Source organism: Oryzias latipes, chromosome 19 (assembly GCF_002234675.1).
Source record: "Oryzias latipes chromosome 19, ASM223467v1".
NCBI classification, from domain to species: Eukaryota; Metazoa; Chordata; class Actinopteri; order Beloniformes; family Adrianichthyidae; genus Oryzias; species Oryzias latipes.
Window position 1 is genome coordinate 17,849,483 of NC_019877.2, and position 72,089 is coordinate 17,921,571.

Consider the following 72,089-nt stretch of genomic DNA (forward strand, 5'->3'; position numbering starts at 1 on the left):
CTAGGCAGTCCTAATCCTCCCAGGAATTTTGGTCTTTGCAAAAAAACTTTTTTAATTCTGGGTGTTTTTTTATTCCAAATAAATGATGAGACAAGAGAATCGATTTTTTTTTAAAAAACTTTTAATGAATTATAATAGGGATGCATTGGAAAAGGAATAAATATTTTGGCAATACGTTCATTCTAACTATATTTACACGACCAGCTAATGAGATGGGTACATTACCTAGACGCTTAAATTGTTTGTCTGTTTGTTGGTAAAGATTCAGAAAATTTTGTTTAAAAAGTCCAGATATATCTTTGTTATGTTATGTCACAGAGTTTAGTATTAAAAACCTCCATAGATTTAAATCTGTGTGGGTTCTGAGGTGTCTGACATGACATGGCACAATGATAGAATAGCTAATTCTGATCCTTGAGTTAAAATGTATGTGTTTATGGTAAAGGAGCAACCATAAACTTGGGAACTTTTGATTTGCTCCTCAACCTTATTAGGAAGTCAGACTCCAGACAGAGGATTTAAATAAAGGCCTCCCCATTCTACTTCAGGCTTTCCCCAGGACAACAGATTGGAGCACAAGATGGAAGATCTTACCATTATTCACGAAAGAAATTTAGACGGGACAACTTTTACCCCTTCATTTTTTTCTGCAGATCTTAAGGACCTCCAAGGTTTTGGTTCACCTGAACCTGGCTCAGGGAAGAGGTGTTTTTGCCTCTGTGGAGGACAATACCTGTGCTGTGAAGGCATCAATAGAAACCTAACCAGTTTCCAAGATGAAAAGATGATAGAAGATGTCACATCTTCAACTGAAGGCACTCCAACAGCAGACAAACCTGCGAAGATTGACAAAGGCGTGCAGACAGAAAGTGAGGAAAAATTCACTTTGAAGACAAAAAACCAGAGACCACTTTCAATAAACCATAACATGCAACCCAACCAGGTAATGTATTGTTTTTTTTTTACTTTTCAAGCAATTTTGATTCATTATTCTTTAATGAATAATTAATGCAATTACACATGAAATTTCCCTAACATCTTTTACAGATGGAAATCTATGGGGAACATGCGGTACCTTACAGTCATGTTGGAGTCATTTATATCGGCAGTTCTTCTGATGAGGACGACGATGACATGAAGGAAGATGGCGCTGATGTGGACCGGACCTCCCCCCCAGAATGACATGTTATTTTCGTTACTTTTCAAGCCACATATAAGCTCTTTATAAAAGTAATAGCAATCATTAATTGTAATCAATATATATGTAACCAACGTAGTTCGACACGTGTGCATCGCATAAGAAAATGTAGAAAAATATTATATCATCATCTTTGAGTTGTCTTTACATTTTAAGAAAAGTTTTAATCTCTATTTTTGATATATCTGGTAAGTGGCTCCTTATATCACTTAGCTAAATGTGACACGAGTGTACTTCATAGATATTCTTCAAGGTAAAATGTCTATATTTGTGAGTAATTACACTATCAAGAACTATTGCTTCTGAAATTTGTTTGATGTATCTGTGGTACTTGGAGTCGTACATTCGTTTTTAATTTGATTTAATCTGACACTGCATATTTTCAAGAAATGTATCCTTGATTATGATTATACTGTATTACAATAAAAAATCTGTGACCTAGATCGGTTTGAGTTCACCTGGGTTTTTTGTGTGTTCGGACTCATTGTCTGCATCCTGTTATTATTTAATAGCGTTCACAATTTTACATTCTTTTAAGAATCTGAACGAAAGAATGTTACCTAAAAGATCATTTTATATTAAAATCCATAAAATCATTCTTGCTGCATCAGATGCAAATTCTATTAAAGATGGTAATTCCTGTTGGTTTTTTTTTTCTCTTCAATAAAATTTAGAACACTGATTACGCAAATGACAGTGTTTAGTAAAAGCAACAAGCCCACATATGACCGGGAAAACTCACCGTTTTGTAACAAAGCCATGTAAACACGTGAAGCTTGTAAACATTAAATCTCAAGGTTACAAAAGTCCTGAAAATCTGTGTCCGAATTCCCTCCCTAATCGATAACTATAACGGCATACAGTGCTGCACAATTTAGTGTTTATAGTTTTTAAAAGCAATTAAATGCGTGCGTGGTAGACCGGATAGCTTCTGATTTCCGGTTCCTGCAGCTTGACAAGAAAAACAGAATGGTGCAATACTGCCACCACCTGGTGTGGAGGTATTGCACCAACTGCTCCTGTTAAAACTGATTTTCCAAAAAGCGAGCTGAGACACAACTTTTTATTTTTTGAAAGCAAAAACAAACAACAAAAAAAGAAAGCAATAAATAAATAAAAGGTATTTAATAATAATCTAAAGTCTTACAGTTGCAACAGGTTTTTTTTTTTTTTAAAAAAAAGAAAGACATAAAACATAATCAAAAGTCCCAGCTAAAAAGAAAAAGTCGCTGTAAAGTTTACTTACCTTGACTCATGCCTTGCTGGAGTGAAAAATGGTTGAAAGAAAAAAAAAAAAACAACAAGGAAAAAAACATATCAACTCCATTGTTTTATTGAGTTTCACAGGCAAGTCAAGTAACACAAGCAACAGTGAAAAGACAAAAGCATTTTTTTTTACAAAAGAAACAACAATATTTCACACACTCAAAGCGTCACAGGAACAGGCTGGACTGCGAATAGTAGTCGCAAACTCCACAGCGCGAGGGGTATGAAAATAAATTTTAAAAAAAATTGATACCCCCCCCCCCCCCCCCCTCCCTCTCCACCCCCTGGTGGTCTTGGGGTGTAAGGAAAATGAAGACAGGATGGAAAGAGAAAAAAAAAATAAAGTATTGTCTCGTGGGGTCACTTATGCCCGTTAAAACAGCGGAGGGAATGGGTTTCGTGCTAGCCACCGAGAAATGCATCGTGGGGTCACTTATGCCCTGTAACACAGCGGAGAGGATGGAAAGAGAAAAAAAAATAAAGTATTGTCTCGTGGGGTCACTTATGCCCGTTTAAACAGCGGAGGGAATGGGTTTCGTGCTGGCCACCGAGAAATGCATCGTGGGGTCACTTATGCCCTGTAACACAGCGGAGAGGATGGAAAGAGAAAAAATAAATAAAGTATTGTCTCGTGGGGTCACTTATGCCCGTTTAAACAGCGGAGGGAATGGGTTTCGTGCTGGCCACCGAGAAATGCATCGTGGGGTCACTTATGCCCTGTAACACAGCGGAAGGAGTTACATTTTTTGCAGGGGGGTCATGCAGACCCCAAAGCACATGCCAACCTAAGCGAGCGGAAGGGTTAAACTTGCAGTTCTTTCAACAGTTGCAGGTTCATCTGAAGAGTGGCTCCATCTTCTGGCCAAATGTGGGTACCACATAGTTCAGTTTTGGAAATGCATTGTGCTACTTTATGTCTATGAGTGATCAGTTGATTTAAACTTTCTGTTCATGGTAAAATGTGAATTATCTTTCCAAATTGGTTGGTGACCCAACCTTGGTGCTGAAACACTACAAACCTGCTTGTTTTTTCGCTATTAAAGCTGTTGATTAATTGGATCAGGTGATCAGAGGGACATATCTTTAGTAGAGGGTTTGGGTGGAATTGATCCCCTTAATTTATGAGTCGGGGGGGGGGGGGGGGGTCAAAGTGCTTCACATTTGTGGGGTTTTATCTGTACTTAACACAACTTATCTGCAGAGTATTATTACAGATCCTAAAGGAAGATTTAATATAATTAATGTATACACAGCTACAAAAAGAATAATGTCTAAAAACAAATTAAAAGAGCTTGAAATACAAGAATTACAAAATTCTACTTTTTTATAAATGGAAAATTAGTTTTTTCTGATTACTAAAACATCCGGAAAAGGGCATGGGCGAAAAAAAAAGGTTGTGTGAGTTGATTTTAGGTAAATGGGGCTTATAGGTCCCAGTTCTTAGGGAAGTTTCTTCAAAAGAACTGTCAGTCAAACTACTTTTTACTGAATTCTTTGATTAATAATTGAACCACTATACAGCCTTAATAGTTTTCAGTCTGGGGGAACCATTTGATTTTATTATTGAAAAGAGAGTATTTGAAAAAAAACACAATACAAATTAATCTAAAAAAAAGGTTTTGTTTCATTTTCCCTGTGTAAATTCTATGAAAAAGCTTGAATTTTAGTGACCACACATGGCCATGGTGTGGTCCATGGTGCTGAGGTAGAGCGATCAACCTCTGATTAGAATACCGCAGATTTAATTCCCATGTGTCGAAGTGTCCTTGAGCAAGACAATGAACTCCACATTGCTCCTGGTGGTTATAGGTTGACACCAGTGTTAAGCATCAGTGTGTGAATGTGTGTGTGCATGGGTGAATGGGACTGTGACTGTAAAGCACTTTGGTCCTTCTAAGAAGGTTATAAGGCGCTGTATAAGTACACACCGTTTATCATTTAAATATCATTTAAATTAAAGAAAGTAGGTGTGTTCTTGTACTTGGGACCTTTAGGGACCATTCCTGGCATAAACACTGGTGAGGACCATCAGGTCTTTTTAGGACACGAGGTCAAAAATACACAGAATATCAAGAGGGCTAGCGGGCAGGTTGCAAGGGGTGTGCAGTGTGGACTGACTATGGGTTGTCCCATCCCTGCCACTGGGGGTGGGGGCTCAGGACTTCCGGGCGATGGCATGCCTCTCCTCTGGGCGCTGGTGTAGGTCTCGAGCGGTCAGGGCATTGGGTATGGGCCCAGAGTGCCTTGGGGTGGGACGGGTCCCTGCCCTGGCTCCGGCTCACAACACAGTAGGCCTTCAGCTGTGATCTGCTTTCTCAGCTGTTTGACAGGACAAATGGTAAATGGCGTGTACTTATATTGTGCTTTTCTACCTTCTTCAAAGGCCCAAAGCGCTTTACAGTCACAGTCCCATTCACCCATGCACACACACACATCACACACTGGTGGCGGCTCCGCTGCCAAACTGGCGCCAACCTCCCACCAGAGGCAAGGTGGGGTTCAGTGTCTTGCCCAAGGTCACTTCGCAAGGCGGGAATCGAACCTGCAATCTTAAGATCATGGGTCGACTGCCCTAACGCTGCACCTAGCCGCCCCGCCAGGTTAAAAAAAACAATAACGCAGAATATAGTTTCTGTTTAAATGTAGTTAGGTGCTAAGTTATGAAAAGAGGTATAGATTAAGGTTAAAGAAAGCTATCACTTAGTTTAGTTTAGGTGAGGGTTGCGCTTAACAAAATAATTTAGGTAAAACACTTTTCAATTTTGCCTCACAGGGAGAAGGTCCCGCTCCAAATCCTGGCTTTGTCAGTTCTGTGCAGAGCTTGCATGTTCTCCTCGTGCATTTGTGGGTTAACTCTTAGATCTCAAGCTTCATTCTACAGTTCAATAACATGGTGATTTGAACTTGTCCCTTAGGAGTGAGGGTGTCTGCGTGATTGTTTGTCTTTGTGTGAATGAACATGCCAGTGTGATCCCCACCCAGGCAGTAGTTGAGTTTACCCCAGTGACCCTGTGACCATGAACAGGAAGTTTAGAAGTATAGAGCAATCAATCGACCACTTTATTTTCAGAGTACATTTCATCAACATGAGTAAAACAGAAGGTTGTTGTTCTCCTTTCGACCCCCCACAGTGAATCAGCTTCCACTGATCCATACATCTGGTTTGGTCAGATGCGCTTCCTGATACAAAATTGTATTTTATCTGGGGACCGGCAGAGAGACACCAAGACTCGGGCCCCCTTATGGCTAAATATTTAGGCAGTAGCGTGAAGGGTCTTGCCTAAGAACCCACACTGGATGAAGCTCATCATGCCCCCCGGGAAACGAGCCCTGATTTCCCATGCTCCAGTCCTACACACACCCAAATGAGCCATCCAGCCACTCATGAGTGGGGGTAACTATGGTGCACTGGGGTTCTGTCCTCTTTTCTCATCTACTTCTACCCTTCCTCTCCTCTATTTTTGATCATCATTTATCATTTAGTTTTCCATGCCTCTGTTTGGTGCAGTGCGATTCATGTATTGTCACTCTTTCCCTCTCCCCTCCTGGGGAGTGGGAGTGCTTCCAGACTCCAGTTGTCTCATCCGTGCTCCTGTTCCTGACCGTTTACCTCGCCTTTGCTCCTGCTCCTACACCTGGCTGTGGATCCTGCCTCTGGCTCGTCTCTGGCTCGTCTCTGCTCTGTACCTGACCGAGTAGTTCGTCTCTGCTCCTGCTCCTACACCTACACCTGGCTGTGGTTCCTGTCTCAGGCTCGACTCGCGCCCCTGACTGTCCCAACCACGGCTGGATCTGCTGGACTTTATATATGTAGTTGTAGATTTAGATAAGTTAATTCTTCTCTAAGAGTTCTGGTAAATCGCCTGTCCGTCCTGGGGAAGGATCCCTCCTTCATGTGGGCACCCCTGAGGTTTCTTCATTTTTTTCCGGAATCCGTTTTTTTTTTTTTTTAACTTGTCCTGTCCAACAGCTAGGCAAACAGATGAAAGCTGAGGGCCTCTTGTGTTGGACATATTTTATTTTAACAAGGAATCCGTTTTTTTAGGAGTTTTTCCTTAAGGGGGGTCTAAGGGCAGGGATGCCAGTATAGCTTAGTCAGTTTGTTAGTTCATTTTAGTATTTTCCTATTGAACTCTTTGTATTCATGATCCTTTTGAGTTCATGTTTACTTCGAAGCCCATCGAGATAACTGTTGTTGTGATTTTGGGCTATACAAATAAAATTGAATTGAATTGAATTGAATGAGTGGAACACAAGGTGCTTGACATAAAATACATCTATAAACAAAGTTTACCTGTCACGTGAATTGTGTAAATGTTAAAAAAGGACTGGGCAAACCTTTCGACTCGTGGGCCAAACGGTTTCTAAAATTCGATGGAATGGCCAGACGAGGAGCAGATGAGTGGTGTGTTTTGGTAATCCACCTTATAGGAGAAAAAAACAACATGGAATCTTGATGAAAACATTTTGAATTCTTTTCTTTTTGTCATGGTTTTCAGTTTGTTGTGTCTTGTTTTTCGTTTTAGTTCTTGTTCTGTCTTGTTTGGTTCTGTTTCCTGTTTTATTTTGAAAGGTTTCCTGTCTTGTCATGTTTCTTGAGTTTTACTTCCTTTGGTCCCCTTCTGCCCTGATCGTGTTCACCTGTGTCTTGTCTGCCCTGTCTGTATATAAGTCTTGTCTCTGCCTTCCTCCTGTGCTGGTCCATTACCTTTTGTCATGGTGTTCATGTCTTCATGTTTTTGCCACGCTCATGTTTCATGCCACGCCAAGTAAGTTTTTGTTTTTTTTGTTTTGTAATCCTGCTCTGCAGCGCTTTTTGTTTTGCATTAAACCCCCTTGTCCCTGAACCGTCTGCCTCCGCCTCTGCTACTGGGTCCAACCGGCTCTCAAGCCACCCCACACCGTGACACTTTTAATATAACCAATAAATAATCAATCCTCTCCCGTCATAGTCCCTTTACAACTTTGGAGGGCTGCAGCTCCTTGGACATCTCACAGTGTGTGCTGAACTTCATGAATAAAACTGAGCAGCTACACTGTGTCCTAAATGTCTGTTTTTCATCCAGTGATAATGAAAAAAAGTCATATTCATGTGTTCTGCTGCAGCTGGACATATATCTGCATTTCTTTTTCACCAGTACAGTGTTCCCTTGTTTATCGCGGGAGTTTTCTTCTAAAAATAACCGCGAAAGACCACGAAACCGCGAAAGGTGAACTGCGACGTAGACAGGGAGCACCGTTTCTATTCTATTTGACAGGGATTTACAGAGAGGGTTGTTAGCCCACAACGATATTGGCCTGGTATGTACACAGACATTCAATCAAACTGTATGACCGGTGGCGCTGACCTCTCATCTGATGAAGACGATGGAGAGGCTGGTGCTCACACATCTTCGTCCCATGGTCAGCCAGTCAATGGACCCGCTGCAGTTCGCCTACCAGCCCGGTACCGGAGTTGAGGATGCTGTCATCTTCCTCCTGGACAGAGCTCTGTCACACCTGGACCAGACTGGGAGCTATGTGAGAGTCATGTTTTTCAACTTCTCCAGCGCTTTCAACACCATTCAACCGCTGCTGCTGAGGGACAAGTTGGTGCACTTGGGCGTGGACCAGCATCTGTCTGCATGGATACTGGACTACCTCTCAAACCGACTGCAGTATGTGAGGTCTCGCCACTGTGAGTCAGATATGATTGTCTGTAACACAGGAGCACCGCAGGGAACAGTTCTGGCTCCGTTCCTGTTCACTGTCTACACCGCAGACTTCATGTCCAGCTCAGCATCTTGTCACCTGCAGAAGTTCTCGGATGACTCTGCCGTTGTCGGACTAATCACGGATGACAATGACAGAGAGTATAGAGAACTGATTCAGAACTTTGTGGACTGGTGCCAGCGGAACTACCTCCAGATTAATGCAGGGAAAACCAAGGAGCTGGTGGTAGACTTTCGCAGGCACACCCACTCTACATTAGCACCGGTGAACATCCAAGGAAGGGACATTGAGAGAGTGGATTCATACAAGTACTTGGGTGTTCACCTCAACAATAAACTGGACTGGTCACACAATAAAGAAGCACTGTACAAAAAAGGACAGAGCAGACTTTATCTGTTGAGGAGACTGAGGTCTTTTGGAGTGCAGGGATCACTCCTAAAGACCTTTTACGACTCTGTGGTGGCATCAGCCATCTTTTATGGAGCAGTCTGCTGGTGCAGCAGCATCTCGGCAGCAGAAAGGAAGCGACTGGAGAAGCTGGTGAAGAAGGCCAGCTCCGTTCTGGGGCTGCCTTTGGACTCAATACAGGAGGTGGGAGAGAGGAGGATTGTAGCTAAGCTATCATCCTTGATGGAGAACGACGCCCACCCCATGTATGAGTCTGTGTCCTCACTGTGCAGCTCCTTCAGCGTCAGACTGAGACATCCTAAGTGTCTGAAGGAGCGACACCGCAGGTCGTTTCTACCTTCTGCCATCAGACTTTACAACCTTAGCTGCTCCCAGTGAACCACGTCAAACAACATCATCGGCTCTGTCTCATCTTACCCTGTGCAATAACCGATCATATGGTCATCCTGTGCAATATTTTGGAATGTATGTGTGTAAAGTGTGTATATAGGTGTTTATACTTACTCCATAGTCTTTTTCTTTTATATATTGCTCTCTGTTCCTGTACTGCTGCCGCAATAAGGAAATTTCCCCATCGTGGGACTAATAAAGGAATATCTTATCTTATCTTATCTTATGACATGTCCAATTTGCCTAGAGAAAAGCAGCCAGGGACATCCGAACATTTTGGTCGTCTGTGACTATATGCTACTCGATACCCGAAAGCATTTCCCCTACGTACAATCACCTCATCAGCATTCATTCATGCTTTAACTGAACTGTTTTCTAGAGTCGGAACTCCTGATGAGATACTGACTGACCAGGGTACCAACTTCTGTTCGTGCTTAATGCAACAGTTCCACAAACAGCTGGGCATCAACTGCCTCAAAACTAGCCAGTGCCATCCAGAGACTGATTGACTGGTGGAGAGGTTCAACTAGACTCTAAAGCGGATGCCTCGAAAATTTGTGTCTGAGACTGGTAAGGACTGGATTCCCTGGCTACCTTTTCTGCTCTTTGCCTACAGAGAGGTACCTCAGGCATCTACTGGGTTCTCACCATTTGAGCTGCTGTACGGGTGGGATGTCCAAGGACCTCTTGATCTCCTCTGTAAAGCATGCGAAGGATCGGCCCATGACCAAAAAGAAACTGGTGTGGTGTAATTTACACTAGAGATGAAAGAGCCTCTGGCAAAATACCAAGCGGAGGCAGAAATAAACCTAAAGGCGTCTCAAAGACCACAGAAGACTTTGTATGACAGGCACGTCACCTGGGACTTTAGGCCAGGTAAGAAGGTTCTGTAACTCTTCCCTTCTTCTACCAGCAAGTTACTGTCCAAGTTGCAAGGACCATGTACCATCAGCTGGAAGATGGTTCTGGTAACTTCATTAAATTCATTACCCGGACTAGAAGAAACAGTCCTAGACCTACCATATCAACCTACTGAAAGAGTGGAAAGAGTGACAGAGCCCACCAGAACCAGTTGGTCTGGTAGTGACAGGAGGTGAGACGGAAGAGGTTGGTATACCTTCACTAAGGCGACTACACCTGAGCTCTCTGAGCTCACAAAAACCCAAAGAACACAAATACAGCAAGTGTTGCAGGACGTACCATCATTATTCAGAGGCAAGCCAAGCCGACCAACATTAGCAAACATGTAATTCGCTTGAAAGACAATCGACTAAACCGGCAACACCCATACCGTGTTCAGCAACAGTTTGTGGGAAGACTAGGTGAGGAAATCACTAACATGCAGGAGTTGGAAGTGATTCAACCGTCAGACTCCAGGTTGTGCAGTCCCATGATCCACCTTCCAAAAAAAGATGGTTCGCTTAGGCCTTGCATTGACTTCAGGAAGCTGAATTCAGCCTCTGAATTTGATGCCTATCCTATGCCAAGGGTGGATGAATTGCTGGAAAAGATTGGAGCGGCCAAATACATCACCACCCTGGACCTCTGTAAGGGATACGGACAGGTGCCACTGGATTCGGCATCTCGACCCTACACAGCTTTTCGCACGCCTGCAGGTCTTTTCCAGTTTACGGTCATACCATTTGCCCCACATGGAGCACCAGCAACCTTTCAAAGGTTAATGGATAAAATCCTTCAGGGATGTGAGAGCTTTAGCGCAGCTTATCTGGATGATGTGTAATCTTCAGCGACACTTGGGAAGACCACCTATAGCGTCTCAGTAGTCCTTCACGGTATTCAGCAGGCTGGGCTAACTTTATATAGCCAAAAGTGTGAGTGGGCAATAAAAGAGGCCAAATACATCTGCTTCCATCTGGGACAGGGAGAGGAGTGACCACAAGTGGACAACAGTGAAGGCCATTCTCAGCTGCCACCTCCAAGGACCAAAAAGGAGGTTCGGCCCCTCTTGGGTTTGGCAGGGTGGAATCATCGAATCATTTGCATAACATAGCAATCTTGTTTGTAGGATGCAGAAAACCTGGTCAATGTAGCTACACCTGTGGAAAACAAATTATGAACCAAAAGTGAATTTTCTATAGAGCATTGATAAGACAGTATTATACACAACTGCACCCTTAAATAAAGTGCTTCCTATCAAGCCACTGAAAATGTGCCGGTCTCCTGAAGCTGATTGTGGACACAATGTCTCTGAAGGTGGTGGACACAACGGCCAGTGTTAAATATGCCCTATCTCCTTCCAGGAGCACCACCTCCTTCAGAACTTCAGAGAGGACACATGTTGGCAACTGTGAAAAACGGTTAGGCAAAATAAAACATATTAAAAACATCAATTGGATTAGGCATAAGTTGGCAGAAATGTGAAAATTGTTAGTTCCTCTGGTGTGCAGGTGTTGTGTGTTCAGTAGTCTTCACTGGTTGGAATTTAAGAAAAGGATTACCTCCAATATGAAGCACCTGTTGGCTTTTACTGACTCAACCTTTGGGGAGAGAAGTATGTTTGCTTGTATAAAAATATGTAGTTTCTTACTGAAGCAGGCATAAACAAAATCAAGCAGCTTAGTGCCATCACCAGCCTCACCTCATGTTTCCTCTTTCTGACCTTTGGAATGCTGTATATTGGCTGCAGTGACCCTTGGAGAAAGGCTTTAGCCTCATCTGTCCAGTATGCAAACCTTTGCCCGTGCCTGTTGAGTGTTATTAGTCACAGATCAAAAAAGTAAAAGTGATGTTGAAGCAATTTTCTTTGTTTTGGAAGTTACATTTACAACTGTCTTACCCGTCTATCTTGAACCGTTCCATCAGACTAACACCACCATTCGCAAATATGAGGCATGTCCCTCTCTATAAAAAACATTACACACAAATAGTACTCGCACAAAGTGTAAAACACATTCTGGCTTAGACTCAGTCTTATGAAATCATAAATAATGTCATTTATGTTCCTTTTTATTCTCACTCCATGTCTGAAGAAAAAAATACTGACCTCAGTGAACAAAAATCGAAGGCCTGTGCTCATGCTGAGTGCATACTGTGAAAAGCAAAGAAGATCAGTCCAGTTACAATAGTTTCAAATAATACACCACCCCACCCTCACATATATAGAGACTACATAACAATTTACCAGCAATATGAAGATGACGCAGCTGTTTCCGGTGGTTTGTTGAGGAAAACCCTATAAAATTGGTCAAAGATTAATGACAACATATAGTAATGTAAAACAACAAATACAGACGTTTACAACAAAATACAATGCTAATACACCGTGACATTTACCTTTATGTCTTTACCAAACTCTGTTGTCCATTGGCCTGGGGTAATGGAGTAATGTGTTGAGTGAGGTCACTGTCAAAATCATTAGTAATACACATGATTCACACAAATAATTAAAAAACACCTTTTATAGCCTTAGAACGAGGATAAACTATAAAAAACAGCCTTAGAATGAGGCTAAACTTAAAAAAACAGCCTTAGAATGAAGCTAAACTTTAAAAAACAGTCTAAGAAAAAGGCTAAACTTTAAAAAACAGCCTTAGAACGAAGCTAAACTTTAAAAAGCAGCCTTAGAATTTCTGCTTTAGGCGAGCCAAATATTGCAATTCATAGTATTCTCAGGCATGGTTGAGAAGCAGTTTAGATATTAAAATGTTGTCATTTGCCAGATCAGGCCAATATGATCTGTACCTGCATGATTTAAATGCTGTGAATGTTTTTCGTATAAACCCCAAACTGAACAAGCCACAGAACGGGGCTGATTTCTAATGTCACAAAACCTAAAGATGGTATGGAAACCACTGTTGCCAACGCAATCTGGTTTGAGTGAATCCAGCAATAACAGCTCTTTCTTTGCTGGCTTCAGAACCTGTGAACCATTTTCAAACAAACTACAATTACAGTCTACATCGAGATTAATGTACTAAATATAACACAAAGCAAATAGTGATCTGCCCTGTGTCCTCACTGGACAGCAAATTCCGCGCGAAGCTGCATATAAATTTGTAAATATGTGGGAATTACATCAGTCTTCAATTTGTTTGGACACCACTGGAAACACAAATTCATATTATGGTTTCTCAGATCGCAGCAGCATTTCCGCCTTCAGCGATCATCGGGAGCTTCGCGCTCCGCTATGCGAAGGCAGTTGGCAGTTCGCAGAAAAAAGCTTGTCCGCGGTGCGTCAGAAGGCGGACAAGCTGCTATGTAGTCCTGAGAAGCTGTGTAAAGTCATCAGAAGTTCACAACCAACTCAAAGCCGTCTTCTTTGCCGCTAACACAGCCTGCTGCTGGTGTGTTTGTGTGTGTGTCTGTCAGCGGCCGGCACAAGGAGAAAGCAGTGACGTCATCGCCCCGCCTCCCCTCTGCTAATGCTTTTCCTAAATGAATATTGCGACAAGGTGCGCAGGTTGGATGTGAAAATGCAAATGCAATCCCCTCTTTGCATTTTCGTTTTAATTATGACACAGAATAAGCGGTTTTAAGTATAAAATGAAAAAGCATTTTGAAATACTGCTTTTTCATTTTAAGTTTGAGTCATTTGTTGCAGCTTCATTTTGAAAATTAAAAAGCATTTCTATTAATCCATTTTAAATGTCAAATTAGACATTTCTAAATGAATTTTGCTACACATTTACCATGGACCTTTTTGAAAATGAAATGTCAAATACCATTTTCTTTATCATTTTATTTAAGTGACAGAAAAGCTGGGTTTAGGAAGGAAATGAAAAAGCATTTTGAAGTATTGCTTTTTCTTTTTAATTTTGAGTCAAAAAATGCAGCTTCATTTTGAAAGTGAAAAAGCATTTCTAATAATCCATTTTAAATGTGAAATTAGACATTTCTAAATGAATTATGCTACACATTTACCAGAGAACGTCTTGAAAATGAAATGTCAAATACCATTTTCATTTTCATTTTAATTAAGTGACAGAATATTTCACGGTGCCCCCGGCTGACTCCTCCCCCTCATCAGCTACACCTGATGCCTCCAGCTGCACCTCCTCATCCTCGTCGGGCCGCAGGTTCTTAAGGAGACCATGGACCTGCAATCAACGCTAGTTCGTTGTACTTCCTCGGTGGATCTCCTGGCCTCGTAAAATTCTAGTTTCATGTTTGCCTTGTTCCATGCTAACCCAGTCTGTCTTACCTCGTCTCAGGATCCCATCTTCGCTTGGACCTTTCTGGTGGTTGCTCACGCCTCGTTGTCCACGTTCCTGTCGCTCCTCTGGTTTCAACGGTTGACGCCGCCAAGTCCCTCCACCCATCTCCGCTGCCTACCACAGGAAACCTGAGACTCAGCTTCATCCTCGCAGCCTCATTAAAACCTGTTCCTCGTACCTCACTGCTTGCCTTGTGTCCTTCCGGGTTCCAGCAATTGAGTCAGTCTCTGCCTGCTAACCATGACAGAATAAGCTGTGTTGAGGAAGGAAATGAAAAAGCATTTTGGTGGATTGCTTTTTCATTTTATTTTTGAGTCAAAAAATGCAGCTTCATTTTGAAAATGAAAAAGCATTTCTGGTTTTGACTTTGCTTTTTATTTATGCTACAGAATCGCTTCCATAGTATTTGGCAAGCACAGTCTTTATGTTCCAATTGGCTCATCCTGTCCATTGGCCTCGGAATGGTAGGCTGAGTTAATGAAATATTTCACACCCAAAGCCTCAAAAACACCACTGTTGTCCTGTACACAGATTAGATTATGCCTTGAAAAATAAAGTACAATTCATTAAAATTATTCAGTGTCACTAATGCAATGTTTTTCAATAGGTAGCTATACCTCATTTACAAATTCCTGCCCTTGATCAGTAATGATCCTCTCTACAAGTCCATAGTCAAGGAAAATATTTATAATTTTTCTTGACACCTCCACTGTAGTTTTGGTAAGGAGGAATTTTGCCACAACCCACTTTGTAAAAAGATCTGTGGCTGTTAGAATGAACCTGCATCATGAGATTCAATTAGTTTCCACAACTTTCATTTACTCTTGCTTTTTTTTAAATAATCTTAAAATATCAAAAACCTACGCTTTAAACAGGACTAAGTGCAGGTTACCCTGATGGTTTTAATACAGCTGCTCATCTAAAAAAACAGGAAAAGAGAACATTATTTTAGTATCTTTGTAATGACTAATTGTTACTCACATTGTCACTTACTTTTAGTGTAATTCGTTGATGTCCTTCGAATGGTAGCCTTTCTGCTATCGGGATTTTTTTTAATTGAGGGTAAGGCTATAATAAGTCCCTTGCGAGATATAGTGGGAAATTTCAATGTAGAAGTTATCCATGTTTCTCACGAAGAACTGTACTGATATATTAGCTCTCACAAATAACAGTGTTAGCGTGTAAACAAGTTTCTCACAAATAACGGTATTAGTGTGTAAATTGGCAGACAAATCACTACCTTACATGTAATCAGACCAACGTACAGCCAATCACACAATGTGATGTCATCATTAGTTGTCGGCCCCCGAACAGTTATTCCAGGCCGAACACTTCTGGTACTTACAACAGTTTACTGCTAATGTCCAGCCCCTCACACCACCAACTTAAAATTATCGGTGCAACATAAATGGCGAGCAATATTGGAGCTGTCCAGCTGTACAGTTAAGAGCCAGATGCCAGCTTGGATGAGGAAAACAAAGGCGTATGAAGTCATCTACAGTTGGATGCATAAGAATGGAACGAAGCAGGGAGCAGTGACTCACTGATTGGAGTTTCTATTTAACAAATATTCTCTTTTTCCCGAATACAAGCGGCTGAAATGAGCTTCCTCCGTACGGTGGCGGGGCGCTCCCTTAGAGATAGGGTAAGAAGCTCGGCCACCCGCGGAGAGCTCGGAGTAAAACCGCTTCTCCTCCACATCGAAAGGAGCCAGTTGAGGTGGCTCGGGCATCTAGTCCGGATGCCTCCTGGACGCCTCCCTGGAGAGGTGTTCCGGGAATGTCCCACTGGGCGGAGGCCCCGGCGGAAGACCCAGGACACGCTGGAGAGACTACGTCTCTCGGCTGGCCTAGGAACGCCTCGGGGTTCCCCCAGAGGAGCTGGAGGAAGTGGCTGGGGCGAGGGAAGTCTGGGCATCTCTGCTTAGACTGCTGCCCCCGCGACCCGGTCCTGGATAAGCGGAGGAAGATGGATGGATGGAAGGATGGCTCTTTTTCAAACATAATTTTTTGTCTGTTGCTGGTTTACAACTATGTGAATAAAGAAATACCCAGAAAGAACATTTAATATAAGGTGAATAATCTTTAAATGTCTTTCATCATTATAAAATTGCCACAAGAACGTGTTTAAAATACGATTTTCATTGGAGTGGCTCTTTAAAGAGGCAATGAATAAGTAAAGAAAAATACAAAAATTGAGGGAAAATGTGCTTTATTTTGAAAATTTCCCGGAAGTGCTCTCAGATGAGGCTCTGTAGTCACAGTGGGGAAAACCTGTGGGGCTCCGCCTCTTCAGACACCTTGAAACCGAGACGACAACACGGACTCTGTTTACCTGAGAATTGGTTTACCTGCCAAAGAAAAATGCTGTTTACCAGCCGGAGGAAACCCACGAGCGCGGCGCTGGCTGTCCTTCGGCATTAGTTTACGAAAAGGGGGCGACATGAAAAAATACCTGAGCCCCACGAAACAGCAGCATCATCCGCCTCCGCCAACACCGGCGCCTGATGTCTCGGCTCCAGGCAGCGAGGTGACCGTCCAACAACTTAACCAGCTTCTGTCCGACGGTAGCGGCTTCTACAAACTCCCGACGAATCACTTCAATGAGGTCTTCCCCAGAATTTACATCGGCAACGCGTGAGTCATCCACCTTTCAGTCAGTCAGGGGCGGATTTGTCTGAGCGCGCGCGGCGGGGACAACAGTGTCGCATGCCGGGAAGCGGGCGCGCGGGGCGGGTTTGATCCGCCGCCACTCCGCTGTCTTCAGGGAGAGTGGAGCGCGAGCCTGTTGTTGTCAACAAGCCCTTCCCCATCATTCCAACGACAGGTGGATGTTGTATAACACCATGACTCCCCAATAATTTAAAATAAAGTATAGATTTGTCTATTCCTTTTTTTTATACTCTTCAAAATTTACTATGTTTTTTAAACGTAATTGAGGCTCCGGCAATGAGCGCCGAAGCCCGGAGATTGAGTCCGCCCCGAGGCTCCGGCAATCAGCGGTGTCCACGTATGTCAGACCCCCGTCTTTTATTGTGATGAGGCTGCAGGGACACTATGCAAAAATAAAACTGCCATGGAATTGAGATGCATACAAAACATTTGTGTCAGCAATATTCATGCAGAACTTGCGTGTTAAAATATTAAGCGTTTCATTATAAATGGCGACATTTGTCTCCCTCTCTTTGGTCAAGTTGTATTTAATATAATTTGCCATAAAGCTGTATATTTGAACAGCATACTAAATAAATTGAAATGCAAATTTTGATTCTTAAAAAAAGTTATTTAATTAGTAATTATAATGTTTTGTTCATTATACACCACCAATTTTGTCATGTCCCTCATGACCTAAATGAAAGTTTACTTTGCAAATAATACCAACCAACTTTATTATAAAAGTCAATAATTTTTTTTATTACTCTAAAGCTGTTTTTATACTATTTTGTTAGCAATGATTTTTTTGTTTAAAAATTAATATTAAGTTATTGATTAAAATAATTTTGCTTTTGTCCCTGAGTAACGCCTCAACCCCATAACACACAATGATTCTCCAACTTATAAATAAAATGGTGATCCATGATTGCAAGTACACCAGGGGCCTGTTTCAGAAAGGAGGTTAAGTGTAAACTCTGAGTGCGTTAACCCTGAAATCAGGGAAACCCTGGGTTTTCCGTTTCAGAATGGGAGGTTTGTTAAACCAGAGAAAGCATAGTAAGTCAAACCCGTTTCTGAAAGAGAGGTAACTTATACTCGGAGTCAGTGTCCATGGTTACTTATGCTGTGAACCTAACCTGGTCGGGAGCAGGTTTTATTCTCCAAACTCAAGGTTTCTGCCGGTCCCCTCCCCTTTTTAAAGACGAAGTGGTATTTTTCGCTTTAACCTTCATTGCCCACATTTCCGTCACACAGAGACGGTCTAAGTGACAAGAATGGCTTGTTCTTTTTTGGAGGACCCAATAGACGAGGAGGCTGCATTAATTCGTAGAGAATTATGTTTACCTCGTACGAGGATTTTGAGAAGACTCAATATTTTGTCATTGCTCCATACGTTTTTGTTTGAGCGTTACCGTTTTTCGTTGCAGTCAATTACATATATACAATGAAAACAACATTAGATATTGCTATGTAGATGTTTCATATGTCAAATATTGTCAACAAAGCCTACATCCATGACATGCTCATATTTGACCTGATTGAATTATGTTTTTATACTTAATTTTTAGCTGCTGCCATGTTCTTTTAATTCCTGCAGGATTGCATCTACATGAAAATGAAATCAGGGACATTGAATTAAATTAATGTAACAATTACTTTTTGGAAACACAATTTGCTAGTACTGCTTACTTTCTTAATCCCATATAAACCTATACCACTTGATCAATACAAGGGTAGTGTTACAGTGTGTGGGTGCTGAGCGGGGTGCGATTGTAGGTGCAGATGGGGGGGGGGGGGGTGAGCACGGAGCGGAGGTGTGTGCGTGGAAATATATTGTGTGTTCGGAGGACGGAGCACTTAGTTAAATAAAGAGAAGGTGTCATTCCCAGAATAACTGTTTTGGAGTCATTCTTAATCCGCTCTGGAGGTTGAGGGTTTCGAACGGGAAGTGAAGCCCGAAGGAGAATTCCCTTCGGCCCTGAAGGAAATCTCCCCTGCGCTTCTGACCACGGTCGGTCGGAAAGACGAGAGAAAAGAAAGGAGAAGTCTTCGCGCAGCGAAAGGTTCAACAGTAGACAAAAGTTCACTTTTAAAACACAATTGCATGTATTAATATTAAACTGACCAAGAGGGGAAGGTTAACAAAAAAGTCATCTAAACATTATCAACATTAAATGCATTTTTCCCCCAGATTGGTTCTGTACACTATGCAGCATTTCATGCATTTACACCAGGAATAACACTTCAAAAGTACACCTAAATATCGCCATTTTTTTATTTCACACCTTACGCTATTTAAAAAGTTATTACAGCCAATATTTTTTTAACTGATTTAAATGCAAACTTGCGCATTAACTTGAGCAGCTATGTTTTCCCACGCTAACTGTCTCTGTTTTGCAGATGCAGCGGTGTTGCTTTTTCTTCAGGAATATGTGCTCATATTCACTGTAACTCTGCAGCAGCACGTCAAGTTCAGCTGGCGAAAAATACGCAGACCTCTTTTTTTCACGGTTGCCATGGTGACTCGTGATATCTGCGCTGCATTGATAATGGCTTCTTATAGTCGCGGTGCGCACGCTAAACTCCGAATCAGTCCACTCAGAGTTGATTGACCTAACTCCGATCAGCTTCTCTGAAACTGAAAACTCAGAGTTGTTAATCTCTCGATTGACCAACTCAGAGTTCAAGTTCAACCTCAGAGTTGGTTGAACCTCCTTTCTGAAACAGGCCCCAGGAAGTAGTAAAATCTTTGGGACCCTTGAGTCCCAGAGGGAAGGAGGTCCGTACCCACCTTTTTTGTATTTCTTGTCATTTATTATGATATTGTCAAACGCAGCAACTCAACACCATAACACGAAAAAAAATATAGAAAACTACTAGCTCATATGCTGTTGTAGTTGTTATCGATTATCATTATAGACTTCTTTGCACTACATTTTACATCTGATCTTGCTGTCACCATCTTCAACCCTGTTATGCTTGTTTCAACCATGTAACACAACCATTGTCAGATAATATTTATAAAAAAAAAGTTTGTTGACTTCTGTCTAAAATTATAAGAATTATCTTAAAGTCTGGATTTTGGATTGCATATCTTCCAATAAATTACGGTACTTTTTTCATGAGAATGACCAATGTGAATTTCATGTTAGTTACATTTTAGGATTTTAGAGAGAAAAAAATTAATTTAGAGAAATTTTCCGTTTGAAATTATTTAATTAGAACATGGGACATGTGAATATTTCTCACCAATGCATTTCTAAAAGAATAGTGTGTAATTCCTATGAACTCACTTCTTAAGCTTGTGTACATCCTTCCCAGCAGGGATGGGATGGCACTTCACACGTATGTGAGTCAAGGCAGGTGAGCGAACACTTTTGGTAATATAGTGTCCTCCAACATGACAAAAATGCCACAAAATGCAAAAAACATGATTTTTATCAGTGGGTCTTTAAACTAAAGCTACGCAGTTAGTTATAATAATATTAATAAAAAATAATAATATAATCTTGATTTATTATTAAATTTGCTTTTTGTTACATCATAGTGTCCTAATGTATTTAGATCTTAAATACAGTGGTTTATACATTTCTGGAGCCTCTAACTTATTTTCATGTCAGCTTTAAAAGGAAAAGTTCACCAGTGCTGACATTAACAAGTAAACAACCCTAATCCCACAAATCAATGACACGTGTCATTTTAATCATATCTAAATTTTACTACAGTATGAAATGTTAAAATTTAACAACATATCTAGAAAAAACTTATATCCTAAAATTTATTTTATTAAAGCTACAACCTACAAAATACACACTCACTCCATGCAGACTTGTGAGAGAAAATACTGTTAATATATGAATAGCATAACATTTTCTGTGCTTGAGCGCACACTTTTTAAATATCCTGGTTTAATACATACAGAAACGCCTTATGTTTATCTTTCGGACACAACAACAGTCCCTGCTGGCAGCAGAGGGATAGCATAGGGAAAACCGCTCAGAATTTAGCTATTGTCTCGCAGCAAATCAGCCTACCAACTGTTAGTGCTCTTTCTAACAGGTGGGAAGCATGTTGTAAAGTGATACTGCAGATATCTAGGGCAGGGAGGGGGTTGGAGGGTATCGATTGTTTTGTTTGGTAGTTCTGCTTTGTCTCCCGCTGAGACCCGTATCGCCTCTCTGCAGTGCTGATGCATCTTGTTAGCAGGATTCCACTGCAAATCTGATTGTGCAGTTTGTCCACAAAATGAGACATGGCAAACAATGACATCATACAGATGTTGGTTTGATGCTTCGGACAGAAGTTCACACCAGTTCTTGGCTCATGGGCAAAAATACATGTCCTGGAAAATATTCATTAACAGAAAATCCCCATAGGACGGTATCCCATTAGCTATTTTCACTCCAATATACACAGTTTCAATGCACATGTGTGATTTTTTTAGGCCATGGCACAGATTGAAGCTATTTATGTAATAGTCATACATTAAAGTTGAATTTAGAAATTTAAAGACCTCAAACTTGAAAGTGGAATAAAGACAAGCTCCATAATTAAGTGATAGTAAAATACTGAGAGTTTCACCAAAGTGTCCGAATTTTAGTTTACCAATTGGAAAGTCATAAAATGTGACTTGGAGTTCTACTCCAATCATATTTTGTTCTATTTTCAATAGGTTCCAAGTGGTCTCTTAATTATGAATATGCTGCTGTTAGCCAAGATCAAAACAAAAAGTGTGTTGTTTTCAAGGACATAGTTTCTGCAGAGTGTCAGAAGTTCATTAGAAATTCACCTCTTAGTAGTGGGGGGGACTGGACTGTTGGTGCAGAACAACTCCTCCCCCGTTAATGAGAGCGTGTTTACGCTCTCTCTCGCTAACTTACAGCCCCTCACACCCTAACCTTATATTAACAGTACAACCGAAATGGCAACCATTGTTGGAGCTATCCTGCTGTACAGTTTTGAGGCAGATTCCAGCTCAGATAAGGAAAACGAAGACGTACATACATGGATCTGGTCCACTACAAGTGGGTCCATCAGAATGGGGCGGAGCAGGGAGCTAGTGGTCCACCCATTGTGTTTCCTACGTTACAACTACAGTCTTTTTCAAACGTCACTTATTTGTTGTCTCCCAATTCACTGATATTTGAATAAAGAATACTCAGAAATGCAATTTTAATCTTAATTTTCTTTTTATTTGTCCTTTATGAGAAAAATACCACAGGAACATGTTAAAAAACATAAAAAAACATGAATTTTATTAGACTAGGTCTTTAAATGTTGCATTAACTGCACTTCAATGTGTTATTTTGTTTAAAATTGAAAGGTTCTTTTGAAATCGGGTAGATTTTTTTGTGGTTAATTACATTTATAATATGCAGGGGCCTTAAAGGTAACCGGTAGCTGGTGAAAAGTCACCGCCTATGAGTGAAGCAGTTGCTGCCTACTTTTTGATGACAATTAGGGCTGGGTGATATAGAATTTTTCTATCACGGAAGTTTTTTTTATATCAGGCGATAACGATATACAGTACAGACCAAAAGTTTGGACACACCTTCTCATTCAAAGAGTTTTCTTTATTTTCATCTTTATTTTCATTTTCTATGAAAATTATAGATTCACACTGAAGGTATCAAAACTATGAACAAACACACGTGGAATTATATACATAACAAGAAAGTGTGAAACAACTGAAAATATGTAATATTGTAGGTTCTTCACAGTAGCCACATTTTGCTTTGATTACTGCTTTGCACACTCTTGGCATTCTCTTGATGAGCTTCAAGAGGTATTAACCTGAAATGGTTTTCCAACAGTCTTGAAGGAGTTCCCAGAGATGCTTAGCACTTGTTGGCCCTTTTGCCTTCACTCTGCGGTCCAGCTCACCCCAAACCATCTCGAATGGGTTCAGGTCCGGTGACTGTGGAGGCCAGGTCATCTGGCACAGCCCCTCATCACTCTCCTTCTTGGTCAAATAGCCCTTACACAGCCTAGAGGTGTGTTTGGGGTCATTGTCCTGTTGAAAAATAAATGATGGTCCAACTAAACGCAAACCAGATGTGCTGTAAGATGCTGTGGTAGCCATGTTGGTTCAGTATGCCTTCAATTTTGAATAAATCCACAACAGTGTCACCAGCAAAGCACCCCCACACCATCACACCTCCTCTCTCATGCTTCACGGTGGGAACCAGGCATGTAGAGTCCATCCGTTCACCTTTTGTGCGTCGCACAAAGACACGGTGGTTGGAACCAAAAATCTCAAATTTGGACTCATCAGACCAAAGCACAGATTTCCACTGGTCTAATGTCCATTCCTTGTGTTCTTTAGCCCAAACAAGTCTCTTCTGCTTGTTGCCTTTCTTTAGCAGTGGTTTCCTAGCAGATATTCTACCATGAAGGCCTGATTCACACAGTCTCCTTTTAACAGTTGTTGTAGAGATGTGTCTGCTGCTAGAACTCTGTGTGCCATTGACCTGCTCTCTAATCTGAGCTGCTGTTATCCTGCGATTTCTGAGGCTGGTGACTCAGATGAACTTATCCTCCACAGCAGAGGTGACTCTTGGTCTTCCTTTCCTGGGGCGGTCCGCATGTGAGCCAGTTTCTTTGTAGCGCTTGATGGTTTTTGTGACTGCACTTAGGCACACTTTCAAAGTTTTCCCAATTTTTCAGACTGACTTCTTAAAGTAATGATGGCCACTCGTTTTTCTGTACTTAACTGCTATTTTCTTGCCATAATGCAAATTCTAACAGTCTATTCAGTAGGACTATCAGCTGTGTATCCAACTGGCTTCTGCACAACACAACTGATGGTCCCAACCCCATTTATAAGGCAAGAAATCACACTTAATAAACCTGACAGGGGACACCTGTGCAGTGAAAAACATTTCAGGTGACTACCTCTTGAAGCTCCTCAAGAGAATGCCAGGAGTGTGCAAAGCAGTAATCAAAGGAAAAGGTGGCTACTTTGAAGAACCTACAATTTGACATTTTCAGTTGTTTCACACTTTTCTGTTATGTATATAATTCCACATGTGTTAATTCACAGTTTTGATGCCTTTAGTGCGACTCTACAATTTCCATAGTCATGAAAATAAAGAAAACTCATTGAATGAGAAGGTGTGCCCAAACTTTTGGTTTGTACTGTCTATCACAATATAAACCGAATAACTATATTTGTGAGATTTGAACACTGTTCATAAGAGAAATATGTAATCATTAGCAGGTTATTTAGATTGAAATATTTATTTCCTATCATACTTCAAACTTAACATATGCAGTGAAGGAAGATGATTAAAGCAAAAGCGTTCAAGTTTCAGAAGAGAACATAAATAAAACAGAAAACTAAACTGCTTGATCAGTTCCATTTAAAAAAAACATTAATTCTACAAATAAATTCTAAATTTTTACAAAACAAACATAAAATTGACAAACATTTTTGGCAGTATCATGTGAATTAGCTAGGAACTAAAAGCAAATTCTCTGAATTTCCTTCTGGTAGTTTAGACTGTTGCTGCTGTGCAGGTCTAACCTTTTTTGTTTTTGGTGGAGAATCATCGTTGATTTCAGTTTGATAAAAAAGGTTTGTGGTATATCCAGTTTTAGAAGGAACATGCCCTCTGCACAATTTGCAGTGCATGTCACTCTGTTTTAAATACCTCTAATACCTCCACGCAGGGGCCGAATGGTAATTTTTGAGTCACTGGCCAAGTTAGGCGGTACGTTGAAAAAATCTGCCGTCCAAACATATTTTTTACTGGCCAGTGAGGGGGGGGGATCATTTGACTTATTACTGTATGATGTGTATTCAGTTTGGTAAAATATTTTTCAATCTCTGCTAACAAAAAGCAGGGTTGTTACATAATCAAGATGCTTTACTAAAGTAAAGCAGGCAGGCTGTTGTTTAAGACTGTTCCTGCCGAGTGCATGTAGTATTTTCTTTATGAGATCTCAAGCTAGCGGTAGTTCACAAAACATCTGCTGCATTGTTCTACAAATATTTTTACAGCTTGTATTTAGTGGCACTATGTGTTTGAGGGAATTTCCACAGGAGATGTTAAAATAAAATAGTTTTCATTGAAGATATTCAATCATTTTTTATTTTTGTTAAAGAAAGTAAAAGCAGGGAGAACAAATACATAAAAATCAAGATTGGAATATGGAATAAAAAAATCTGAGATTTTATTTTTTGCCATATTAAGGCCCGTACACACCGGGACGAATATTCGCCAGGCGTTATTCGCCAGCGTTTTTCGCCACGTTTTTTCGTGTTCACACCCAGGCGAGTTTCGCTGACGATGAGCCGAGTGAACATGCAATTTCATTCCCTGACATTAGATGGCGCTTAATGTAAAACAGAAATACTCCTGTACACAAGGTGGCGCTGCGCAACTTTACGCTTCTTAAAGTCGCTTTTCACTCAGAAGAAGAGAGCAAGTATTTACGCGCTTGTCAGAATCATACAAAGAAAACATGAATATTTCAAGCACCAGTAGCTCCAACTGGTGCTTGGTTCGGGGATATTTTAGAATGTCCGTCATTATTTCTTCGCAGCTGTGTAGATGCAACTCGGCGTCTATCTTCTTCGCTGGTATGTGTGCTCAGCAAGGCAGTTTTGGGTTTGAGTGCCCCCAAGTTGTGTTTTACTGTAACTTCAGAGGCTCCAGACACGTGTGCAAAAGCGCCGTTCTCATTGGTCGAATAGATTTCGACGCGACGCGTCAAAAAAAAAAGCGAACCCGAGGCGTTTTTTTTTTGATGCTTTGACGCGTGGCGTTTTTTCGCGTCGGTGTGCACACTCTCATTGGTGCCCTTTGTTTAGTCACGAGGCGTTAAACGTCGGCGAAAATCGCGCGCGAAATTCGTCCCGGTGTGCACGGGCCTTTACTCAGCTTTAGTACGTTAATACTTTCAACTCCATGAGCTTCAAGTTCTCAAGCTTTTGAGGCCCCCATAGTCTGTGTTTTCATCAAACATGGTTGATCTTCATGGCTTCTTCTTTAATGAGATAGGTTTATGTTTGAAGAGATAAGGTCACCCCACCCCCCCTCCACACACAGACACACACAGACACACACACCTTACCTGACCCCCTCAGGTGCCTCCATAAACTTCATGGCATGTCAAACACTGGTTTTTGGAAGGTTATCAGCTGAAGCGGAGAAGATTACTCCTGAGAGGAGAAAACAGGCTAACACCTTTGTTTTTGTGGAACCTAAAGAAGAAAACAGTTTAGAACAGCACTTTAGTAGTGTGGCTGGTTTGTCCTCATAAATGCATTATGGGAGTACTTTGCAGACTTGCACTCCTCTCAGACCAGTTGTAGTCAGCACTCTGAGCACCACGGGAACGAACTGAAGGTGTGGTTTGTTTGTACTCATGAGCTCTTTAATAATGGATGAGTTGGGACTGCAGATCCCAGGGTGAGGAGGAGGCTGGGACGCGGGCAGGAAGCCGCCTCTGCATTGAGGTGTGTGGAAGCAGCGTACGCCCTTGTGAAACACTGTGGCTCTCCCACGCTGAGCTGGCATGGTTTAAGAACGCCTGCTCGGTCTGAAGTTTTGAGTTTATCCTTCAGAGGACATGCAGACAGATGGGCCATTCTGTCCTATTGATCTAAGATGAGTTCTTGAAGGGGGGCAGGGTTGACAACATAGGGAACAGCTCGGGGTCACTCAGCCCCCCCCCCACACACACACATATTGACTGTAAGCAGCAGTACAACCACTCCCAGCTGTCAGTGTGAGCACCTCCGATTTATGAAGATCTATGACTTTTAATCAAAGAGCAGATTTGCACTTTGAACAGTTGCTCTCCTGCTGACCATAACTGCCTTTTTTAATCATCTGTCAATTTTGCTGTTTTCTGAAGATGTTTTTCAAACTCATAAATGTGGGTTGTTGTTTTTTTCCTTCTTGGTCGATTGTTAGCTGTCTTAATCTAATCTAAACGATTGCAGCTCTTAAAAGCAACATTTAGAAAAACAGGAAGCAGAAATAAAGAAATAAATAACTTTATTGCATTATGAAGGCAGAAGGGATGATGAAGCTGCTAACAGGCCAGAGAATAAACATAAGGCTTTCTTTTCTTTTTATCTCTACCCACTAAATTAAATATTGAATTTATTTACTAGTTTAATTAAAAACAAACTGTATCTTTGTATTATAAATAAACTGTAAATTAGAGTTATTTACTCCTATTTTAATAATTTTTCTTACTTAATGAAGGCAGATGTGACAGCTCTCCACCACTTTTTCATCAATTTGTTTTATGTGTTGCTCCTCACCAGTTAAAAAAAAACAATCAAAAATCAAGCACTCTTTAATGAATTCTATAATGACTGTGCTTCAATTTTGCTGAAGACAGAATGACAAAAATGCATCAATCACATCTAATTTAGGGGATTTTATTTTGAAAAGTAGTTGGATTTCCTGGATTATGTATACATTTTCTGCTTATTTTGTGCAAATATAGGACTGAGGTGAGATTTTGTGCTTGCGTTTGGACATAAATATCAAAGGTTTTTTTCGGTAGGCCAGGGTTTAAAAAAACACTCCCTTTTTGCAAATATCCCACTTGTTACTTGAGTTTGCCACATTAACTCAAATATATTCTTTCATTTTCTTAAATCTGAAAAAAAAAAAAAAACTTCTGCAGAAGTCACTCAAAACTACAAACACCTGGGCTTTTTATTTTTATTATTTTACTTAGGTTCTCATCTGGTTAAAAAAAATCCAAAGAAATTTGGTTACAGCTTTAATATAACAAAAAAGATGCAACATGTTTTTTATTTCTTTGAAAGCTTCATTGTACAGGTACAGCCACATATCCACAGAGGTAGTAAGTCATTTGTCTTTCTGTCTCTCATGCAGGTTTGTAGCACAGAACACGATGCGTCTGCAGAAACTTGGGGTGACACACGTGCTTAATGTGGCAGAAGGCACCTCCTTCATGCACGTCAACACCAGTGCCGAGTTTTACGCCGGAACGGGCATCGCGTACCATGGCATTCAGGCCAATGACACGAAAAATTTCAGCCTCAGTGCCTTCTTTGAGGAAGGGGCTGAATTCATCGACAAAGGACTTGCACACAACGGAGGCAAAGGTATGCTTTTTTTTTTAATCCTAAAGTGTTCCTGTCCCGTCATCCCACATGTCTGATTAGATCCTTTCTATCTGGAACTGGAAACTGCAATAAATAGAATTCACTTGCCTGTTAGCAAACATGAAGCAGCTTTAGTTGTGCAGACTCAAGCTAAATAGAGAAAAAGTATTTTTATGGGACTCAGTGACTGAATGTGAAATAGTTTTAGATCAACAACATCTCAGCAATTATTGATCTAATAGATTTTCACACAACCATCTGTTTTTATAGAAACACAAAACAGGAAAGATCCAGAAAGAAGCATTTTGTTGACAAAAAGATCTTGATGGTGCTGAAGGAAGAGAGGCAGATTTGTGTGAACGGGTAAAAGGAAACCCTTGTTTTTGTGTGCATATTGAAGATCGCTGTAGTACATCGGTGATGCTGCGCACCGTGTGAATTTGCTCGATGTGGGATCAATGAAGCTTGATCTAACATCATCATCAGCTTTAGTCACATGCACCCGTACAGGAGTTGACAGGTGTTTGGGGTTTTTGGGTGGCCCTGAGAGGGCCATAGGGAGGTGCAGCCGCATCTTAAAGGGAGAGCAGGTGTAGTTGTAGGTGGAGTTTCCTTGGGGCTCTTGTGGCCATGAAAGGCCATGACAGTAGAATATACCATTGTTGTGTTTGTGGTATTGTGAAGTATTTTAAGGTTAATGTAAGTTACATGCATTTACGATGTACAGTTGATGCTGTCGTATGGCACCCTTATGATGCACTCCCGTCCTTAGTAAGGTGCAAGAACTGGCTCCTTACTGACCACGTCCAAATGCACACAAGGGGTGTGCAGATGATATTAAACTGCCTGTAGTATGCCCACACAAACTACACTCTGATCATCTAATTTCCTCATTTATAACAGTCCGAGTGAGCATAAGGAGCCCACACTTAATACATGAAAGCACTAACAGGCTCCTTGCCTCATTCTGCGGCATTTGGGGGATTGGAAAAAAGGAAAAATTTGTACGACACACCTGCGTCTCACCTGCTTTACCTGTGCATTTTCTTTAATTGTTCACTATTTTCTTTCGACTGCAGCATGCTATAACAAATCATTTTTGCTCACACAGAGCAGCCTACAACCGTTATATTTTATGCTGGCCCACCTGTATGTCCCAAAAGGGTTTGCCAATTTTTCACCTACAGACAGCCTGTATCCTCCTTTACTACCTTCACATGGGGGGTATTTATACACTTTGAGGGGGATATTACTTGTGAGCTTTGCTACAGACCTTACGTTACCTAAATCATACCTCAAAATAATGTAGTATTATTCTCCCTCTGTGTTGTCATGATGATGGGGAATTGTTTCTTAAGTCCATGCTCTTTCCCTGTTTTGACCCTAACAAGAAAGGGTTAAAGGAGAAAAATATTTATTAACATAGAACGCTGTCTAGGAAGAAAATTCTACCACTTTGGAGATTCAAATTCTACTTTTACCTCAGACAACTACAGCTGACGCTTAATCCCCTCCGCTGGTCATTGGGGCTGCATCAGTGGCCATCTCTTATCTAATCTCCATGCCTGTCTTTCCCTGTTTTTTGTTTCGTCCATTGCTTCTCTCTTCAAAGTAACAATTTTGTTGAAATAAAATGTATATATAATTGTATATATAATTAGTTAATTAGTGGTGTTTCCAACGGTATGAACTGACTAGGAAAGACCCATTTAGCGAAAATTGTCGATCGTCATTACCTGGTAAGTTCACAGTTAAGATAACCCACCCATCAAAATATAAATGTTCTCCTTTAACTTCATAGATTTTTTGACATTTACCCACATTGAAGGATGAACACTAACATTTGGGATGTACTTATTTTTCCAAGCCCTTTCTTTCAAGCTAACCTGAGCCCTTTGTTTGCCAGAGCGCTAACAGTTAAACCGTTAATGAGACACTTTGTTGCTGCTTTCTTCCCTGTTAGTTTCACTATTGGCTCATTGTGACTCCCTGCGACTGTAGGAGTTACTTGGATGTGTTTCTTGAATGTCCCTTTTGCTTTGGTCTAGTTCACTTTGACCATTGGTGAGGTCTCTGCCTTCGGGTGAGACTCACACATGCTTCGGTTACTGCCTGTCCCCGAGCAGCAACTGGCTCTCATTTCCCGGCTTTTTTGGGCGTTCCAAGCAGCCAGTGGCTCTGTGGCCTTCTCTGCCTCTACTTTACTTCTTCCACAAGTGCAGCATGAGCACTGACATATTTTTGTCATTGTGTGGAACCTACTAACCTCTGATGACGCTTACTTTCTATACTTGTTACTTTTCCTATACGCTTTAAAATGGTCTCATCCGCGACAGTTTGATCTGTGAGCAGAGGCTTGAGTTCACTTCTGATGTCATTGTCCTTGTATCGTACTCCCAGATAAAGTGTATGCTGGAAAACATCTTGGACTGCTAAGTACTAGATTTTGTAGACTTCAAAAAGATTTTTTGTTTTAAGCCAATCACACAATGCAGGAAGTGTTGATCGGTTTCCTTTTCCTTCTGTTTAGCACAAATGAGCTCTTGGAACAGCTCTGTGCTCTTCTCCTCACCAAGATGTCATCTGTGTTGACTAACATGCCCTTGAAATGTTCAGGTTTGATCAAATTTAAAGTTTTCTTTCTGACCCTCTTCTGTCTGTTTCCAGACACTGTGGTAACTAATGTCAGATGTGTAATCTCCAATTTGACCTGTCTGGGCAGGTACAGTAGATCTCAAAAGGACGCAACAGAATGTGCAAGAGACCTGGTTGGGTGTGTACTTCTTGAGTTTGTGATACAGGATGATAAACAACTTAATCCTGTAGTGTCTATCTAATTTTCTCGTAGTCTGAAATCATCTTGAGAACATTATCTTGTGACAAACTAACTCTAGTACTGCTACTATCTACAGGTGATTGCACAGAATCCAACCAAGAGCTCTCTTGTGAGAGAGATGGAGTAAGAACTTGTTGTGCTGCTTCAACCCTCTTCACCACCACACTCATCTGACTGCCAGATGAGTGGAGGAGGTCATCTACAATCGCTTTCAAAGCCAACAACTCCCCCATCCCACTGTCATCGGCTTCTAACAAAGTCTTACTATACAAAGAGGAGCTGATGTGCTCAGAGCATCCTTCTTCATCTCCGCTTGACAGCTCTGAAGAATCCTTGTCTGACCCAACATTGACATTTGAAGCGATTTGGAAGAGTTACTCAGGTGACAGTGCAAACAGACCTTTTCTGTATTGATTAGCAGGTTGTTGGTGTCACCACTCTGCCAGACAATCCACTTCCTCCCTGTAAGCGGCCTCATCCCTGTCTTTGATGAGGCCAATCACTGTGGTGTCATCGGCAAACTTAATGATGGTGCTGGAACTGTTGATAGGTTTGCAGTCGTGGAACAATTGGATGATGGATCAAATTAATTAGTAGGACATAAAATACTTTAGTTTATAAGTATAATAAAGACATAAGAAGCAGCTTTTGTTACTGCGTTTCTGACAACATCCACTTTAAGAAAACCTTCTTTCCCGAGACGCTTTACTCCTGTGGATCTCCTGATAAAAAGGCGAGATAATCATCAGGCTAAATCTAACTTACTCCTGAGTCCTGCTCCAGATTACATGATCACAAACCGTCTGGTCAGCACATGTGGCAGTCTCTGAAAATGACTGAAGTGACTCAGACACTGGTGGAATGCAGGTGCTCCTTGTCCTCTGTACAATGCTCATTTTTTCGAGTCATGGATTTAATGGCAGTTTTGTCACAGGAAGCACAGCAAACAAAATCACAGTGAAGTCCCTTTTCATCTATGTTTCTGCAGCTGTATGTTTGCCCTTTGACAGCACTGGAAGCTTAGAAAAGGTCAAGCCAAGGACTTTAATGAGGAGCACAATTTATGCATTGCTCAAAAAGCATGTAAATGTCTCCCCTACAAAACAATCTTCAGAAGTCCAGATTTTAAGAAGAGATTTTTACAGTTTGCTGAAACTGTAGCTGAGATAAATCATTTTAGCTCAGAAAAGATGAAATAGAGTGAGGAAAGATTAAGTAAAATAAATCCTAATCTAAAGTCTAACTCCATGTTCTCTGTTTTCATGAAGAAATTTTGGATTAAAAACTTAAAATAATTACCAAGGTGAGGCCTTTTTTTCCTTTGTTTTTAGAATCATCACTGACAGTTATATGGTCTCAAGCAAAGCGTCACCTTAGAATCAAAGCAGCCTCCAAAAAAAGATGTTCCATCCCTTCCTCTGCTCTTTGGGGCCTCTCTAAATCAATACAGTGTTCAAAGGAAAAAGCTGTTATGAGCAACTTCTGCAGTATGTTCTTTGACCTTTTGGGCTATTTTCGTTCACAAATTCTGCTAGACCAAAGAAATGTAACACGACTTCAACTAAAATAATGATTTTAATTTAAAGAAAAAAGCAGTACTGATGTATGCAGTGACATCAGTATATTGTGTTATTACAAAGTTCTTGTTCCAAGCAGTACAATAAATGATTGCTGCTTTGCTGTTTGCAATTCTACAAAAAATATTAGCAAATTTCTGATGGAATAAAATTAAATTAAATGAAAGTTTGCATAAAGTTCTATGCAGTCCTACACGTGGGCTTGACAAAGACATAAATAACACTGACGATGGCAATTGTTTACCGAAATTCCTTCAACAATTGAACATTAAAAAAAAAATCGTAAAAACGAAGATGTTTGAATTTGAATTGGAAAAATTTCTGGGTCAACATGCAAACTCCACACACATAGAAAAAGAGCCATTTGGGATTTTAATCAGGATTTGTAAGGTGAGACTTTTATCCAATATACCACTGTGCATCCCCCAAAGTAACATTTTTCAACAAAATTGAAAATGGGTTTGATCTTGAGAAAGGCCTTAGTCACAGCTGCCTTTCAAGGTGGATGTGAGCTGTCTGTGGACCAAAAATGGCTAAACCTGTGCGCAACACGCAGATGGCCCACAGGAAATATTAAGGTCGTAGACTGCTTGGTGAACCAGTAGAGCAAAAATTTTAAAGGACATTGTTCTATACATGCATGCTGCAGGCGACAGTTTGCAGCGATCACTTATACAACACGTAACACGGGTAATACTTTAAATTAACTTGTATTTGCTTGGGACGCATTGGTTGCAAGGTCATTGGAGTGGAATCGCCCCATCACTTGGAAATGTGACACCTGCTGATGACATCATCCGCGACTGGAGTTTTACGCTCGTAGTGCAATTTAACCAAAATTTATTTTTAACGATTAGATACGCAATGACGAAGCAAACTCTGTCCAGAAAAATGGCTTTTTAACTTTGCCAATGATAAAAACTTAATTGAAGAAATGAAGAACTACCTAATTTTACACAAAGACAAAGAGAGAGCAGACACCTAGATAGAAAATAAAGAAACTTACTGGAAAGATATATCTTATATTTTGTATGTTGTAGTACTACATAATGCAATTCCCTCCTGGTTTTTTTTTATAAAATGATTTTTAGATTTTAGATCTGATTTTTGGACAGACATGTCACCTCCTCCTCTGACTCATTGTGTTCCTGCGTGTTCACAGACGCAGCAAGTGGATGACCAAGATGTCCTTCGTGTTAAAAATAAACGCTGGAGACAATCGTGTCAAAGTATGAACACCACTCAAAAGATCATTACAGTTATTGCGCACTGCAAAACCGGCCAAAATTAGTGGATATGATCGTTGCACTGGCTAATCGCTGGGAAGTATAAACCAGGCTTAAGGTTAAGCAAGTTGAAGCAGGTGAGACACGGGCGTGAGGTACGGGTTTTTCATGTATTCATCCCTCACAAACACTGTGAATTGTGCAAGGAGTCAGTACTGTTCAAGTGTGCGCTCCTTTTGCGGCAGTGTAGTTTGTGTGGTGTCCTCGGGCACTGACATATTACCTGCACAACCCCGTCATGTGACATTTGGGTGCGGTCAGTAAAGAGCTAGTGTGCACACCATAGAAATGACTGAGGCAAAAGGGTAGTGTACCACAGCACACACCTGTGCTCCCCTTAAGATGCGGCTGTACCTCTCTACAACCATCCATGGGTCTGGACAACCCAAAAACCTGGAACACTTGTGTGAATAAACTCCCTGTACAACTCCTTGTACAGGTGCATGGGACTATGGCTAAAGTGATGAACAACCAGGAAATGATTTAATGTTGAGCGAGTTTAAAGCCAGCTCAAAGAAGACTGGCAACTGTTAACACTGGGGGGTGGGGTTTGGCTTTGGAGCTGTTTCCATACTGCGGCAGACTTCATAGACCTTCTCAATCCCACCAACATGTCTTCCAATGAGGATGCAGGACCTTTGGAAATGGAGCTGTGAGTAGTGATGGAGAAGTTAAAATCTCAACTATAAGCGGAAAGGTTAGTTTCCTTTGACATAAAGTGGGACGGCCGTGGTGCAGTGGTAGGGTGGTCGAACTCTGATTGGAGGATTATGGGTTTAGTTCTCGCCTTCCCCGCCCATGTGTTTCCTTGGGCAAGGCACTAAACTCCACCTTGCCTCTGGTGGAAGGTTGGTGCCTGTGTTCGGCAGCGGAGGTGCCACTAATGTGTGAATGGGTCTGTAAAGGCTTTGGGCCTTCGAAGAAGGTAGAAAAATGGTTAACACAGGGATTCTCAAAGTGTTGCCCGGGGGCCAATGGCGGCCCGCGGGAAGATTTTTTGTGGCCCTCATTACAAGAGAGCCAGAGCAGGTTCCTTTGAGGAAAAACGTTGCGTTGGCAGGGAGAAAAGGTGCTTTCAAGCTAAGTGGACAAATGCTTGCTTTGTCGTACTTCATGGACTGGATAAAGTCCTGTGCCTGATTGGCAAGCAGGTAAATGCAATGCTCAAAGAATTCTCTATAAAGCGTCACTATGTTACAAATTATAAAATCTATGACAAATTTACCGGTGAGGAGCGCAACAATAAGCTCCAACAACTACAACGAGGCTATGCTGTACAGCAGATGTTTACAAAAATGGCTAAAACCAGTGAAGCTGTGACAGAAGCTAGCTACGTTGTGGCTTTGGAAATGGCCCGGCGTAGCAAACCCTTAAGTGACGGGAAGTTTGGAAATATAATGTATGCTGAAGGTACCTGACATTGTTTGTCCAGAGCAAAAGAAAGTCTGTCAAATGATACAATAACTAGACAAGTTGAAGATCTGGGCAGCAACCTCCGACCGCAACTGGGAAAACATCTAGAGCAGCGGTCCCCAACCTTCATTGCGCCACGCACCTGTTTGATGTCTGGCAAAATTCTCACAGACCGGTATGTTATATTTGGCGGACACTCGCTGCAGCAACACTGCAATAAAGGCAGAGACACGTGATAAGACGTACTCTGCACTTTTATTTTGACATGCTAGACATTGTACATTGCACAGGTGTCATCATCCTCTACCCTTCCCACACTCATGGTGCTAAAAAGGAGTAAACACAACAGGAAGAAATAACTAAGGGTGAAACGACATAACTGCCAGATGAAAGGACACGTAGGCAAAAAGAAACACCCGTGCTCAACCCTATTTTGACTAAAGCAGGCCAAGGGGATTGATTTAATTCCCTGTGATGCCAGCTCTGACAGTAACCCCTGCACCCTGCGGAACTTCGACAGCAGACCAAACGTGCACGTGACCGACACTATAGTGCAACAAAATAATATGACTTGCATGAAAACTGTGGTATTTTCTAAACATAACAATAAACACGAATTATGACATGAGAAACATCCTCTCTGCCCGCAACACTCCCTGGTCGCTATAATTATAACATTTAAACATGCCTTCAAAATAGGTGCAGGTAAAATCCAACTTACCACAATGCTGAATGGTTCGAGGGAATCTCTCGTTGGGATAAATCCGTATTTTAAGTAGGACTCCTGATACTGTCTATTAAATGTAGCTTTCTTTTTTTGGAAGTCGAAGGCTCCTCTTCTGTCTCCTGGCTGGGCCTTTTCCACTTGGCAAAGAAACTTTACAAAGACGTTTGTTTTTAGTTCATTGTGCTAGTTCCTGGGTTTTATTTTAGCGGTATCCTATCACAGAGACGAGCGAATTGGTCTGCATCAAGAGTAACATAGACGAATGTAACACAGAATTGGGCAATTTTTCAAAATAAAACAACTTTCAGATTCCAAAATAAATAAAACGGAAGTCATGTAAGTTCTTTTATTTTTTCTGTGCGGCCCGGTACCAAATGACCCACGGATCTAGAGGGCCTGGTTAACTGTACAAATGACACTTAGTCATTGAAGTTATTAAAAACAACTTTTTCTGTTTATCCATTTTTTTCACCAAAATTGGCCCCCATTCTAATATCGAGTTCCTAGTTTGGCACTCCGCTACAAAAACTTTGAGAACCCCTGGCTTAACAAGTACTGTATATGCCCTTTACCAAAGTGTCACTCTCATGCTACACTATATTGCCAAAAGTATTCGCTCACCGAATCTAAATGATCAGACTCAAACATTTGTAAAGGAATGGGCCGCTCTTAGGAGTTCAGTGATTTCCAGCATGGGACTGTCATAGGATGCCATCTGTGCAACAAATCCAGTTTTGAAATTTCCTGGCTCCTAAATATTCCACAGTCAACTGTCAGCTCCATCAGAACAACAGTTTGGGAACAACAGCAACTCAGGCATGAAGTGGTAAACTGACAGACAGGGGTCAGCAGATGCTGAAGAACATTAGTGCAAAGAGGTCGCCAACTTTCTGAGCAGTCAAGTGCTACAGAGCTCCAAACCACATGTGACCTTCAATATTAGCCCGAGTACAGAACGCAGAGAGCTTCATGGAATGGGTTTCCATGGTCAAGCAGCTGCATCCACGCCACGTCAGATGCAGTGGTGTAAAGCATGTCGCCACTGGACTCAAGAGCAGTGGAGATCCATTCTCTGGAGTGATGAATCACAATTTTTCATCTGGCAATCTGATGGACGAGTCTGGTTTTGGAGGTTGGAAGGAGAATGGTACATCTCAGACTGCATTGTGCTGAGTGGGAAATTTGGTGGAGGAGGAAGTTTTGGTCTGGGCTTGTTTTTCAGGACTTGGGCTTGGCCCCTTAGTTCCGGTAAAAGGAACTTTAACTTCCTTGAATATAAAATGAAAACTTAAGCGCGATCAAAGTACTATTAAGATATTTGTGGCTGATTCAGAGCACACACGAGTTTGTACAGATAAAGGCAGAATAAGGACATCAAGGTGTAGGATCCTTCAGAGGCTTGCAGTAAAGCTGCTATTTGGTCACCCCTAAACAACACTCACAACCAGAAATGGCTGTAGTGGGCTCAGACATACATGAAGAACTGTTTTCTGCCATGCAACCCTGGATGGTCCAGATGGATGAGGTAGTGGGTGGTTGGTGGATGGTCACCATGTCCCAACAAGGCTGTGATGTCAGCAAGGAGGTGGTGGAGTCATGTTTGGGCAATCATGGGAGAGAGCTGGTTAGCCCCTTCAGGGTCCCTGAAGGTGTGAAAACGACCTCTGAAAAGTATGTGGAGTGTCTGGCTGACCACTTTCTTCCGTGGTACAAAAAGAAAAACCATGCATTAATTAGAAAAATCATAGAAAAATATCATTTGCACAATAATTTCGCACTGTAGACATCAGAGTGATTAGGAGTCAGAGACACTAACAAAAAGATTCACTGGAATCCAGATTGGAAGTCATATCATTGGTAGAGGTTCATTCTCATTCAATATATATAGAAAAGTGTGTGTGTGTGTGTGTGTGGGGGGGGGGGGGGGGGGGGGGGTCAGGGATTAAACAGGAAGAGACACACAGAGAGGTTTCCAGTTTCTAAGAAATTGCAGCATCTGCAGATCTGACCCGAGCCAGACAGCTGCCGCTGGAGGTCCCTCAGGAGTTTTCAGCTGCTGGACAGAGATGCATCACAGCATAAAAATACAACTACGGCACAGATAAAATGAAGTATAATCCACGCACACTGGAGTGGCTCTAAATCTCCGCAGAGCGCATCTTAACGGTGAATTGAAGGCAGTAGACTTTGCAGAGGCTGCAGCTGAAGGTCAGATCTTGCATTTGCATCTTCTGGCAGAGAACCTGCTATGCTCTGCAGCTTCGCTTATATCATATATCTTCCAGCTTTTATTTTCTTTATTAAATGTTCTTCTTTTGTAGTTTCAGAGAGGGAAAATATTCTTCAGTAAAGGGGGAGTGGCCGATATTCTGCTGACACTCAACTAACAGTTTGATTCTAAGTGTTGGTCAGAAAAAAGGGAAGTTGGATATTTTGCCACCTTTTTTCTGAGTGATATTTGCTCTTTGTTCTGCAGGGAAGGTGTATGTTCACTGCAGAGAAGGCTACAGCCGCTCCCCCACCATGGTGGTGGCCTACCTAATGCTGCGTCATGGACTGGATGCCCGGCAGGCTCTCGTCACGGTTAGGCATAAAAGAGAGATCGCTCCGAATGATGGCTTCCTTCACCAGCTCTGCCAGCTCAATGAGAGGCTGGCAAAGGAGGGCAAGCTGACTGGAGAGCTGGGCAAGACAAAGAGCAAATGAGAGCGTATACGCGCGGGGGGGGGGCCTCCGGCCCTGGCTTCAGCTGCTCTGACCAAACCAGCTCTCATTCAGCACATCCAAGGGAGTCCAGACACATCCACTGGTTTATCTGCAAAGAAAAATCCTACTTTTATGCCCCCACAAACTTACGTTTTAGTCTGCATCTGCCACTTTTCTTCAGAAATCTGCCCAGAACACAAACCAAACTGGTCATCCTCCTCCTTTTTTCTAGAACTCTTTCATGGTTGCAGATTTTGCTGCACGTCTTTACAGTGAGCTCTGGATCTTCAGAGCTTCTCAAGCATTCCTTCAGTTTCCACAAACAAAAAGGTGAAACCTGTGCCCCGGATTTCTCAAAGTCCTCACAAATTCCTATAAAAATGAAAGATTATAGCACAATCATTCCAAAGTTGTCCACTGCCTGTATGTCAGTGATGGCTCTGCCTGTTGAAGTGCTCTGTCAATTCCAGGAGAAGGCCTAGCATTTCATTCAAACTGAACAAATGTTTCAAACACTAAATTTCCTACTTCGTTTACATAATTTTACGACTGTTTAGTTGTTCTGCTCCAGGCACTGACCATATTCAGAGTGAGGAATCTCAGAGTGAACCGGAGATCAGTCCGACTCAGAAAGGACCGAAACCACCCAAAAATGGGTCAGAGAGTGGATCCGGGTCCTGGACCAGGGTCTGTTTGGGTGTAATCAGACTGAAAATGGATTATCTGGGGAAACGAACTCTGGTTCACCTTAAGCGAACCAAATGTGTCCATTCTAAAAACTGTAACCAGACAGAAAAGAAGCAAAGGGTGTGGCGCGGATAAATGTAAAGCGATGATTGTCATGTTATCAACCAGAAAAAAGGGTCCAACTATTTACTCGTTAGAACGTCTATTTTAACACAGCGGAAAAACCTTCTTTTATGCTTTTCCGTGTTTCGTTATGTGGCACGTGCCCAGCGCTGCTGTGACGTCATCCTAAAAGCTATCTTGTAGTTCCCTGTATGAATTCTCTCAAAACAATGCCATAACACCACAATGATGAGACACTACAACTCATTGAAATGTGGTCAGATGAATGCAGGCTCATAAAAACAACGTTTAACGTGATACGCATTGCTTCTCACAGTTTTCCCGACAATCTATATGTCATAAACACTTGTGTACAGCAGTTTACCTTCATAGTCATCTTTTTTCCAGTAACCACATGGCAGCATGCCTCCACCATACAAAAACAAAAAAAGTGAGTATAAGGGTTGTACCTAACGTTGATACAGGTGTTAAATTGGTGAGCGAAATATGAAGTATGAATAAGTAAACAATCCTGACAAGGACTGCAAAATGCAGGACTTCCATAATTTCTGCCTCTAGTTGCTTTGGCCTGCCCTCATAATTCCTGGCCAATGACTGAAGTGATCTTTAGTCACATGGTTTTGTTTACAAGCTTTGGTCTGAAACATAGAAGTCTGCTTGACGGCAGTCTAGATACAGACAAAACACAAGGTTCAGGACTCGATCCAGACCAAATGAAGTGGACTGGGTCCGGACCAAATGATTTTCCCAGTCTTAATACACCCTTAGATTCCACACTCCAAAGTAGCTGATGCTACTTCTGGTTTAATCCCAGGTTGTGGTCAAATTAAAGGATTGTAGGACTGTTTTGGTCTAAACCAAGAAGAAATAAAAAGAAAAAAGATTCTTCGTGTTTTGGTTATGAGCGGTTGCAGAGTTAAAGTTAAATCTAAAAAAACTCCCCAAAACAGCTGAAATAAATGAAATACTAACAGTTTATTTTGCCAACTATAATTTATGACAGAAAAGAACAACTCTTGTATTGGCTTTTCAAGTTAAAGGCCTTCAGCATAACCTGTCAACAGTGGGATAATGGGTGGGGTCTCAACCATCATGCTGGAGAGTTGTCCACTGCCAGAACCCTGAGACAGCCCTTTGGCTGGGATCTAACACCACTCTTACATCAACACGGACTCACAACATGTCAGCAAAAGCATGTGTCAAACAAAGTCACGATATATGTCAATAACATGTCAAATACTCTGATTATAATCCAATTTAACCAAGCTGTGCTCAACAGAAAAAGCAGCTTCTGCTCCGTTTAAGTTATATTGGCTTCATACTGTAAACCAAAGTGTTTCCTAGTTATAACAGAACACTTTTCAGTTTTTACTCCACATGCCAATCCAAAATTTAGGGCATGTTGCTATAAATCTGAAGGAGGAGGACAAACAATAATCTCCTTAACACTGTCTTTTCCTCCTTTGATATATATCTGTATACATTTGAGTAAATATACACACACACACACACATATATATATATATATATATATATATATATGAATGTACATAAATATTTTCGTGTTGACATATATGAATGTACGAGCAATGTGTCTTTAACTTGTTGGTGTTGTTATGTCCTCCAATGTATTTGCTTTCCACATAAACTACATGTTCATTTATATTCAAATATGATGTGCATGTGAGCTGTTCTGTTTAACGTACTAAAAATAACATGTGAAAGGTAAAATCCTTGAATCTGGATTATAGATGTCGAAACCATTGTGCTATCCTAGGCACTTTAACATGGGGAGTTGGGTCATCTGGACCCCACAAGACAGTGCACTAAATCTTTCTTCAATGATTTGTGATCTTCACCGGTGTCCATGGATTACATGAAATCCTCTGCACCTTTATCCACCTGTGTCAAGCATGTAAGGATCGGGTCATCTGAACCACATAGGATAGCACAGGGGTTAAGGCTGTAAAACTACAAACTACACACTTTATACACTTTTCTCAGACAAGCATGAATATTTTCACATTTTTCTCTCTTGTTTAAACTGTTAATGTTGTTCAAAATAGTTTAAAATGTTGAAACATTCCTAGAAAAATAGGTTCAGTTTTCTAGGAGGAAATCAAAGATCTAATTACAATTGACGATTTATGTAGATTCTTCAAACTGAGCACATTTTTACAGGAGACACGGTATGGAGGAGATTGATTGACAAGGTCAATGACCAATCAGGACGCAGTACAGTGTGCTGATAAAATATATTTATGCAAAATTTCACTATAGGTAAACTGCGATATAGTGAAGAAACACTGTATTTGGTAACAATCTATGTAATTTTGTGCTTGGCATTGATCTGGGATGTTTCAAGAAATTAAATGAATTGATTTGGAGGTGTAAAAAACTGGGATGTGTTGCCAAATCTTTCTTTTTATTTTTTTTAATGAGTTTTGGCTTAAAATACAGCACATGTGCTGCTGTAAGAACAGTTGCTTTATTTTCTGATGAGGAAGTGAACTACAGCACAACTGCCTCTGTATGTTTCTGTGCACATAGACCTTTCAATCTCTGCCATTGGTAGGTGTTAACATTTAGGGTCAGATATGTTTTCATTTTTATTTTGGAAAATCATAAAAAGGAAGTGTTTAGTAGTTTTTTTTTTTTTTTAATTTGAATGATTGCATTTTTCTTCACTGGCCCACCCCCTCACTTTAAACCCTGTAGATACTAACACCTGCAGAGGTGAGGCCTTCACTTCTGCTCTGCTAAAGCATTTTATGTAGAAGCTGCCACGAACACACACACGCACACACACAGAGCATCTTTTAAAGTTTCACATAACCGTCATTTGAATTTGGCTTAGCCATCAGAACACACCCACTTTCATCATGTATTTCTGCCAACATGAAAGTGGTGGGAGCACAGGTTATGTTATACGTTGAATAAACACTGCCACCTGCTATTCATGGTGTGGTTTGCAGCCCCTCCTCATGTTGTGGTTTCAGTTTCCCCTAATGTGAAAGTAACCTCAGTGTCTCCCTGCTGTTTGTTTAAAAGGTACCAGCATCCTTTGTGGCTTTTCAAAGTATATTCCGTATTATTGAATGTAAAATGCCATTCTCCTATATTGTTCTATATGCTGATAATGTAACACTAATGCTATGTGAACTGCTGCTGAGCTGGAGCTCTTGACTTTTCTCTGATGTTCTTGAAAGTTCTTGTGACCTACTTCTCTCAGCCCTGTCTTTATGTTGTGTTTTTTTTTCTTTTTGGATGACGCACCATTTTGTGTGTAATAGTATTCAGACTTGGGTCAGATTGTAATTGTAGCTAAGTGTGGAGGATGATTGGTAATTTAAACAAAACCAAATGGTTGTGTTTATTTTATACCAGGAAAAGAGATGAAATTGACTTTTAAATCATTTCCTGTGGTTTTTACTGAAACTTGCTGCCATCTGTTCAGTTTTATCCCTCCAGGACTGACAGCAGTTGTACTTCCAGAAAAAACCCATCTGGATCTGCTCTAATTTTGTGCAGAATTAGGTGCAAGTATGGTGTGTGCCAGCCAGGTGAGGTGCTGCCCCCTACAGCTGCCATCCAACCCTTGCCTGCGTTCTTATCAGTGGGGAGCTTTAGCACAAAAGAAGCCTCGCTGCTCTGGAGTCCTCCACGTCTGAGTTTCATCATGTCTCCGTTCAAGATGTCACGGAGGTTTTTGTTGTGATTGACCGTAACTGCATCTGCACCATTCCTGACGTGAAGGAAACCCTCCACCCAAAGCCTTACAGTGAGAAGCTTTTGAGTTGGTGTATCTCACATCAGATTGTTAGAAGGGGCCGAATTCCTTTCAGAGCGAGACGATGTTGAAGTGCACTTGATTTTAAACTGCATTGTTATTTTTTCCTACCTTGGAGAAGTCTCTTCTTTCTTATGCTTAAGAAATAAACGGCTGAAGTATTATCATCACGGAGTGATCCTATTTTTCGGGTTCACACAGGAGCGTTTTCAAACACAATTTTACAGTCATAGTTGAAATGAAAAACTTTGTTATGAAAAACACTAAATGTATACTAGAAAGTTTTCTGGTCCTGACAGTAAAAGAAGCATTACTACATGTTAAATCCCACCTGGACAAGCTGAAACCCAAGGCTTTTATTTTGGTGAATTGTCTATTGGGCAAATTTGTGTCTTTAAACTGCTCCAAGGTGTGTATGTAAAGCTATGGACACACTGGGCACGTGATCCGCATTTAAGAACACACTAAACGCGCATTCTTGGCTCTTGGATGCACATTTCACATCGTGTTCATGCTGGACAAGCAGGAAGCGGCTTTTTTTTTCCTACTGTTTACTAGCACGTGTCCACCACCTACAGTTGGAAGAAGCCTGGTGAGAAATGTTGAAGCCGTTGAAATCTTGTGAATCTGTTTCCAGGCTTTTTCTGTCACAGTTCTATTCTGATATATAAAATACTTTGTGTCATTTAATTCCATCCGGGCACAAATCCCAATTATTAATATCTCCTCCATGATAATTTTTCAAATGGTTGGCACTTCTGTGAATTAAAAGGAACGCCATCCATTCATCACTACCAAATCCAAGTCCCTGATTGATCAAAGTTCGACTTTGTTTTTACTTTCAACAGGTGTTCAATGAATGCGCCTTTTGTACGTAGCACCTGAAAATGATCATTGAAACTTGCTTAGCTACACATGAAGATTAGAGTTTTAAAGACCAAAGCCCAAAACATGCGATTACAAAGACTTGTCATTGAAAGTGGCAGCTTTAATTTGCGTTGCTGAGGGTGGTGTGAATGTAGCTTTAGTGTGAGTGTGTGGTTGTGTGGCCCTGCAACAGATTAGTGACCTGTCCTGGGTGTACCCCGCCTTTGGCCATCAGTAGCTGGGACAGGCTCCAGCAACCCCATGACCTCAAAAGTAATTGAGTGGGTTCTGAAGATGGATTGATGGAGGAAAAAAGAGAAAAAGAGATTCCTAAACCTTAAAGAGGTATTTTAGAGGCTGCTTCAGGATGGTGGATTTTATAATAAAGTAATTAATATCCATGGTGATATTTTCTCTGCTCCTTTAAATTAGAGCTTAAAACACATTAAGAACCACTAAAACATTAAAGTGGATCAAACTTAGAATCATTTAATTATTCAAATATATTACTCATTTTCAACTGTAAATTTTTTATAGTTCCATTCTTTATTAAATGTTATTTTAAAGTCATATTTTTTAATACAGTATCTGCAGTGGAAACTTTATGTTTGTTAAGAGGAAATAAATGAGATTTCTGTGGCTCCTCTTGCTCTAAAGCACTACACAGATCTTCCACTAGGGGGAGGCTTAATGCAGTAAAACAGAAAGGATTTGAACAAAAGAAGAAATGCATGGTGTCAAGGCTCAAAATGTTAAAGCAAATGCTGGTTCATGTTCTATGAAACTGAACCTGAACCAGGAAGACTTATACAAGTGAGGTTGATGTCCTTCACTGCAGAGTTCCTTTTAGGTTTTAGGCACCATCTAATGCTGCAAGGAACACCTCTGCATCATTGGCTGCTATGCCAAAGGAGATAAACTGATGGTGTGGCCCCCATCCTTCCCTGATCTCAACCCTTTTGAGGACCTTTTGAGCATCCTCAAGCAAAATATCTATGAGGGTGGGAGGCAGTTCACATCCAAACAGCAACTTCTGAGGTAAGACTGTTTGTCCCTCTGAAGCAGACCCAGAACAGGGTAAACATCCAAGCAAAGAAGGATCGGACCTCAGGTTTGTGACCACCAATAAAAGTGTAAAAACTCCACTGGCTGCTGGAAATATGTTTCAAGATCAGCCATGAAGCTGTCATCGAGGTCTAAAAATTGCCTCTCCATTGGGAGTTGGGTCATCTAGACCCCACAAGACAGTGCACTGAACCTTTTTCTTCAATGATTTGTGATCTTCACTGGTGTCCAGGGATTACATGAAATCTTTCCACCTTTATCCACCTTTGTCATGGTAGGGAGAAGATGTTAATGTAAGGGTGGGGTCAGCCCTCCAAATTTGTATTGCCAAAACAGGACTGCCACTGATCGATTGGAATAAATCCTGGATGAGCCCCCAAATATGTTACAACCCCGACCGGCAAACCTGTCTCTAGTCTAGGGGAAGCACAACCAAGGGGACCATGACACATGAAAACTGTATACCAAGAAGATGAGGAATGCAGTTTATTGGAAAACAAAGAAATTATGTGTCCTGTAAAGCAAAAGAGAAATGATTACTGTGCTGGTTCAAACAGAAATAAAAAACAAAGGGATTCACAGGGAGGTTCACTCGGTCCACTGGCACCAGAGCCCGAACGCAGAGCTCGGGTGCCGGTTCAAGACGTCAGTGGGCACGAAGCGCTCCTCCCCCGCATCCCCCTCGTGAGGGGTGAAAGAGAGAGGAGAGCCAGTGGGGCGAGAGCAGAGCGGCGCTTTGCACGGGGCGTCCGCAGAGCAGCTGATCGGTCCCGTATGCGCTCCAAAGCTTTCTCTCAGTGAAACACCGTCTATGCACGACGTAAACAAGAGCAGTAGTGACACACGATCGGAATGAACCGTTTACATGCACAACGATCGGATAAACAATCGGTATAACCCACCTATCTCGATCGGAAAGAAATTTTGATCCGAATGAGTCTGTTTGGGGCAGAGTATTCCGAACGGCGTCTTTACATGACGTATTTTCCTTCCGATCAGGCATTCTTTCCGATTACTTTTGTCCATGTAAACGCAGCTACTGTGTCATTGCACACCAGCAGTGTGGCCCCTTAGGGACCATCAATCCACACTCTTTATACACTGATCATCTAAAAACAGCCCTGTTTTTCCAAATAACCCTTGTGCTATCGTAACCCTTGTGCTATCCTAGGCACTTTAACATTGGGAGTTGGGTCATCTAGACCCACTAGACAGTGCGCTGAACCTTTTTTCTTCAATGATTTGTGATCTTCACTGGTGTCCATGGATTACATGAAATCTTTCCACCTTTATCCACCTTTGTCATGGTAGGGATTACATGTCAATGTAAGGGTGGGGTCCCTTTAACCCTTGTGCTATCTTAGATGACCCCACCTTTACATTGACGTGTTATTCCTACCATGACAAAGGTGGATAAAGGTGGAAAGATTTCATGTAATCCATGGATACCAGTGAAGATCACAAATCATTGAAGAAAAAAGGTTCAGAGCACTGTCTAGTGGGTCTAGATGACCCAACTCCCAATGGTAAAGTGCCTAGGATAGCACAAGGGTTAAAAGCACACAAGTAATTTTAACAAAGGATTTTCAGTTCAGATCTATCCCAGAAAGCAAAGGGGTCAGGAACAGGAAACTGAAAAGGAAGACTTGTGTGTTTCAGTACATTATGTGTCCTTGACTGCTTATTTGAAGTAAACTAAGAGGCTTGTTCCTGAAATGTCATCAATACCAGAGCTGGCCTACCATTTGATGTAGTTTCTTTGATTCCAGCTGTGCATGGCGGCAGTTTACAGCTCAGGGCGGAATCAAAGCAGAGGAGTTCCTGGTGACACTTTTATCTAAGCAGGAGGGACGTGTTTACACTGGAAGTGGATTTGATTTCCCTCTTTCTAAATGGAGTCGATGAAAAAGCCAGGCTTTAGTTGGAAGCTATTACACACTATGTGTTTTTTTTTTTTTTTGGAATGAAGATGAAAGAGTCTGAATTCCTGTCTTCATACCTGATCTCTTGTGGTCTCGTGGTCCCTCATCGCCTTAGAACCGTGCCAGTGAAACCTCACAAGGTTTCTCAGATGACCAACAGGATATCCAATTTTTCACAGATATTTTCCGCCATAACTTACCTGGATTTCTTCCCAACCAAACAATAATCAGGGATCTTTGAAAATGTTATTGTTTGTTGACTTATCTATAATTTTTCCTCAAGGCTTTATGCTGTCATGAAAGTCAATTGAAAAGGTTTCAACATCAACCCCCCCCCCCTTTGTTTGCTTGTATGTTAGAACTTGTCAAACTAGTTAAAATCCTTAATATGCTCTTCTTAAATCTCTGTCCTGGTTTTTAATGGCTTTTTCAAATGGAAAGCACATGATACTCGCTTCAAATCCCCTTACTTAGTGCAGGCAAAAAGGGAGAAATAAACATCTGCTTTGCAAAACTAATTATTAGAAAGTATCAGGACACACACACACAAAAAAATGTCAAGTGATCCTCAGATCATCTTCCAAGTTCCTGGGCCTGTGGTGCTTTCTCCTCATTTCAGCTCCATTCCTCATGGACTGTTTGGGAGCGCTCGCTGGGCTGAATGTTTACACATCCAAACCGCAGGCTGATACCAGAATAAAGCTGCCGTATCAAACCAGAGAAAAGATGCCTCAGAACTTCTTTCCAAGCACATTTTTGAACAAGACTCAATATTTTACACAAAAAACTATTTGATACTTGCAATGATTAAAAACCTGTTTTTAGATATTTACAATATTTTACCCAGTTTGAAGTTGTTTTAACTTTACACCTTTTCAAGCTTGTCTCAAAATCAGTAGTCTGAGATCTTTTGTCTCATTATGAGCTAAGATCTAGAAAAAAGGAAATTATTATTAAAATGAGTCAAAATCTATTTGCTCAATACTCTTGAAAATCTTGATTCAAGACTAGATTAAAGGTGCAACAAAAATGGAAGGAATTTTAAAGCTGTCTAGCCGTAAAGTTTTGAGCCAGGTGGCAGCTCAGACGAGGAAAAAGTAGACATGGATCTGATTTACAATTTATTAAGGAAATACTCAGAAATGCCATTTTGACTTTAATTTTCTTTATACATCTCCTCTATCATTAAAAATTGTTTTCACTAAAACATGTTAACAATATAAAAAAATAATTTTTTGTTGGAGTGGGTCATTTTCCTATCTTCAGGCTACTTTTTTGACAGTGTATCAAAACGTCTTTGGGAAAAAATATGGTAAAAATGAAGCCCTTGGTTGTCAAGATACAAACTTACTCCTCAGAGTGTCCAGGAACAAACCCCCCCTCATAGGAAGCTGCTGATTGCATTTGGAAAACGATCTTTACCACACAGCTCAGACGCATGCTTCCTTTTCAACTAGAAGTCAAACTTTATGCTAATCCAAATTACTGTTCTTTGTCAAACCATTCTGCACCGTGATTTGAGGATATATCGGTTTTTGTCTCCACCCGCGTGGCTGCTGACCTGTTACAGAAACTAGTGATTTTTTAAGCAGCTCCAGATGTGCTACACCACTTAATTAGCATCACCTGTTGGAAGTAGGCTTTACTCTGCAAGAACGCTCACATTTAGCACCCTGGAGCAACTGACTAGCTCTTATGAGGAGGTTTTCAACCCAAAGGGCCACACATGTCAATTTAGATGGTTTAAATAATGGAAAATACGAACAACACAACCCGACTTTGGAGCTCGTCTTTCGGCCCTCTCCCATCAGCCAGCATTGGCACAGCTTTTTGGGTGTTTATGTTGAAGCATGTCTCAGAAGTGAAGCCAGTCAACAGTTTTTCAAAGGTGTCCAGTGCAGAGTACAAGAGCGTCATGAAATGAGAAGAAAAGCAACAAGTCTGAGTCAAGCAAAGGCTGGGCTCTGTCAGAAGCTGCACACTGGGTGGGCTGGGGGCTGACGGCAAACAGCACCTTTACATGACAGGACAGGGCGCGACCTCCTCTAAAGTCTCCCCTTATAATTAGCAGTTATTGGATTATGTGTGTAATTCTCACATGATTATTGTCGATAAAGCTCCGTATTGAGCTAAGAAACATCCCCAGCGTGGCAGCTGAGCCTGCCTGTAGTTTCATGCTTAATTAAAGTGGAAAAAAAAGAGTTCTGGAAGACTTTGACATTCTGGAAAAGATTTCTCCTTCACCACCTACATATATCAAAATGGACGCCTACTAAGACTTTCAGACTCACAGAGGCGCTTTTCCCTTCATCTTGCAAAAATAGTTGTCAGTCATGACTTGGCACCTGATGGAGCAACACTGGAGACCCTTGTAACAACAAACGTGCTTTATGGCATACTGGAACGATGACTTTTGTGCTGTAAATCGAAGTTCAAAGCTTAAATCTGACACAGTAGATGCAATTTATAGGGCTATTTTGGCATAAATATGTGTTTGCATTGGTTCTGAGAGTTTCGATAAAGCGTAATAACACTCTGGCAGTTATTAGTTGTAGGGCGGAGAGGCAGCAAGTGCAGAAAGATGCCTCACCAAGGACTGTTGCATCTCACAGATATCACCAAGAATTTTACATCGGTTATGTCTGAATTCTTTCACTACCTCCTACATAGTGCACTTTATAGGATGTTTGCCATTTTGTAGTGCTGTCCGAATCTACAATTCCAAAGTCCAGTGCCTTTGAAAGTTCCTTGAGGTCTCTGTGAAAATCTAGTGTGCATCGATGCTAACTAGATTGGCAGTACAAAGCAGATGAGAAAGTACCAGCCCCTTACAATCAAAAAGACCCCAATAGAGAGAGTGGAAGGTTTCAAGTACTTAGGTGTCCACATTATACAGGATCTCACATGGTCCTGCCATGTTAACACCCTGGTAAAGAAGGCCTGGCAGTGTCTTCATCACCTCAGAAGGCTAAAGTATTTCACACTTACCTTAAAGATACCAAAGACAATCTAACTATCTAGTATCACAACCTGGTTTGGGACAGTACAAAACAGGACGGGAAAGCTCTCCAGAGGGTGATGCAATCAGTCAAGCACACCATCCGTACCGAGCGCCATAATCTGGAGACCACCTACAACAAGAGGTGCTGCACTAGAGCTGACAAGATACTGAAATGACCTCAGTCATCCCAACAACATACTGTTCTCTCTTCAAGTCAGGAAAATGTTTCTGTTACCTGAAGGGCAAGACAGAGGAGGAGGAGCTTCTTGCAAGGCATTATGGCCCTCAAACAGAACACCGAATACGTGTGTGACAGACCTTGGTTTTTGGCCTGTAAAACAGATTAAATGCTCCCTGTAAAACACGAGGGAATTATAAAATGAGACGACAGCGATGTTCCTCTTTGACATGCTTCAGCCATTTTTCTTAGTAACACGATCATGTATTTCCAAAAAATCAGCTAAGAAACAAATGTTTTTGAAAACTCCTCACTGCCCACTTTCTACACTTTTCTCACACAGACATGAACATTTTCACACTTTTCTCCTGTTTAAATTCTCAAACCTTCATAGAAATTAGGTCCAGGATCTTAGAATGAAAACAAAGATCTGTTCGATCACAGATTTCCCGAGAGCTCTGCGTTTCTGTACAGGAGACACAGCACGGACTGAGGAGATTGATTGACAGGGTCTCCAGCCAATCAGGACACAGAACAGGGTGCGCTGTTTAAAAAAAACAATTGCTCTTAATGAATGAGCTAAACCGGGAAAGATGAACTGCGACGTAAAAAAGGGAAGACTGTCTTCTGTTCTGTTTGACAGAGATTTTTTAGAGGGTTTCAGGTTGGAGCACAGACTGCAGAAGGGGGGAATAAACTGTCATGTCTTGATCGTGTGGCCAGACAAAAAACGAAAAACATGGGTCACTGATTTTGTTCAGTGGGCCGGCCAAACATGGAGGCGGGCCGGATCCAGTCCACGGGCTGTAGTTTGCCCACCCCTGATGTACAGTCATAAACTTAAGTTATATTACAATATATTGCCCCTGTCTTATATTTGCAACTAAAATAATACCGTTTACATATTTTGCTCTTGCAGCTAGACTGCTCCGTTACCTATAGCTAACACCGCCATTTTCAACGATTCATTAACTGCCATTTTGACATATTCACTGGGCTTTAGTTTTAGAGTTCATAATGAACTTTACAAACGAATAAATTAACTCAAAATATCAATTGGTGCACAACACCAACAATATAAACCATGTTAATAATGTAGGTGCACTTTCAAGTTTACATTACAAAAATAAGACCGTTAAATCAACTTTACTTTGAACTCATACTGCTGTTTGTAACCTAACCACATTCCCACATCTTTACTTTGTTCAAAACTGTATTAAAAGTGCAGTAATTGCACACTAAAATGGTGCCTCACAGTGAAATGTGTTGAATATTCATATTTTATAACCCGTTTTGTGTATTTTACTGGGTTACCAACCTGTAAAACACGAGGGAATAATGAGACAAGACAACAGCAATGTTCCTCTTTGCCGTGCTAACATCATAATCTCGCCTCACAGACCCCAAACGCCACCTGCTCGTGGAAAAGTCTAAATTTGCCCTTGAGGCACTTGTATATTTAAAAGTTTAAGTTTACAACTTAACATAATGTAAAAACACATTCTGTGTGTCACACCCTCACAAATAAAAAACGTCTCCTGATATTAAAAGGCAAGGAAGGCATCTGTGGCACATGAGGATTGTCTCTTTCAGTCTGTTGAGTAATCTTTGGGGTACTGGCTCTTGCATTGTCTCTAAGAAGTGGCAGACACTAGTTACGTGTGCTCCCAGGGACTGTGTTTGCCTGGGGCAAGTCAGGTTGGTTAACTTCAGTGTCCCTCCCCACTAGGGATGGGTACCAAGCCCCGGGGCAGCATTCTTTAAGGCTGCTGAATCTTTAAGATCTGACCTCAACGGTTCTACTATCGGTACTGGAGAAGTCGCTTTTTTTGTGTCCCAAAAGATATAAATATTATCTGCCATATGTAACTCACCAAGTCAGTCAATTTTCCGTTAATAAATGTTTATATAAATTTTTCTATTCTCGCTGAAGAGAAGAGGTCTGTCTGGCTACTTGTGTGCAAGGGGGGCGGGGCTGTTGTTCAGACAGCACGCGGCACGTCAGGTAGAGCAAGCAGGCAGGAGGAATACAGCAGCGTGAACGCGCGGAGGGGGGGTGTCTGCAGCTGTGAACGCTGACCAAAGGAAATTTGGAAAGTTTTTCCGGAAAGACACTGAGTGCCGATCTTGAAGGGGACACGTGAGCGCCCCCCAAAAAAATCCTTTTATGCCCCTAGACCAGGGGTGGCGGACAAGTTTGACACCAAGAGCCGGATTTTTTCACTGTGAGAGTCAAAGAGCCACACCACACACTGACCTGTCAAGACACACACACAATTAAAGCGTATTATTTTCCATAAAACACTCCTCTCCATACAACACAACAGCAAGTATTGTACTTGTGTTTATTTCAAGGAAAGTGTCCACCCTCAATAAACACATCAAATGCAGCTTAGCCAGAGTTAACACAGCAACTACCCTGGAGGTCAGATTCCCCAGGCACCTCTCTCTCATCTCATACACACACACTCTCTCTATCTCCCTCTTTTCTCTACCTCTGTCTGAGACACACAACTACCCAGTGACGTGCAGTGAGGTCAATGGCTGTTGAGGCACCGACTCCTCTGAAGTCAGATTTACGATTGTAACAACTGAATATTTCATCCAACAGTATTTAACTGGTAATTCTTTGTATCACAACATTCCTCTTTTAATGACACTTACACCAACAATTACACAAACATCTGGACAGAGCATCTTTCTGGTGTTTGAGTAATTCAAATTCACAATTAACACATTTAATACATTCCTTTTTAGTTGTGTGCAACATAAATTACCTTTGACTTTCATTAAAAAATTGCTTTTAGAACTCTTTATTTAACATGAATGGTTAACTTTTTTCATGAAAAGCTGAAATTTGATGGACTCTCAATGAATCACCTCCAACATCAACGTGGCAGGCTTAGAAGTGATATGATGTTGATCAACTGACTGCATTACAGAGTTCTTCATGTCCCTCATGTCCACCTTCTGAACCCATATACTTCAACACACACTCAAACTGCAAAGCAGCATGCATCTCACTTCTGCTCATAGCTCCCTGGCTCATGGTTTTACACTCATGATTCCCCACTTCCCATGAGTCTTAGGGGCTGAAGGTGGGGCTAACCCCCAGGCCAGTCGAGCCTCTCTGAGCAGCTCCTTTACGTGAGTGTCAGTCAGAACGGACTAATGCCTTGATTTCACGTGTTTTAACAGGGACTGGCAGACATATTTATTGAGGAGAACGTCGACAGCAGCTTGAGAGCAGCTCTTTTACACACGTGTATTTTTCCGATCTCCAAAACGTAACAGGACCTTCTTTCATAGAGATTTCCGCTCAATCATCTCCGGTTCGCTCGCTGCCTCATCAGTGACAAGTGGGGATCTCAGGCAGTCAGTCTCTGCATTTAAGGATCCATGAGAAAAGTGATCTGCGGTCGTTTCCATCCAGTTGCGCAACAGCGTCACGTTCTGCACTATATTCATTTGGATTACAGCTTTCTGCTGTGAACTCCACAAAGAAGGAAAGTGGGACAGATTGTCGTTTGAATGTGCACTTTGAAAAGCTTCAACTTGTTCATATAGAAGACAATTTGTGTCAGAACAGGAAGAGTTTTTAATTTTCCCCGGGACATGTTTTGTTTCTGCCATGAACAATTTTACTGCTTCCAAAAGCTCATAATAAGAAACATAACTTTCCATTCAGTTCAGTAAAAAAGGAAGAATCTTCCCATTCTTCGCAGATCCAATGTTGACTTATTTTTTCCAGCATTGGGCGTGACCCGCGCAAATGATTGGCGGTACCGTATGTGTCGGGAGAAGATCAAACACACACAGTGCCAAATTACTTTTATTATTCTTTATTCTTAATACCCTTTGATGGATTTGAGTGTGGTTTAAGAGGGAAAAAACTATGAAATGAGGCACAGTATATAGAAAATATGATGAAATGCAAAGAGCCGCATGCTCATTGGCCAAGAGCTGCATGCGGCTCGAGAGCCGCGTGTTCGCCACCCCTGCCCTAGACTAAGACCACCCATTTCCGTGTAAAATGAATTAAATTTGTGTCAGGGCGCCCTTACTATCCTGTCACCTTGCTGCTACAATGACCCTATGTTGCTCTGTGTAGAACACGCTGGAGGGGGGGTTGCACACGGGGCAAACAACAAACAGGTAGAGAGGCGGGGGCGGGGCTAAGACTCACTGCTTATGATTCCAGACCCTGCAACAAACTAACAGCTGCTTCCTAATAAAAAATAGTTGTCATCCATAAAATTAATATGATTTATTTATTTCTTAATGGATTAAATAAATAAATAAATAAATAAATAGAAAGGAGTCTGCATCAAAGTGAATCTGTTTCCATCATCTCATTCAACTTAACTCTGGGTGTTTGACAGACGGAAGTCTATTCAAGGTTGTGGAAAATTGGTAAAAGATCAAAGGAAACATCACGGTCACAAAGAATAAAAATAATTAAAACAAATAATTACCATAAATTCCGGACTACAAAGCGCACCCGATTACAAGCCGCACCCACCCATTTTCACGTGTAAAATTAGTTTTATACATACTCAAGCCGCGGCAGAGTACAAGCCGCGCATGTGTTAGGCGATATTGTCGTCCTGACAGATCACAGCCAGAATCCCAGAGTGGGTGCAATTCATTAGTACATTGTGGGTGGTTCCACCTTTGCCTCTGGCTCATGTATTTGAGTGTATCGACATCTGTCAAACAGCATGGACCTCTATTCTGTTCACAAGTTCCTCAGTTATGGTGTTTTTATTTCATTTTTTTTTACTTATTGACAATCTAGGTATCATACATAAAATTACAAACAGTAACCATATAATCAACATTACATCCCTCAGTTATGATGAGGAAATTTACATCTGCGATTCCACATTTCCCATGAGTCTTAGGGGCTAAAGGCGGGGCCAATGCCCGGCTCGCCATACTGTTGTACGTGTTTAAGAATGAGTATCAGCAGTGCATGGAGGGGTGAACGGGTAAAGCTCTCCTTCCGCTTGTGTCGCGGCAGCGTTATGGGAGTAACAGGGCTGGTTAAAAAACACACCGGTAAAATACAGCAGCGGCGACTGAAAAGCGCGTGCCTCAGCGTGATACGCGCGCCTCAGTGCGGCGCGTGCGTCAGAATTCAGAAGCCTCTGCGCTCCGCTCCCGCCCCGCGCGCTCCTTGTCTCCCCTTCCTATCTACTCCGACACCTCTGGCCAGGGCTGCTTCAAGGAGGAGCACTTCGTCCCCATTGCGCCGGTGAACGGAGCAAATCGTTTCTATGCAAAGCAATCGGACTTAATACTGTACGTTTTGTGTATGAGGGGCGGATGCGTTGTTACGTGTGGGAGCCTTCAGACTGCCATCGGCCCCGCAGCTCAATCAGCAGGAGAAGATGTCTCCAGCTCACACGGAGGCTGTGAGTTTTTCAAAGCAAAATTCCGCTTTTACGGTTTCCTTAGAAACCGTAAATGGAGTGTAAATTCACTCCATGCGCTGTTCTCTCCGTCACGCAGCAAACCGGCTTTTCCAAACCCGTTGGTGACGGGGGACTTTTTACGCTGCTTTTAACGATTGCTTTTAACTTGAAAGCTTCATCATATTGTAGCGGCGATCACGTGCACGTTGGGTCTAATGGCCCCAAAGGATTCTGGGATGCGGCTGGGCATGCGTGTTTCATTTTGTTGAACCATGACTGAAGTGTCTAAGACCTGAAGTCAAGTCCATGCTGTTTGGCTGCTTAGAGGTGTGTTGAATATAAATGTCTTGTGCTTGGTGTTAGATAAAGAATACAAACTATTCACTGAGTTCGTAAGTACGTACATGGCGGCCGCTAATTAAATCCATAAATTAGCCGCGTCACTGAATAAGCCGCAGGGCTGTAAGCGCAGGAAAAAAGAAGCGGCTTGTAGTCCGGAAATTACGGTAAATAAATATCCTGACAGCATTTTGAATCAATGCAAGTATTGCCAAATGAACTATTGCCATATATCGGCAAAAACATTTTTTCTAACACACCTGGTGTTGCGGCTCCCTGTGGTTTCATCTCAATGGGAAACTGATCCAAATGGCTCTTTAAGAGGTACAGGTTGCCGACCCCTGGTCTAGCACATCCACATGCAGTCCAGGTGTGTATTGTAACATTATCATGTTCAAGTAAAATGCTTTTAAAAAAAACAATGTTGTTGCATAATGAGGAAATAAAACACTTTGTGTTCTTAATTTGTTATTTATTTATTTTTCGTCATCAAAAAGTATCGAGAAGAGTATCGTCAAAATACCGGATCGATAAGCAGTATCAGTAAGAGTAGTAGTATCGTTAAAACCTTAACGATACCCATCCCTACTCGCTCAGTCTGTCTGTGATATCTGAACCAGCTAGTTTTCGTCAGGTCTCTGTAACTCAGAGTCCTTCTCTGTCTTTTGTGTCTTTTAGGGGTGGGCTTGGGTCTTGCAGGTGGAGCTTCTACTGGGAGGTCATTAACAAAAAATAACAAATTACGATGGAGCACCCTCGTTTTAATAGCATTGCCTTTTTTTTCAGGGTAAACTGTGTATACTGGGTTTTCACTCACCTGTTCTTTAACCAGTTAAAAGGTTTTCTCCCAGAAAGAACGCCAATTCCCTTTGCTTGTGATAATTTCCTAGACCTAGACCCATACCCAATGACTCTCAACTTCCTGCTTTGCTGTTGGTACAGAACAGCACCCAAACCCTGTTCTGAGGCATCTGTATGAAAGGAAAACGGTGAGTTAAAGTCGGGATAACCTAAGACAGGAAGGATTATAAGTGCGTCAATAAGTTGTTTTAGCACTTGCTGGTGTTCATGAGTCCATTCTGCTAGAGTCTTAGATGACAACTGGGGACCTTTTATCTTTGGTTGGTGGGACTGTTGTGCTGATGTGTATGTTTTGACTTTCAACAGCTTATAAACAGACTTGGCTATGCGAGATAAGTCCTGAATGTAGCTATGATAATAGCTAAGGAAACCAAGTAGGCGTCTTACATCCCTGACTGTCTGAGGTGTCTTTGTTTTTAGTGCTTGAACCGCCTCTAAGTATTTTGGAACCCTCAGCTGACACAAGGTGGCATAAGTATCTCACTGCGAAACAGTTCACATTGTCCAGCTCTCAGCTTGACACTATGTCTCTTACTGTAAGTGCTTTCAAAACTTGCCTAGCACCCTCAACGTCTTCTTCAGAAGTTGGTGTGTAACACAAGATGTCATCTAAGTATTGAACGCAACAGCTGTCTCTGAGTGAACTGAACACCTCCTTCATGTTTCTCTGGAAGGCAGTGGATGCGTTTGAGAGGCCAAAAGGTAATCCAACCTACTCATAAAGCCCCCAAGGGGTGACAAAGGCTGTCAGGTGTTGTGAGCCCTCCGCCATAAACCCCTGATGGTACGCCTTGCCCTGATTTAGAATACTGAACCAGGAGTGCCCCCCCAACATGTCAGTTAGGTCTTGGATTCGCGCAAGGGGGTGTTTGTCAGGTACTGTTTTCTGATTCAGCAGGCGGTAGTCTATGCGTAGGGGTAACGAGCCATCCTTTTTACGGACACATACTACAGAAGCTGCATAAGGGGATTTTGAATTTACAATCCACCCTCAGCAAAAACATACTTTATGTACTCTATCACTTCAGCAAACAAGGGTTTTGGTATGGAGGGGTAAGCCTTTTGTATAGGGATGGCATCTTTGAGGCAGAGTGAAATCTGTAAGATGGGGATGAAGCCAAGATCATCAGTATCCTTTGCAAAAGCTGCACACTCCTCATACAACATCTTTGCCATAATCGCTTGTTGCTCTTTCTCAAGATGACTTAAATCTACTGGTGGTTGCCCCAAAGTTTGTGGTGATTTTGCCTCAGCACTTGCAACTGTGACTTTGTCTGTCTCAACATCTCCAAGTACCAATTCTGTTTCAACTTTCTTTATTGACTGCATATTATCAACAGCAGAACTTTTGGCTAAAACAATGTCATGTTTTGTGTGGCTCTCAAATGGAACCATGACACAAGGTGTGTTGCCAAGTTGAATTTCTAAAAGACTTTTACCTAAGCCTAAAAATTGTAATGGTACGCCACTCTCTATAGGCTCAAACAAAACCAAGGACTCACTAGAGTCTAACTGTGGTAAGACCTTACACTTTACCCATGCTGTGCAGCCCGCTGGGATTACTGTGTCTTTATAGCCTAATCTTAAATGCCCCTGTGCAGTGTTCTGCTTACGAGTCTGGATGAACAGTACCACCCCCTCTGCATCATCAACTGGAATTGATGCACCCCCCGAGTAGCCGAGTTAAGTTAGAGGCAGCCTACGCTGGACTATTTTGGATCAACAGAAAAACTCATTGGACAATTTCTGCTGAGGACTAGATCTCTGATCCATACTTTTTTGCCTCAAAAAGGATTGTTCTAAGCCAATCACAGGATACAGGAATTGTTAAGCAATTTCATTTTCCTTCTGTTTAGCACAAATAAGCTCTTGGATTAGTTCTGTGCTATTCCTCTTTCCAAGATGTGACTGCAGAAACTGCATTTCATCTTTGTTGAATAACATGTCTATATTTTGGGAGTGGGGCAGCCCTCAACAAGCTTTGGGGGGAAAACAATTAAGCCATTTGTGAGGAAATCAGAGTGTGCAACTTAAAGAAGTTAGCTGGAAAAAGTCACATTCCCACATGTGGTGAGAATGTCCTCCTAGAGAGGCATTATGGACTGCAAAACCAAGAAGAACTTTGTGGCGAACTCAGAACATGCTGGAAAAGACACAGCTTTTGAATGGCAGAGGAACAAACTGATCAAATCAACCAGAGTTTGGGGTCAAATGTGCTTTAGAGTTGTGTGGTACGCCCTTACAAAGTAAAATCGTTCTGGAAAATGTTTTCATAAAAGCATTTTGAAACAATTTGGAGTCCAATGTTTTTCGATAGGAAAAAATTATTCCCAAAAGGCATGGAGTTGCCAATCTTCCTGGGAGTGTCCGTGGAAATTCAAGTCAAGGTCAAACTGCGCAATGAAGAAACACAAAATACAAAACTAACAAAAAAAACCTCCACAAAAAATGAAGACTGGCAATTTATGGACCAAAGTAGATTTGTTGGCTTTGACGGTGGACTCCATGTTAACTGAACCAATTTCAGCAGAAATCCGTCATGTCCACCGTTCAGGAAGATGGTGGCAGTCTCCTGAGTTAATAATTTTTTGGTTAAATAATTGGACATCTTGATAATTATTTTTACTCCCAGTAAACCCATCTGTCTACCAGATTACAGGCAAATTTAAGGCCATCTGGCTGACTGTCACAGCCTGAGGGAAATGTTAGTGTGACAATAACCTCAGCACACAAAAAAACATCCACAGCACATCTGGAGGCATCTCAGTTATAGGGGAATGCTGTAAGAAATATGTACACCTGAATTCATAAAATCCTTACAAGCATATTTTTTTACTGTCCTTTCATTTTTGCGAGAAGATTCCTGCTTACATTTTCCAAATGTGGTCAATTTACCTGTATGGCACGTTAAGAGGGATAAATTTTTTGGAGTTTTAATTGTGTCCACGTACATCAGTATTTCCTAAGATGATGTGACAAAAATGAATAGATAGACAGACAGACAGATAGAACTTAATTTACAGTTCTGGGTGTGTAAAGTTTCAAAAATGCAGGTTTGACACTGGTTTGAGGTCTGATGGTATCCAAAGGAGTGTTTGTTGTAAAACCTCCATCTCTCCAAAACGCAGAAGGACATTTTTGGTGGATGTTGCTCTTCTTCATAGTTGCAAATGTACAGTTTGTGCTAATTTCCATCAAAGCACAGCTGCTAAATCAGCAGCACATATGTCTCCACTTGTATATGCTTTCAGTCTTGTGTTGTCAGTGTGCTTCCCTCAAATTTCTCCCACTGCTGTGAATGAGAAGTGCAACCTGCTGACGTACTGCATGCTGGAGGTGAGCGGTGTGTTGTCAGGCTTTGGATGAATGACTGACAAAGCAGTTAGACTGGTTACCACATTCCTTCACCACAGTTCAAACTCTCAGATTTTCCCCTTAAAAAGTAGAAAAACAAGGGGGAAAAAATGGAAGCACCCTTATCAGCAGTGATAATAGTTCTGCTCTTCTCTATGAAAACCACATCATTGAAAGAGTGTCATGATTTGAGACTTTGAAGCAGACCCAGATGCTGGAACCCAGAAGGATAACAGGAGAGATTTATGGTAAATATTTTAGATTTAATTTTCTTGCAGGTGGTTTTCCAAAAGCGGGAACTTTGGTGTCAGATTGCAGGTGAGTAGCAAGAAGATGTGGCGTGGCTGGAGGACTTCTGTGAAGGCTGTGAGGGCATGAACAGCTGACTAGGCAAGGGTGGAATGATCGGACCGTCCCGGAGGGAATCCCAGGTAGCACTCGTGGTGATAACGTCCTGGAAACGAGACAATAAGGCACAATTACTAAAACAAGAATTTTTCATAGGAATGAACATGAATGACCCGACAAGCACCATGGAGGAGCAACAAACTGGCAACGAATACTGGCTGTGGATCTCCTTAAGAAGGCAGCAGGGCTGACGAGGTGAGTGGCAACAGCTGGGAATCCTCCAGAGCAGAGCAGAGAGGGGCGGGGCTGACAGAGGCTTCATGACAAAGAGATGACGAAAAAAAACAAAGACGTACATGGATCTATTTGTCTAAAAGTGGATGCATCAGAATGGAGTGACTTGTGACCAGCGTTTTTTCTGTCACAAGCATTTTTCAACTGCATTTTTTTCATCTGCAATTTGATACTTAAATACTTAGAAATGCATTTTTAAGCTTAATTTTCTTTATCTATGTCCTCTATGATCGTAAAAATGATACAAGACCGTTAAAACACAGTTTTCATTGGAGTAAGGCCTTCCAGTGATCTTTTAGTGACCTTCTTGTCCTTAAAAGAAAGCAGGAAAGAGATTGTGATGAAGTTGAAATGAGAAAAAAACATTATTTACTGCCAACATGTGTATTTCCCCCAACCCCATCTTGAAGCCCATCTGCTGGACTATTTAAACATGTAGTTGTAGATTTAGATAAGATAATTCTTCTCTAAGAGTTCGGGTACCTTGCCAGTCCCTCCTGGGAGAGGATCCCTCCTTCATGTGGACATCCCTGAGGTTACTCTATTTTTCCCAGAATCCGTTTTTTTGGGAGTTTTCCTCACCAAAAAGGAGGTTATAAGGGTAGGGATGCCCAGTTTAGTTTAGCCTGTTTAGTTTTGATTAGCCATTACCTATTCAATTCTATGACTTCATGTTCTTTATGATTTCCTGTTCACTATACAATTACCGGTATGAGGACCATTGAGATGACAATTGCTGTAATATTGGGCTATATAAATAAAAATGAGTTTAGTGACCTTCTTGTCCTTGAAAGAAAGCAGGAAAGAGATTGTGATGAAGTTAAAATGAGAAAAACATTATTTACTGCCAACATGTGTATTTCTCACATTTCATCAAAACAAGCAGGTTTCACAAACATTTGCTTTATTCTTTTTTGCTTATCTTAGAAGATATGTTTTGTTGATTTTTACAAAATCCTAAAAAATATTTTTAGACAGTGTAGGTCCATAATTAGGGCCACCCGTCACTTCAGCTTCTTGATGACTTTAAGGCACTGTAAGGCTAAAGATTCAGATATTCTTCCTTCTTTGTCGTGAGTTGGAAAAACAAGAAAAAAAAAGGTCTGAGGTGCATAACATAAAACAGCCATAGGGAAAATAAAGATTCCAATTTGTCAGGATACAGCCAGTTCTGCTTAAATGTCTCCAAATGTGCAGCTTTCAAAATTTAGACCTGATTTATCCAAGCAGACAAATATTTTCATGTATGTAACTAATAATTTTCTAAGGTGCCCCGCCCTGGAATATCATCTGTGCCCAGACTTTTTTGACTGGAAATGATTCACTTATGTATTGAGTCATATGTGAAAAAGAAAAATCTAACATTTTAAATGATATTTGGTTTTAACCCCTTGATATCTATGCAAATATGGACAAAACCCCTTCAGATCCAAAATGACCTTAATTTAGCATCTACTTGACAGCAAAAATACTAGTGACATTTGTTTTGTTTTTCATAGCTGAAAATATGTGTCATGGGGTCAATTTATTTGGAGAAGCAGCATTGCAATCAGTGACACCAACAGACTGAATAAGCTGATCAGAAAGGCGGGTACTGCCATCGGCTACAAATTGGAAACATTTGAATCAGTGATGGAGAGGAGGCACTGAAAAAGCTCTTATTTATCATGGACAACCCAGACCATCCTCTCCACCCTGTTCTGGACAAACAGTGGAGCTCCTTCTCTAGGAGGCTCAGACAAAACTGCCAGATAACGGAAATCCTTCCAACCCAACACAATTACACTGTACAATAAGTCACAGTGTAACAGATGACTTTTGCACATTTTTGCACATCTTTACCTGTACTGTCGGTACGGTAACGAACAAATTTCCCATGTGTGGGATCAATAAGGTAATTCTAATTCTGATTCTAATTGAATTGGAGGATCAACTTTTTCCTAAAAAAATCAGAGGGATATGCAAAAAATTCATCATGGTGTTCAGTTAAAACTCAGGAACTACTTTTACTTCTTTATTCCATTCCACATGTATTAAATATTTTTCTGAAGCACAAAATATACTTTTGTTGCTTTTTATTACTTAAATCACATAAAAAATACCACTGGTAGAAAGTAGAGGAGATGTGAGGTTTTATTTGGACTAATGGTCCGTTGTAAAACTTTGAATACCTTTTTATATATAAAAAAAGAAGGTTTGTCATAAAGTATTTCATTTCATCATCCTTTTAAGTTTCTCTGAAATGTTAGTTGCTTGCAGGTTTCCCTTGTTTGGTTACTTTTCTCCATTTCTCTTTTCTTAATCTAATTTTGACATTTCCTTTATTAAAAAAAACAACAGTTTATGTTCCAGAACTGCATGGAGCTGCAGTGAAATCTGATTTCCCAGTGGGGCGTCAGGAAGTGTAATGGGACATTTGTTTCCTACCTGACAGAATTTTGGTAATTTTAGCAAAAGACTGAAGTGAAAGCAAGACGGATATGAGCAGAAAGGAGGCCTTTTAAGAAAAAAACAACAGGAGAGGTCACATTCTGCACTGAAATAATCAGTTTTCTTAAATAAAAAAATAGAAATAGGAACAAAACTGATCTTCATTTATAAAGAAAACCAAAGTATCAGTTACAAGTGAATTACGAAGCCCATCGAGACGACTGTTGTTGTGAATTTGGGCTATACAAATAAAATTGAATTGAATTGAATTGAACAAAAGAAAACAGACTGAGATGCTGCACATCATCTTTATCCATAACGCCTGGAGCAGTTAGATGGCATGGACTCTAATTGTTTGTACTTTTTCCAATTTTAAAGTGTGTCAAGATCCCAGAGAGGTCTGAATTGAGACAGTAACTGATGTCAACCGGTTGGTTGGCTGAGCAGAGGCGGTTGAACCCAGGTGGTAATGCCATGAAGCAGAGTGCAAAGGCGGCTGAGTGTACAAGTGTGAGGTCGACTTGAGTCATATTGCGCAGGCGACAAAACTGTGGTTGATTCCTACTCACAACATAAGGCTCAAGGGCACAGGACTAACCTATTGTATCTGCTCCACTAACTTGAAAAGGTCTTGAATTAGAAAATAATTAACACGATCCATTCATTAATTCTTCTTCTAAACCTGTTTGGTCCCTTTCAGGGTCACGGGGCTGCCAGGACCTATCCCAGCCACTAGAGGGCGAAATCCTGAACAGGTCGACAGTCTGTCACAGGACCAGAATCACACACCCATGCACTCTCACATTCACACCTATGAACAATTTAGAGTAACCTATTAACCTATAAAGCATGTTTTTGGACGGTGGTAAGACGGTGGTAGAACCCACGCATGCACGGGGAGAACATGCAAACTCCACACAGAAAAGTCCAACATTAGTGAAAAAGTTAAAAACTGATTTTAATCCTTTTATAGACACACTTTTATGAAAATAGTGTTTTTGACATATTCTTGTAGAATTTTTTCTGATGATGGAGGACATATATAAGGAAAATTAAGCTCAAAATTGCATTTCTTGGTGTTTTTTTTTTTTTAAATCTAAATTGTTTTACATCAAGAGCAGATGAAAACATGTTGCTTGAAAAAGCTTGTAGCAGTGATGTTGGTAAAACAGTTAGGGGGCACAAGCTCCCTACTCTGCTCTATTCAAATGTCTCCACTTGCAGACAACTAGCTCTACTTCTTCTTCTGTACTTCTTTGTTTTCCTCGTCCGAGTTGGTATCTGGCTCCAAACTGAATGGCTTGATAGCCCTGATTTTACTTTCCATTTTTGTTGCACCGCTAATGTTAGGTTGGGGTTGTGAGGGGCTAAAAAGGGGGAGAGATTGTAAAGGGATGATGGAAAATGAGGGCACACTTACGCCGCACCAACAGTCCCATCCACAACTCAGATGAATTTGTGATGAACTACTGCTGCTCTGTAGAAACTGTCCTAGAAAAGGATACAGGGATACATTTCTTTTATTTTGGCTAAAAAGGGCATTCAATTGGGAAAGGTTTTACAGCAGATCAAAAAATGAATGGAGTGGGACTTTTAAATATAGATTTATAAGAAGTAAAATGACTTAAAGTTGCTCTGTTGACAACAAACACTATCAGAATGAATTTGGCTCAGAAATGTGAGCAACAAAAATTTTTATGTCTATTTTTGCTTTGCATAAAAAGATAAATATCAACATATTCAGCTGCTTTGCTGAGCCAACATTTTCTCAGCATTATATGAAATGGACATAGATTTTTTCTCGCATAAATTGCACAGTGTGTGAAATCCACATCACAATGTTTAGTGTAAATGTTTTTAATAGTTTTCTTTAACAAAACAGCGTATTGTGTAAAACACCAACCATACAGGAAATTAGTTACATCAAAAATTATTGTGCAGCCTTTTATGTAATGATGGCAAAACTTATATCTACCAAGTGTTTTTTATTTTATTTTGCAAAAACAAGTAGAAATATTATTTTGGGTCCAAACTTTTTGTTCTTTTATCCCCATCATTGGCAGTGTTTGAAGAGGCTTGCAAACGAATAATCCGACATTACATCACATCTTACGAATCTTGAGAACTCATGGTGGCAGTCCTTCTATGTTCCTCTCCTGGGCACCAAATTTTCCTATCACCACCTCATCACCTCTGTTTCCTGCACCAAGATGTCCACTGAGGTATGTGCCAATGACTGCTCTCTCACTTCTTGGGATGCTTATAATCACTTCATCAAGGTCCAGCCAGAATTTCTCCTCCAGCTCACATCCTAGCTGTGGTGCATACCCACTAATAACATTAAACATCTATCTTCAGACTCATCACTTTATCTGATACTCTTTCTACCTTTACAACACTACTCACAAACTCTTCCTAAAGATAACTCCTACATTATTTCTCTTGCCATCTCCACCATGATAGAACAACTTGAACCTTGCTCCTAAGCTTCTAACCTTGCTACCTTTCCACCTCGTCTCCTGGACACACAGTATGTCTACCTTCCTCCTCTCCATCCTGTCAACTAACTCTTTACCTTCCTGTCATAGTTTCAACATTCAAAGTTCCTACTCCCAGTCCAACAACTGATGACTTTCCTCTTCTCTCTCTCTTTTACACAAACACACCTTGCTCCTCCCCCCTCTTAGACCAACAGTAGTCCAATTTCCACCGGCACCCTGTTGGTGAACAGCACCAATGGCGGTCGTTGTTAACCGAGGTCTCAACCAATCCGGTTTTGATATAATAGGCCCAATTCGTATATTTGGTTTACTCTTACTTAATTATAGACCTATTAACTCTTAAACACTCTGTAAATGACACACTGAAACCATTAAATATTGTGTTTTTCAAAAGAGGTATCATTTATTGCTTGAAAGAGAGTGAAAGGAAGTAAATTATACAACCCCACTCTGATTATGTTTAACCTAACTTTTTCTTTTTTCTTTTTTACACAAGTTATCTTTATCCAGTTCTGAATTTCTGATATACCAAATTGCAGATCATTAAAAAAACCTTGAGCAATAATAAAATCAAATTACAAAATGATGTACATAATATTGATGTAAGAAGACATTACAGTATTTTAGAAATCACTAGGAGAAATAAGATCAATGTTGGAGAGCAAAGTATTTTTGAATATATACAGTTTTATGGGTCTTTAAAAAAACATTTTTTATTTTAGATTCTTATCGCTGAATGTGGCCTTAACAGTATCCAGGCTTCAGCGACCCTAAAAGGGGTTCAGCGGGTTAAAAAGATGGATGGGTCAGTGGATGTTTGTTCTTCTGGACAAAACGAAATAAGAACAACATCAACATGGGATTCTAACCATAAAAAAGGTTGGTGTTAACCAGATTTCCAGTGTATTACAGAGATTTTTCCGCTCACTTTTTGTTTTTGAACAGAGTATGATTCACTAACATATTAGCATTGTTTGTTTGATAAAATCAGGGAGGATTTTCCATAAACTCTGGCTTTCAAACTGAAGCCTAATTACTTTTCCTGTACTTCATGAACAGGAATTGGACCTGACACTTATGGAGTGGTTCCGAAGAGGGGGATTTCCTGTTGATTGATCCTAATCATTCATTACTAACATTACAAGCTGATTTTTGGCTCATCCTTTTGAGACAGAATTTAATCCATGACATGAATAAACTCAAACTTCCCTTTTTAAAAGTCAGAACTTTAGAACCTTATGATTGATCAAGTTTTGTCCTGGACTGCCTTGCAAAACAGCAGAGTGATGCTAACGAGCCTGAATGTCCTTCCCAAGGCTCTCCCTCAAGAGGGCAGTGTTTGAATGAGATAGCCTCCATCTGTCAGCAGGCATCACATCACAGGGGCGTGAGGGCTGCCAAGCAGCTTTAATTCACAAATTCCAAACAGATATGGAGATATAGAATATCAGATTCTCGTGAAAAGCCTCTGCTAAACTCAGATTTGGTAAACAGACACTTGGTGATGTATTTTCTATTCATGCAGACAGTCCTGATGATGCTGAGAGTCGCTGATGAAGGGTCATTCACACGTCATGAATAATTCATTTGAGTGTGGTCCTTTCCTCAAACATACAGGATCTGATTCCTACACCCCCTTTTCCCTCCCTAGGAAAGATGCCTTCAGAAAGTCGTCATAGTATAGTTGCTGCACCCCCCCCCCCCAACACTTATGTGCGCACTAATTGCGTCACTTGGATTAAGTCAGCTCTCCTCTCTGTCACTCCACCACAACTCTCGTTTCCACTCCTCTCACCTCCTCTTTTCATCTTCTCTGACCTTCATGGTCTCATTCCTTCACTCTTTTTCATGTCTACCTTCCTCTCTCCCCCCATTCACAATGAATCCCTCATCCAGGTTCGACTCCTCCCACTCCGTGTCAGCGCGTAATTGTGCGCTCTGACCGCAAAGTTGGCTTTAAATAGCGCGTCTCGCTTTGGAGAAGGACTCCTCCGTTCCTGCGCGTTCCTGTATTTTTGCTTTTATTTATTTACATTTTTCCCGTCTGCATTTTCTGTAAAAATTTACTCCTGTGTTGAGGTCCATCTGTGCCCCGACAAGCATGCAGGTGTTCGCGGCGCTGCTGCTCTGCAGCTCGGCGCTGCTGCTGCTGCAGGGATGCTGCGCAGCCGCCAAGGGATGGCGGGGAATCAGGAATGATGCTACCGAGCTTTTACCGGACTATGGGCAAAACACGGGCGCGCCGCACGAGGCCATTCTGCACGCAGCCAACAAGAACAACAACAACAGTAACAACACTTTGAATAACAGGGCGAAAAACGGTGGAAGGACTGCAAACACAGTTTCATATAGTAAGTGTCCTTTTAATATTTAAATATTACATCAATTACCTATTTGGGCAAACTTTGTAGAAAAATGTGGTGAAGATAAGCACATGGGTGATTACTAATCCAATCCGCAATTCTAAACAAATATTTTTCCTCTTAAAAGACAGATTTTTAACAAAACACTTTAAAAAACTACTTAAAGAAATTCAACTTTTTTAGTCTATCAAATCTCTAAATAACTGAATAAATATTTTTAAATTGATTGCCAGGATTAGACTCAAGGCTGTCCAGCAGACTGGCTTTTTGTCATTTCCAAATTCAACCTGCTTCCCTTTCAGTATAGGAGCTGATGTGTGTGAGAGTGTGTATTGTTAAATACACTGATGGGGGGGGGGGGGGGGGGGATGATCAGATGCACATTCTTGTGGTTCCTTCCCCAATTCTGTACCCCCCCCCCCCCCCCCCTTCCCAGGTTGTTTCCTTCTGTCTTTATACTATTAGTCAAGCCCTACTTACGCCATAACCATTTGATTGCAACAACATGTTTCCCAAAGCCCTGCAGTTTGCTGTCTTTTTTTTCGGGGGGGGGGGGGGGGGGGGGGTTGTCTTTAGGAGGGTTTTTTAAATAGCTTTTAAAGTACAATCATTTGAGAAGGATTCCCACCTTTGGACAGTATTCCCAGCATGTTATGATTGAGAAGGCCGGATAATGTGATTTAAGATGGGGGGGTGGGGTCATTTTTCCCCCCCTAACAAATAGTATGATTGATTATATTAACAGGAAAACTGATTTCACTAAAGTGAGAGCAATTCTTGAATTTCAAGATGAAAAGATGAGTTGATTTCAACAGGTTGTTGTTTAGGAATATGCAGCACATGTTGGGCTTGGTGGAGAAAAAGCTCTCAGATTATTTCCATCGTGTGGCTTTTGGTCGGGACAGCTCCTCCCTGATCTTTGTGGGGTCACAGCACAGGCTTTGAGACCACAGCCTGGCTTCACTCCAATCCTCTCCCTAGGCTCATCTTTCACTGCCGAGGGGGGTGGGAGAACAAAAATCCACTCACGCAACCGTACATCAGGCCGCCTTTGTTTGAGAGGAGAATAGCAACCGTGCGGTTGGAGAAAGGCGGTGATGTGACAAAACCACCTGACAGGTATTTGTTGCAAAGTGCTGCCAAGGGATCTTTTTTGAAACTGCTCTGGTCCTTGCAGCAGTCGATGGAGAAAAACACCAGATCATATTCTACTGGTTAGAAAAAACCCAACAAAAAACAGGAAAGTCACCTCACATCCATCCTTTGTTCGGGTCTTTATTTTTGGCAAGGAAGGCCACAAAGGAAAACAGATCCCTTTCTGAGTGTGTCATTTCTTAACCAACAATTCCTCCTTTTTATTTTGTGCACACAGCCTGTAAAGAAACACTAGGCAGTGATTCCTGCCTGTTGAAAATGCAGGATTACAAGCTGAGTGTCTCCAATCTGCCGGGCTGATGTCCAAGTTGTGCTGCTCTAAAACAACCAGACTGTCATTTAGTCCTCCGTCACCGCAAACACTTCCTGAGGTCCGGTGCAGGATGCCAGCTTTTTCATCCAAGCCAAACCTCAGTTTGCTTTGATTGGTGTGTTTAATGGCCTTCTGGTCTGGATTTGTTATTTGCTTATTGCTGCCAGTTGCCCTTCTTTATCAAGTAAAAATGATTTGAGTCAAATAGACCTGATTTTGTTTGTTTATTTGTCGATATTTCAGGTCTGGATTTCAGTTGAATGTGTTGGATTTTTTTTTTTTTTTCAGTTGATAGAAATAGAACCGGACAAATGACTGGAAGGAGACCCAGCTGCTGTAAAGAAGCAGTTGACCCACAGATTGATGGTCCCCCTCTGTGTTTCTTTTGGGTTCAGTCCATGTGCATTAACTGCGCTCTCTCCCCCCCCCAGGTGCTTCAGAGCTGAGCTGCAGGGAGCTGCGCTCCACCCGCTACATTACCGACGGATCCTGCCGCAGCGCCAAGCCTGTCAAGGAGCTGGTGTGCTCGGGTCAGTGCCTTCCCGCTTACCTCATGCCGAACTCAATCATCCGTGGAAAGTGGTGGAGGAGCAGCGCTTCAGATTACCGCTGTGTCCCGGCGCACTCCCGCGCACGGAGGGTCCAGCTGCAGTGTCCCAACGGCAACACTCGGACTTACAAAATCCGGGTGGTGACCTCCTGTAAGTGCAAGCGCTTCAGGCCTCACCACAACCAATCGGAAGCCAAGGAGCTGCCAAAGACGCAACGCAACAAGAAGCCCGGCCGCTTGGCTAAAGATCGGAGCAAGAATAGTACTCCACTCACGGGAAACTCGTACTGAACTGAGCAGAGACCAAAGAACTCCGACACACGTCACCCACGATAAATCTCCTTTTCACAAGGAGGGGTGAAAGAGAAAACTGAAAAGTTAAATAAAAGCTAATTTTAAGGCTGATTGAAACAAATCAGTCCATAACTCTCCATCACATGTATTTTGCATGCCACCAAGGGGTTTTCTCTGTAGTAACTGGTCATAAGTTTTATCCAACCTAAACCTCAGCTGGCACGGGCTGTGTCTTTAAGTCAAACAGATACAACTTAAAAAAAAATTATCCTAAAGCTTTAACCACCCCCATCTGTGAAAATCCAGCAGATGCAGAAGCAACACTCGCTTTATCTAAAGCTGAGAAGCTTTGTCTTTGCATCGTAGCAATTGAAATCCAGCTCTTTGAGGTGGAGTGTGCATTTGTTCTGGGGGCTCCAATGTTGGTTTGGAAAGGAACCATCTCCAGACAGTTTTAGCCAAAGAGGGCGATCCTGGTGTAGAATCAGTGTCAGGTACAGTAGCACTTCTCTGGTAACTAAAGGCAGGGAGTCGGGGAGACTGTAGATGGAGAGCAAATTTAGCACCACAGGGGCAGTGGGCTTTCCTGTGAATCCCCTAAATTTGCCAATTCCTGTGTTTGATTCAAGACATTTCTTCCAGACACGGCCGGTTTAGTGGAGAAATGCATAAATGGTGTAGGAGGTTGTTATCTTGGTAGCAGGAGGCTCTTCGTTGTGCCCACACTGGATTTCTCTTGCAGTGCAACCAGTGATAACAGCCTTTCGCGCCTATGTCCATCTGTGGTGTTACTCTGCTGCATTGTACGCCTGCACTACATGTAGATAACCAAAACGTAAAAAAAAAAAAATCCAACCAGCCATTCAGCTCTTCTACAGATCTTAGAACCAGAAACACAGACAAAAAGGCGTTCAACCAGACCGACAAGTGTGCAGAACATAAGAAACATTTCTGTGTTTTGCCAGCTTTGTTTCTGCTCATATTGCTTTCTGATTTCAGTTGTCAAATCCCGCTGGCAAATGCCTTTTTTAAAAACTCTATATTTGGAGGAGCAACTGGAAAGCTGTGAGATGCATGCGCCGTGCTGCATGAACCTCCTTTTTAAAGGTGGAGGGAGGGACAGCCGCTTTTCTAAAGACACAGAGAGGGACTGTTATAGAGACTCATATGCATATTTATTTTTTATTTCCACATTTAAATTATTTATGCAACTTTTTGTAGTAAATGATAGCCATAATTGCCATATATTGTGTTGGAAACTTTGAAAGTAAAAAAGAAATGTACAGAACATGAATAAAATAAGGAATCATATATTTGAAAGTAACTTGTTTGGTATCATTTGTACATATCACACTAAGGTTTGAGATAAAAATATTCACGACTGGCTTACTGATTTATCAATAAGGCACAAAGTTCACATTTTAAACTACACATTTATTAATATATAAAGGTAAAAGGAAACAATTTAATGGTTTATGTTTGGTGCCTTTAAGCGCATGAATTTCAGCAGAATACCTCAAGTTGTTAGGAGCTGGTTTAAGCTGCACCCACAGGTTTTTTTGTGTGAAAGAGTGACTGTTGCAGTTTTACCTGAACCTCCATCTTGATATTCAGATTTTCTCCTGCTGTCTTTTTCAAATGACTTGATGCCTGTTTCCAGGATTTTTTGTTTATTCCCAAGTCATGATTAGTCTCACACCATGCTTGACAGTACAGAAAGTGCACTTCTCAGAAAAAGTTTAGCAACTCCTCATTAATTGAAGTCCTGAAGTTAATTTTTTTTTCAAATTTC

The 72,089-nt window shown here is 41.3% G+C and overlaps 2 protein-coding genes and 1 long non-coding RNA gene across 5 annotated transcripts in view; 2 read left to right on the forward strand and 1 right to left on the reverse strand.

Moving 5' to 3' along the window:
* The window catches only part of LOC111946410, a 3,412-nt gene extending 426 nt beyond the window's left edge, over positions 1–2,986 (reverse strand). The window contains exons 1-3 of one of the 3 annotated variants that reach the window (XR_002872126.1): positions 1,941–2,986; positions 1,081–1,166; positions 1–836 (exon numbers count right to left, since the gene is read on the reverse strand). The exon at positions 1–836 is cut by the window's left edge and continues 426 nt beyond it. This is a non-coding gene — a long non-coding RNA (uncharacterized LOC111946410). The other 2 variants (XR_002872124.1, XR_002872125.1) reach the window with 2 other exon arrangements.
* Positions 2,987–16,367: 13,381 nt separating this feature from the next.
* LOC101173264 (dual specificity protein phosphatase 3) lies at positions 16,368–40,982 on the forward strand. The gene is made up of 3 exons (XM_023949578.1): positions 16,368–16,784; positions 27,668–27,900; positions 38,216–40,982. The coding sequence occupies exons 1-3, from the start codon at positions 16,591–16,593 to the stop codon at positions 38,443–38,445; spliced, it is 657 nt and encodes a 218-aa protein (XP_023805346.1). The 5' UTR covers positions 16,368–16,590; the 3' UTR covers positions 38,446–40,982.
* Positions 40,983–67,393: 26,411 nt separating this feature from the next.
* Positions 67,394–71,619, forward strand: sost (sclerostin). Its single transcript, XM_004080635.4, has 2 exons — positions 67,394–67,973; positions 69,885–71,619. The coding sequence occupies exons 1-2, from the start codon at positions 67,724–67,726 to the stop codon at positions 70,292–70,294; spliced, it is 660 nt and encodes a 219-aa protein (XP_004080683.1). The 5' UTR covers positions 67,394–67,723; the 3' UTR covers positions 70,295–71,619.
* The last annotated feature ends 470 nt before the right edge of the window (positions 71,620–72,089 follow it).

Excerpts from the sequence above, each read along its gene's own strand:
- LOC101173264 (XM_023949578.1), top strand. The coding sequence starts at position 16,591 with ATGAAAAAATACCTGAGCCCCACGAAACAGCAGCATCATCCGCCTCCG. Across the intron at positions 16,785-27,667 it reads AGAATTTACATCGGCAACGC|GTTTGTAGCACAGAACACGA; the intron begins GTGAGTCATCCA and ends TCTCTCATGCAG. Across the intron at positions 27,901-38,215 it reads TGCACACAACGGAGGCAAAG|GGAAGGTGTATGTTCACTGC; the intron begins GTATGCTTTTTT and ends TTTGTTCTGCAG.
- sost (XM_004080635.4), top strand. The coding sequence starts at position 67,724 with ATGCAGGTGTTCGCGGCGCTGCTGCTCTGCAGCTCGGCGCTGCTGCTG. Across the intron at positions 67,974-69,884 it reads TGCAAACACAGTTTCATATA|GTGCTTCAGAGCTGAGCTGC; the intron begins GTAAGTGTCCTT and ends TCCCCCCCCCAG.